Source organism: Scomber japonicus, chromosome 2 (genome assembly GCF_027409825.1).
Source record: "Scomber japonicus isolate fScoJap1 chromosome 2, fScoJap1.pri, whole genome shotgun sequence".
NCBI classification, from domain to species: Eukaryota; Metazoa; Chordata; class Actinopteri; order Scombriformes; family Scombridae; genus Scomber; species Scomber japonicus.
The window spans coordinates 4,838,037-4,903,160 of NC_070579.1; the positions used below are offsets into that span (position 1 = coordinate 4,838,037).

Below are 65,124 nucleotides of genomic sequence, written 5' to 3' on the forward strand. Positions count from 1 at the left end.
ATAAATAGGACGAACGGAAGTCCTCTCTGACACATCGCGCTGTTGTTTTGCCTGTGAAATTGCTTCCAATAAAGAAAAAGAAAATATCTGCTCCCCATATTTCACACCTGACAACACTATGCTTTACTTTCTGGAAGTTTTTAAACCACACTGGACCTTTGTGTGACTTCGTCTGCATCATGTTCCCTCCAGTCAGCTAGCTAGCAGGCTAACTGACTAGCTAGCAGGCTAACCTACTACCGAGTCAAAGTAGCTGAGGACAGCAGTAAAAATGCACTCCGTGTCAGATTTACTTCAACACAAGGTGGAGGTGGTTTACACAAGCTTACAGCTCCTCCTAGTGGCTGAAAGTGAGAATTACACTCCAGCGGCTGTTAAAAACCCTTCATACTAAACTACACAGCTCGTAACTGTTGATTTAAGTTTTTCAGTGACAAAAGAACAAAAAAAGACCAAAGTACAAAGACCCTGTGATTGATTATTCAGTTATTCAGTTTTTAATCTTTAATCTTTACAGGACTGGGCGATATGGACAAAATCAATTATCACGTTATTTTAGAGAAAATACAATGATATTGATATTACAACAACTGTCGATGCTTTCACAAAATATTTACACTATGAAACCTTTGATAAATAATCATCAGTAATGTGGATATAATGACAAAGTGCTAACCCTAACTGCAGGAACTAAGTGAAAAAATATGTTTGTTGTTTGTTGTTATTCAGGTGAACTGAGACTTTACAGCAGACAGTGGAGGGAGACCTCAGGAATCTGTAACACTGAAGCTTCACCACTAGATGGCAGTGAAACATCAGATATACTGAATCACAATCCTGAGACAACATTTGTGACAAGTTTCCTCCTAAAATAAAAGGGAAAGTGAGAAATAAATCAGCACAAAAGAACACATTTAAAGAAAAGATTTAAATTTTATTTGTCTTCATATCTGGTAAATACATTCAGATCTTGAAAAATAAACATAAAAACTATTTAAAGCTGAAACTTTCTGCACACTGTCGCCCTTTGCAGCAGTGAGAGGGAATTGAAATCATGTTTCCAACTTCAGAGATGTTGTGGAAGCTGGCTGTTTATTGTATATCAGCCACTGCAATACCTGGATAATGTGACATTCAGCAAAGTGTGATAAAACTAAGATTATGTTTGATGTGTGAAAATATACAGTAAACTGCACAAGAACACAATCAGGATTCCTCAAAAGTGATTAATTACAGTATGTACACATTCAAAATAACAGTTTGCATTGCAGCTCTAATCCTAAATATCTGTAATATAAATTAATCTGATATCCTGTTTTTCTTTTCATGAGGCTCCAACCTGACTGGATTTTACTCCAGGTCTTCCTGCTCCTCTGTGTCTTCTGTCGCTGCAGCAGTGACGACCTGCAAGTCTGAGACGTTCTCATATTCAAGACGAGAGTCCAACTGATGGGGAGAGATGTCAGAATGAGGATTAATGGACCTCCTTCGTGAGATTGCATGTAATCAGATTTGATTAGAAATGTATTAAATCATGTTTGAAACAGAATTATTTGCTAAAATCTAATTCAGGTGAAATACATTACAGGATTTTACTCTACAAGTCATATTTTAAATATAAGTTAACTTTACAGCTTCATGTTAACAATATAAATGTGTTTGCTTGCATTCATGAGCCAAGTGATCATAACTGTATTTTAGGATAAGTTCTGTAAATGAAGTTTCTCTCTCTCACCTCTATAGTCTCTACAGGTTCGTTCAGGTCAGTGGTGGAGCTCAGAGTTTTCTTCTTCCTGGATTGAAACAATAAAAGAAAAATGATTAACTGATAGAAAATCATGATGTCAAAAACTTTCAAAATATTTGAAGAAAATAGATGGAGGGATGTTTTCTTAATTGTTTTACCTCGTCCACAGAATCAAGAGAAGCAGAGGAATCAGTATCAGGACCGCCAGAATAAACCTGATGATGTTCTCCATAAATACTGATTTCCCTAAAAATGAGACCAACAGAAAGCAGATAAACCTCTTGTGTTGTATACAGATGTGTGTGTGAGTGTGTGTGTGTGTGTGTGTGTGTGTGTGTGTGTGTGTGTGTGTGTGTGTGTGTGTGTGTGTGTGTGTGTGTGTTAGTGTAACTTACTTTTCACAACAATCAGATGTAAGGTGGAGTTATGACTTCCTATTTTGTTCTGGGCTTCACAGGAATAATTCCCACTGTGTTCAGGTCTGACATCAGTGATGGTGAAGATCTGTCCTGATGCTTTTGGTGAGTCTTCATTCTCCTTGTACCAGGTGTAATTAGCTGCTGGGTTAGCATCACTGCTACAGGTCAGATTCACTGAACTGCCCTCAATGATTTCACCAGAGGGACTCACTGACACAGAGGGAAGCTTTGGAGCATCTGGAGGAGAAAACATAGTTGGTCAACAGTGGAATAACTGACACAATGTAAGAAGCAAATGTTTGACACAAAGTGAGGAGTGAAAGTTGATTCTCTCGTTGCTGCTCATATTAAAATCAACTGTCTTTTACCTTGGCTACATTTTGACATTGTGTTAGTGACATAGTTAGGTAAACTCACACACTGAAGGAGAGCGGTAATCCTCATGTCCTTTCAAAGCACAGGAGATGTTGTCACCAGGATTAAACTGCCCTGAATAAAGAGAAGTTTCCTCCTCCATCATTTTCTGTCCGTTCTTGAACCAGACGTAAGAAATACGACCTGCTGGACTGCAGCTGCTGAGACATTTCAGCTCTGCCTCCATATGAGACTGATGGACTGTTATTGTGGTCACCTGCACCTGGAGAGCTGCATATGTGAGGAAGGACCCAAAATGTCATTTGTTACCAGTAAAATACACAAACATACAGTCAAAATAATCTTTGTAGTTCTGCTGGGTGAAATAATTTGTGATCATCAATCAAAAGTGTAAATGGAGGAAAGTACACAATATAATCAAATCAGTTTTATGTGAAAATCTTCAACAATAACTATTCACCACTTTCACTCATCATCAGTTTGTATTCATCAGTACCTGTGACAGTCAGAGTTGTTCCAGGTAAACTACTCCTCCATTCAAACCTTTGTGTTTTGAATGTGAAGTGATACTGGGCTGAATCGCTCTCTCTCAGGTCAGAGATTCTCAGAGTGGAGCGTCCTCTCTCTGTTTCAAGGAGCTGAACACGACCTGCATACTGGGAGTCTTTACTAAGGTCCTCAGGCTGTGAGTGATTCTGCCACTGATGACTACGATCAGGACTGAACCAGAATGATGATGTGATAGATCCATAACTGCTGTATGTGCAGGAAATGTCCACTGATGAGCCTCTGAAGGCACAGATGCTTCTGTCAGTGTAAATCACTCTGTTGCAGGATTGACCACGGACACCTGAAAGATTAATTGTTTTGATCATCTCTATGAAAACAATGGACTTTATTACATTTATTCAGTGTCAGTTATATGGTTGTGGATGGGGCTGGTCCCATTTAACATATATGACATAATTGTACAGTTCCTTAACTAAAACTCTCCACTGGATGGTGTAAAGTTAGTGGAAATGGAGAGTACTCACACACTGAAGGAGCAGGGTGAAGCTCATATCCTCTCACAGCACAGGAAAAGCTGTCTTTATCATAAAAGTAGTCCGAAAAAGAAGATGTATATTTCTGAATTGTCTGTCCATTCTTGTACCAGATGTAGGAGTGGGGATCAGGTAGATGACACATACTCTGACAGCTCAGCTTTGCCCTGACACAGGGATCTATTTTGCAGCGTGATGGCTTATTCACCTTCACCTGGAAATCTGGATTTGTGAAGAGAACAGAAATACAATTTTAGACTAAACTGTCAACATACACTCTATAACAGACACATATAGATTCACGGTGGTGTTTCCTAAATGTTAAACAGTAGTTATGCAAAACAACAGTCCTGTGGAACCATGTAGACAAACAGGTGCAAAGGAGATAAAATAGTGGTAAAAAAAAAAAAGAAGAATCCTGCACACTGTCAAGACTTATGGTTAGATTTATCAAATTTCACATAGCAAATGAAAACAAGCCTGCATGTATATATTTAACCAATATCATGACTGGCTGTGGAATAGTGTGATTATATAAATGTGGGAAACGTTTAAACAGTAGCTATGTGTGAGTGATGATTAAAAATTGAACTGTAAAAGGACATTAAACATCATAGCTGTAGTAAATGTTCCTTATACCACAACTGTCAACCAATGAGACTGAAATTTTCAACCCATTTTATAATGGAAGTGAGCTCCAAATGTTAAAAAAATCCTGCATATTATCTGCTCTTTGTCATATATTTCTGCTTCCAACAGAAATGTTACCTGTTACAGTCAAAGTTACTCCAGGTTCACCAGTATATTTCCATCCTTGGTTTGTTGTGAACCTGAACTTGTACTCAGTTGAGTCTCTCTCTCTCAGGTCTGTGATTCTCAGAGTGCAGCCGATCTTATCACAGTGATACTGCACACGACCTGCGTACTCTGAGTTTGTTCTCAGATCCACATGTTCATTATTACTCCGTTTACTCCAGAATGTTTCATCAACTGCAGTATCAACATCATTTATCCTGGATGGGTATCTGTAGGTACAGTGAATGTCCACTGTTGATCCTTTTAAGGCACAGATGTGAGTAGAAGTGTAAGTCACTCCCCAGTCATTCTGACCCTGTACCACTGTAACACAGAGCACATCAGAAACCACAATCAGATTTATAACAAGTTAAGAATCAGTGAATAAGACAAAGTGGATCATGGCACCAATATGATCTTCAGTCGTTGTCATTCTAAGCACTTCATCGTGCATCAATCTAACTAGAACTGAACTGGAATACAGTATTTTATCAGTTGATTATCATATTTTATTATTTGTTACTGCTGAGTGTTTCAGCTTTAGTCCATTTATTCTGAAAGTTTATACTTTACAAACATAAAATGAGTAAAAACTTCACTTTTGGGTGGTTAAAGCAGCAGATCAGTAATGCATCAGTGTTGTTTTCACCTTATTAACACTGAGACTTTTTCTGTGTCATTGTTTTTGCTCATGTTAATTTAATTTGTCTACACTTTATAACTGTTGTATGACTTTCATTATGTTATTTCTGTATTATGCCTCCATGCAAGGCATAGAAATGTCCAAAGATATTTTTAACATACAAACAAACTATTTTAGATGCTGTTCACAGTTAATCTCTCTGCACTGAGACAGAGCATGGTACAGTCTGAAGGTGCAGTGAAGGAACAAGAATATATTGAAACTGTAATCATTAATGTGGTTTTACTGAACCGGATGAGAAGAAGACAGTGAATCATCATGAGTCTGTACTTGTTGTGATGACGTTCTTCTCTATTAGTTCTTTGGTCAAGCTGCTGCTCAGTAAAGTGTAAAAACCACCAAGAAATGCAGGACATGACATCAGCGAAAGTTTTTAGTGGCTAACTTAAAATAACTTTTCAGAGTACAGAGTGCAAAAGCTATCAGATCTAAAACATCAAGATAAGATGAAATTCTGAGTGCATTGCTGTACCATCATAGAACTATGAATATATTCATATGCATGTATAAAAATATATGATTCTTACAATCTATGGAGGGAGGGAGGACAAACCATATCAGCCAGGCCCCACCCCCACCACTCATGACGCAGACACAGCTCAACATCTTATTACAGTGTTTTTACCATTTTGCCTTCATTGAAACCTAGAAAAGTGCTGATCTGGGATGTTTTTGGCTTTCTTAAAATGACTTCATGCTGCTCTGAATAAGTGTGTTAAATGTCCCACAATGTAAATGTAGATATACAGTACCTGACACAGAGAGAAGGAAGGCAACAAATCCACTCGCTGCTGCTGTTAAACTCATATCTGCTCCTCTCATCTCTCTGTGAGGCTTCAGAGACAATAAAATACATCAAATAATGTACACAACATGTAATAGTCATATCAGTAAACTGTTCTACTTACAGCAGAGAAGGACGTTGTCTGTTAAGATGCTCGTCGTCTGTGATCTGTGAGCAGAAGTCAGATATCAGGATGTTAAATTAAGTGATTTCCTTCCTCTTATCACGATGAATATGTGTTCCTTTTTTGTAGAGACTTAATGTGATCTTTGTTATAGAGAATAAGAGACCGGTGTTCTGGCCTTTCAGCAATGTAACGAAAGAAGAGAAATAATGGCACTTAAAAAATCATCTTTATGTGTGTGGACAGTTCAGTGTCTAAAGAAAACACGTTACATATGTGTGACAGTTGGTTTGATGCATCTCCTCACACTTCTAGTGCATGTTGAGACACTGAATACACCACCATGAGTTCAAAGAGATGTACTGCATCAGTATGAGAAGTAAGATGTCAAATGTGGGCACAGTGTTTATTGTATGTATAAAGAAACTTGTTGTTTGTTGTTATTCAGGTGAACTGAGACTTTACAGCAGACAGTGGAGGGAGACCTCAGTGATGAAGCTTGAATCTGCAACACTGAAGCTTCACCACTAGATGGCAGTGAAACATCAGAGATACTGAATCACAACCCTGAGACAACATTTTACCATCCATCACTGATTGTTCACACACATTTAAAGTTACTTTTAGTAATTTTCCCTTCTTATGATTGAGTTGCATCTTAATATGTTTACACTTGACATTAAATTCATTAATCATTACAGTTAGAGGTTCAGTTTCAGAAGCATTGATTGTTCACATTGGTGACCTTGTTGTACAGTAGTTGAACAAACTCTCATAGTCGAGGTGTCTAGGTATGAAAATGATTTACTAAGAGAAGTAATAATGAAGCTGTGGATCTGAGAACAGACTCAGAGTACGCAGGTCGTGTGCAGTATCACTGTGATAAGAACGACTCCACTCTGAGAATCTCTGACCTGAGAGAGAGCGATTCAGCCCAGTATCACTTCACATTCAAAACACAAAGCTTTGAATGGAGGAGTAGTTTACCTGGAACAACTCTGACTGTCACAGGTACTGATGAACACAGACACTGACACAGTACATTTAAACAAGCTGATTACAAATAAATGGGGCGACTGGCTGAACTAATGGAGATTAATTTTATTTGATATCAATTTCGATTAAATAAAAGGCAACGACTACTTAATTTATCTTACAGGCTTTAGAAGAAGAGGAGGATGGATTATTATCAGGTGTAGTACACAACCTCACCACTAGATGGCTTAAGACTAAACACAACACACTCCACCTTATGAAGCTTTCCTTTTAACGTATAGACACTAACATTACTTTTTAAAGCCGATATTGACCAATAATTAACACAATAGCACATCTCAGGTAGTAAAAAGCTGCACAATCGCCACCAACAAACGACAAACAAACTTCTCTGGATGTTTGGCCATAAGGGTGAATGAGCTAGATGGATGGTTGTGAGGTTTTGCCAATGAGCCAACACTTTTTGGGGATCCTGTTTGTAAAATTTTAAAAATTTGAATAAAAAAAAAAAAAAGAGCAGGAAAGTAGTGAAGGTGAGTCTGGGAGATGGAAGTCGGCAGCAGCACAAGAAAATCAACAACAATAAATGTAACTGCACTTCCTACCCTGGATGTTTGCTCACCTTGTTCACTCTCAGAGCAGAAACCCTGTGGTCATTTCATGTTAATCAACTATGTTTTTATCATCTGAAATAATTTTCAATAAATATGTTCCTGTTGGGGGGAAAAGGGTACCTGATGCACGGTCGCTTTGTCGTCTCTTCTTTCTGCTCTTTATTCTGTGTTTAAATGAGTACATAGGATACTTCACAAAAGCAAAAGTGGAAAAAGCAAAGTTTGAGTAAGAGACTTGTGTGTTAGTACTCTGAGTAATGATCACAAGTTTAAATATCAGCTAAACCTTGTACTTCTTAAGTTTGATATTGAAAGTTCACAAATGTTTAAATCTATGAACATTAAAACAGTTTTTCTTGCTGTAATCATTCCTCCTGTTCATACTGACCATTAGAAGATCCTTCATGTTTACAATGGAAGTGATGGAGGATAAAATCCACAGTCCTCCTTCTGTGTAAAAACAATGTAAAGTTGATCTGGAGCTAATATGAAGCTTCAGTCGTCTAAATGAGTGAAATCAAATAGATATCTTTCAACGTTGTAGTCTTTTTAGTGGCAAAGTCCCTCTTTTTGTTACTATACTTCCACCACAGCTCAACAGGAAACACCAAGAGGGAATTTGATGCTATAAAGACTGTAAATGTGTCAGATATCCACTAAGAGCTCGTTTTTTCAAGGTCGACTTACCGGTGGGTATAACCGACCAATAACCGAATATTTGCTGCATGCCGACATTCAGGTTAAATGTGTCGAAAAAAATTATATAAAATATTAACTACAAACAACAAGCTTTAACTTCAAAAACTTGTTTTTATTTAAATGATAATCAGCCTTCATTTCTTTACAGAAACACATTCATTAAAAGAGCAAATCTTACAGGTTTACAGCACTAAAAATATAACAGCATGGATTTTTTTTCTACCTGTCATAATCAACACTGAGCATATCCTTTATAACAATGTTAGCAATGAGAGATGTAACTTCAGTTTTCTCTCTGAGACTTTCGAGGAGCCGTTATAAACGTTGACGTACTAGTTTGGTGATTAGCGTCAGGCTTCGTCTGCATCATGTTCCCTCCAGTCAGCTAGCTAGCAGGCTAACTTATTAAAATATTCTTGCTGTAAAAAAACAACAACGCCGTATTACAGGAGTTGCTGCTATGCTGGATGTGTTAGCTAACCTAACAAACTCCACACACCTTCATTAAACTGATGCGACACAGCTGCAAGCTAGGGTGAGCTTAAAAACTTTTGGGTACACCAGAGTAGACCTCAGACTGGACGAGCAGCGCCGCAACATCAGAGTCAGGCAGGAGATACTGAAGCGGCTCATTATCACCAACATCAGTGGAGGTCTTTCTCGGTCCTGAAGCATCAGGACGAACAGCCAGGGACAACGGGACAGATCAGCTGGGAGCCTTGGCTCTGATGTCAATAGAGAAAGGACTTTTCTTTTCTTGGAGCTTAAATCTGAGGACAAACTTTATGACACTAAGATGACAGACAGATGGACTTTATTTTCTAGTAGTCTAACTGAGGTGAGCTCGGTGGCCAGTTTTCTATTTCCCAGGGAGTAATTTATTACAACAATTCAAATTATTGTAATTAAGTCGTTCTTGTGGACACTTGTACTTTAATTTTTATATTTTTATTTTTTTATATTTTAATCATATTTAAATATTCGTTGCACTGTAATCTACTTAGTTACTTTTAACATCAGCCTGTTGCGCATCCCTAGAAAAATCCTTTGCTCTGTGGCTTTTTTGGTGTGTCTGGTGTGTGACAATGAAATGACAGATATAAAAGCTATCATAATAAATGAAATTAAACTATATAAACATATTTAAAAAAGACAAAATACATCATAAGCAATAAAACAATAAAAATGTACAACATTATGAAATATATGGATTACGTAAAGATAGTTTATGTAAAGATATCAACAGCAGTAAACTTTTGCAGTGACATCTTTACATAATTATGTTGTCAATGTGAATGTTTACTACTTTCTTATGTTATGAAGCATCTTCAATAAAATGAAGAAAGAAAGGAGCTATTTTTGAATGGATATTTACATCAACAGTAAAATAACAAGCTAAACTGTCAATTTAAAATACTCAAAAATTGACAGTTGTCTCTATAATGCAGACTGCCATGAGATATATGTATATGTATTTTAAAATTACCTACAGTAAAAAAAAAGATGTAATATTGCTGATGTGTTCATGAGGTTTAGTTGACTGTGCTGTACAGTGCAGATGGATCTTCCCCAGTTTCCTGACCTCTGGTTCTGAGAGGGAAATAAAAAAGATGAATCTGATGATTTTGTATTAAATTATACAAACAGTTATAATAAAGATGTAACAGGCAAATCTAACAAATGAACAAACTGAAATAAGACCGTTGCTACTGTGTTCCTGTGTGAAGAGCTGCTCACCTCGGGGCATTACCAGCTCTGTTAAAGTTAACAGCAGCGTACTCGATAACCTCTTGTTCCTCCATGTGTCTGTGGAGCTGAGCTGATCTGATGTTGGAGTAGAGAGGATCTGCCTGATTGTTGGAGAACTGCACGCTGGCATACAGAAGGTTATCTTGCTCTGGCTGTGTCTGGAGGGTGATAGAAATGAGCAAAGTGTTTGTTTCTGTGAAGATGGATTGTTAAGAAACAACATGAAGAGCTTCACAGTCAGATGAGTTTTCTAGTGTCACTTTAAGATAGTGAGTGTGGAAGTGTGAAACCAGGATAGAATAGTATAACTCTCCCTCCTCACCCTCTCTCTGTCGTCTGGTCTTTCCTCAGCCTCAGATGATTGATTGGAGGCTCTCTTTTTCCTGGTGAGGAGAATTAATTAAAAACACAAATGACTGAATGTACAGCAATGATTCAGTGAAACAGAACTGCTTACCTCATCCAAAGGAAGACAGAGAGGATTATGATAGGCAGGAGAACAGCAGTTGTTACTCCAACAGTGATTGGTTTTCCTGTTCCTGGGTTATAGAGATCTATAAGAAAACACCAACAGTTAATCAGGGTGTTACATCATGTTTGGGTCCAATGTTTCAGTCAATATGTGTATATTAAGTTCTGTTCAAGCACATTAACTTCTACAATGAGTGTAAACATCTGGATTTTGAAAGCTGGATTGTAAATGGCTCTGGATGGTGTGTAATGAGTCCTGGTGCAGTGTGTGTGTGTAGATGAATGTAAAAACTTACCTTTCACAACAATCAGATGTAAGGTGGAGTTATGACGTCCTATGTTGTTCTGGGCTTCACAGGAATAATTCCCACTGTGTTCAGGTCTGACATCAGTGATGGTGAAGATCTGTCCTGATGCTTTTGGTGAGTCTTCATTCTCCTTGTACCAGGTGTAATTAGCTGCTGGGTTAGCATCACTGCTACAGGTCAGATTCACTGAACTGCCCTCAATGATTTCACCAGAGGGACTCACTGACACAGAGGGAAGCTTTGGACCATCTGAAGGAGAAAACATAGTTGGTCAACAGTGGAATAACTAACACAATGTAAGAAGCAAATGTTTGACACAAAGTGAGGAGTGAAAGTTGATTCCCTCGTTGCTGGTCATATTAAAATCAACTGTCTGTTACCTTGGATACGTTTTGACATTGTGTTAGTGACATAGTTAGGTAAACTCACACACTGAAGGAGAGCGGTAATCCTCATGTCCTTTCAAAGCACAGGATATGTTGTCACCAGGATTAAACTGCCCTGAATAAAGACAAGTTTCCTCCTTCATCATTTTCTGTCCGTTCTTGAACCAGACGTAAGAAATACGACCTGCTGGACTGCAGCTGCTGAGACATTTCAGCTCTGCCTCCATATGAGACTGATGGACTGTTATTGTGGTCACCTGCACCTGGAGAGCTGCATATGTGAGGAAGGACCCAAAATGTCATTTGTTACCAGTAAAATACACAAACATACAAAATAACCTTTGTAGTTCTGCTGGGTGAAATAATTTGTGATCATCAATCAAAAGTGTAAATGGAGGAAAGTACTCAATATAATCAAATCAGTTTTATGTGAAACTCTTCAACAATAACTATTCACCACTTTCACTCATCATCAGTTTGTGTTCATCAGTACCTGTGACAGTCAGAGTTGTTCCAGGTAAACTACTCCTCCATTCAAACCTTTGTGTTTTGAATGTGAAGTGATACTGGGCTGAATCGCTCTCTCTCAGGTCAGAGATTCTCAGAGTGGAGCGTCCTCTCTCTGTTTCAAGGACCTGAACACGACCTGCATACTGGGAGTCTTTACTAAGGTCCTCAGGCTGTGAGGGATTCTGCCACTGATGACTACGATCAGGACTGAACCAGAATGATGATGTGATAGATCCAGAACTGCTGTATGTGCAGGAAATGTCCACTGATGAGCCTCTGGAGGCACAGATGCTTCTGTTAGTGTAAATCACTCTGTTACAGGATTGACCACGGACACCTGAAAGATAAAATACATTTAAAACAACACTATTATTAAAGTACTATTGTAACTATTGTTATAATAATAATCCTACACAATGTTCAACAGGAATTCTTGTTTATCACATGCTCAATTCTGGTTCACATAAATCACAAAAACACATTTTCTCTCTTGTTTGTGGTGTCTATCTATGAAGATATCTGCGGTTTCATTTTTCAGGTTTTGAGACGCTGTCACCTCAACACAATAAAGTTAAACAGAGTTTAGTTTCTACATAAAAATCATGTTTGAAAAAAACAGAGAACAGTTTTGGTTACTCTGAATAATCCACAGACCTATCTGTCAACAGTTTCCATTGGAACTACTTTCTACTCAAGAAGTATTAAAAAATGTCCACAGCAAAGTCTGTAGATTATCCAAAGTAACAGAGACAATGTTTCTGGTTAGACACATACATCTATAGTTTAAATGTAAGCTTTCAAAGTTTTAAGCAGTATAAACAATATTCCATTCACTTGTGTTGGGATGGCAGCAGACTTTTCCAGGATTAACATCTCAAAATTTAGACATATGAAACTGAAACTATTTGCATGATTAAAAAAGGAGCTAATCAGAAAATATGTTTTTTTGTATTTTGAGTGAACTGACTCTTTAAATGTAAGCTCTTATTTTACATTTATTTATAATCAACACAGTAAATAAGATATAAAAGTGTAACATGTCTAAAATCTCATGGAGCTGTGGTTTGATGTTGATCCACTTCTATACAATGTTTTAATAACATGCTGCCCCAGAAACATGAACATACAATGTATAGTACAATAGTTTAAAGGCTCCACTAGATGTGGTTATGTTAGTGGGAGACTGTGTTGTAAACTCACACACTGAAGGAGCAGGATGATGCTCAAATCCTTTCAATGCACAGGAAGAGCTGTCTGCACGAGAAAACTTCCCTTCATAAGTAGAAGATGTTTGATCCTGAATTTTCTGTCCATTCTTGTACCAGATGAAGGAAGAACGATCAGGTAGACGACAGCTGCTGTGACACTTCAGCTCTGCTGAGGAAGGATTGATTGTTGATGGGATCACCTGGAGATCTGGATATGTGAAGAAAGAACAGAAATATAATTTATGTTAATACACACACACACATTTCATGATATTAATAATTTGAAATTCAAATATATCTTCCAATGAAAATGTTACCTGTGACAGTCAAAAAGACTCCAGGTGAACCCATATATTTCCCTCCTGGTTGGTTTGTTATGAACCTGAACTTGTACTCAGCTGAGTCTCTCTCTCTCAGGTCTGTGATTGTCAGAGTGCAGTCGTTCTTATCACAGTGATACTGCACACGACCTGCGTACTCTGAGTCTGTTCTCAGATCGAAAAATATAAAATCCCTGTCTTTAGTAAACCATAATGTTTCATCAACTGCAGTAGTAACATTATTTATCCTGGATGGGTATCTGTAGGTGCAGTTTATGTCCACTGTTGATCCTTTTAAGGCACAGATGTGAGTAGAAGTGTAAGTCACTCCCCAGTCATTCTGAGCCTGTACCACTGTAACACAGAGCACATCAGAAACCACAATCAGATTTATAACAAGTTAAGAATCAGTGAATAAGACAAAGTGGATCATGGCACCAGTATGATCTTCAGTCATTGTCATTCAAAGCTCCTCATCGTGCATCAATCTAACTAGAACTGAACTGGAATACAGTATTTTATCAGCTGATTATCATATTTTATCATTTATTACTGCTGAGTGTTTCAGCTTTAGTCCATTTATTCTGAAAGTTTATACTTTACAAACATAAAATGAGTAAAAACTTCACTTTTGGGTGGTTAAAGCAACAGATCAGTGATGCATCAGTGTTGTTTTCACCTTATTAACACTGAGACTTTTTCTGTGTCATTGTTTTTGCTCATGTTAATTTAATTTGTCTACACTTTATAACTGTTGTATGACTTTCATTATGTTATTTCTGTATCATGCCTCCATGCACAGGCATAGAAATGTCCAAAGATATTTTTAACATACAAACAAACTATTTTAGATGCTGTTCACAGTTAATCTCTCTGCACTGAGACAGAGCATGGTACAGTCTGAAGGTGCAGTGAAGGAACAAGAATATATTGAAGGTGTGAACATTAATGTGGTTTTACTTGTTGTGGTTAGTTTCCGCTCTTTTAGTTTTTTGGTCAAGTTGCTGCTCAGCTAAGTGTGAAAACCACAAAGACATGTAGAACGTGATGTCAGGGAACGTTTTGAAACCAGCGAAAGTAGAATACGTGACAACAGCTAAAACAGTTGTCCAGCTCTACTGTACAGAGTGCAGAGATAACTAAATAGATTTTAAACACCAGGACGAGATGAAATTCTCAGTGCATTGCTGTACCATCATAGAACTATGAATATATTCATATGCATGTATAAAAATATATGATTCTTACAATCTATGGAGGGAAGGGGGACAAACCATATCAGCCAGGCCCCACCCCCACCACTCATGACGCAGACACAACTAAACATCTTATTACAGTGTTTTTACCATTTTAACTTCATTCAAACCTAGAAAAGTGCTGATCTGGGATGTTTTTGACTTTCTTAAAATGACTTCATGCTGCTCTGAATAAGTGTGCTAAATGTCCTACAATGTAAATGTAGATATACAGTACCTGACACAGAGAGAAGGAAGACAACAAATCCACTCGCTGCTGCTGTTAAACTCATAGCTGCTCCTCTCATCTCTCTGTGAGGCTTCAGAGACAATAAAATACATCAAATAATGTAAACAACATGTAATAATCATATCAGTAAACTGTTCTACTTACAGCAGAGAAGGACGTTGTCTATTAAGATGTTCGTCGTCTGTGATCTGTGAGCAGAAGTCAGATCTCAGGGTATTAAATAAAGTCATTTCCTTCCTCTTATCACTATGAATATGTGTTCCTTTTTTGTAGAGACTTAATGTGATCTTTGTTATAGAGAATAAGAGACCGGTGTTCTGGCCTTTCAGCAATGTAACGAAAGAAGAGAAATAATGGCACTTAAAAAATCATCTTTATGTGTGTGGACAGTTCAGTGTCTAAAGAAAACACGTTACATATGTGTGACAGTTGGTTTGATGTATCTCCTCACACTTCTAGTGCATGTTGAGACAATGAATACACCACCATGAGTTCAAAGAGATGTAGTGCATCAGTATGAGAAGTAAGATGTCAAATGTGGGCACCGTGTTTATTGTATGTATAAAGAAACAAATAAAAATTTAAGAACATCAAAAATGATAGAGATCTGTGTTCAAATCAGATCATAACATGTTTTACATCAACAGGTGTAAACTCACTCTTTCACAATCACTCTGACTATAAACACAGAGCTCATCAGAAATCAGTTCTTCTGCTGTGTTACGATGCACCAATGCTCTCTACAAGGTTATTATAGTTTTGAAATGTTCTTTAGTTTTTATTAATATTAAGTTTTTCAGTTTGCTTTTTTATTTCAGTTTAGTTTTAGTTAGTTCAACAAGTGATTTAGTAGTTTTAGTTTGTTTTATTTTGAAGGAATTGACTCGTTTCAGTTGAGTTTTTATTTAGTTTTAGTCTTAGTTTTTCAGGTATTAAGAGAAAGTCTTGACTTGTAGAAGCTGAAAAGGATGAAAGAATGTGTGACACCAAATATGGTTTATCATCAAGTCCTTTTTAATTTCATTCTTTAACCACGAAGCATAGCGGCTGCTGCAGGACAGGAAGTAACGAGCTAGCTAGCTGACCCCTCCAGTCAGCTAGCTAGCAGGCTAACTTACTACCGAGTCAAAGTAGCTGAGGGCAGCAGGAAAAAATCACTCTGTGTCAGATTTATTCAACACAAGGTGGAGGTGGTTTAACACAAGCTTACAGCTCCTCCTAGTGGCTGAAAGTGAGAATTACTCTCCAGCGACTGTTAATAAACCCTTCATACTAAACCACACAGCTCATAACTATTGATTTAAGTTTTTCAGTGACAAAAGAACAAAAACGACCAAAGCACAAAGGTTAAACATTAGATCCTGTGATTGATTATTCAGTTATTCGGTTTTTAATGATACATATCTAATTTCCTAAAACCTTTAATCTTTACAGGACTGGGCGATATGGACAAAATCAATTATCACGTTATTTTAGACAAAATACAACAATATTGATATTACAACTGTCGATGCTTTCACAAAATATTTACACTATGAAACTTTTGATAAATAATCATCAGTAATGTGGATATAATGACAAAGTGCTAACCCTAACCCTAACTGCAGGAACTAAGTGAAAAAATATGTTTGTTGTTTGTTGTTATTTAGGTGAACTAAGACTTTAAAGCAGACAGTGGAGGGAGACCTCAGGAATCTGTAACACTGAAGCTTCACCACTAGATGGCAGTGAAACATCAGAGATACTGAATCACAACCCTGAGACAACATTTTACCATCCATCACTGATTGTTTACACACATTTAAATTTACTTTCAGTACTTTTCACTTTTTATGATTGAGTTGCATCTTAATATGTTTACACTTGACATTAAATTCATTAATCATTACAGTTAGAGGTTCAGTTTCAGAAGCATTGATTGTTCACATTGGTGACCTTGTTGTACAGTAGTTGAACAAACTCTCACAGTCGAGGTGTCTAAGTATGAAAATGATTCAGTCAGTGATCTACAGCTGTCAATAACAAATATGGACTGTTATACTGAAAAGGCTTCATACTCAGTAAACTGCCACATATTCTGCTTCACTGAGTGACCCCAAAGAGTTTAAATGCACTGAAAAGAAGATAAACAGCTAACATGACAATTAAGGTCTTCTTCAATACAAACTGTGTCTGTGCATCTTCATTTTAGCAACATCCCAAATCATAATAAACTATTAAACTGTGACAAGTTTCCTCCTAAAATAAACGGAAAGTGAGAAATAAATCAGCACAAAAGAACAGATTTAAAGAAAAGATTTAAATTTTATTTGTCTTCATATCTGGTAAATACATTCAGATCCTGAAAAATAAACATAAAAACTATTTAAAGCTGAAACTTTCTGCACACTGTCGCCCTCTGCAGCAGTGAGAGGGAACTGAAATCATGTTTCCAACTACAGAGATGTTGTGGAAGCTGGCTGTTTATTGTATATCAGCCACTGCAATACCTGGATAATGTGACATTCAGCAAAGTGTGTTAGAACTGAGATTATGTTTGATGTGTGAAAATATACAGTAGCTGCACAAGAAGCCAATCAGGATTCATCAAAAGTGATGAATTACAGTATGTACACATTTAAAATAACAGTTTGCATTGCAGCTCTAATCCTAAATATCTGTAATATAAATTCATCTGATATCCTGTTTTTCTTTTCATGAGGCTCCAACCTGACTGGATGTTACTCCAGGTCTTCCTGCTCCTCTGTGTCTTCTGTCTCTGCTGCAGTGACGACCTGCAAGTCTGAGACGTTCTCATATTCAAGACGAGAGTCCAACTGATGGGGAGAGATGTCAGAATGAGGATTAGTGGACATACTTCATGAGATTGCATGTAATCAGATTTGATTAGAAATGTATTAAATCATGTTTGAAACAGAATTATTTGCTACAATATAATTCAGGTGAAATACATTACAGGATTTTACTCTACAAGTCATATTTTAAATATAAATTAACTTTACAGCTTCATGTTGACAATATAAATGTGTTTGCTTGCATTCATGAGCCAAGTGATCATAACTGTATTTTAGGATAAGTTCTGTAAATGAGGTTTCTCTCTCTCACCTCTATAGTCTCTACAGGTTCGTGCAGGTCAGTGGTGGAGCTCAGAGTTTTCTTCTTCCTGGATTGAAACAATTAAAAAAAAGGATTAACTGATAGAAAATCATGATGTAAAAAACTTTCAAAATATTTGAAGAAAATAAATGGAGGGATGTTTTCTTAATTGTTTTACCTCGTCCACAGAATCAAGAGAAGCAGAGGAATCAGCATCAGGACCGCCAGAATAAACCTGATGATGTTTAATATAAATACTGATTTCCCTAAAAATGAGACCAACAGAAAGCAGATAAACCTCTTGTGTTGTATAAAGATGTGTGTGTGAGTGTGTGAGTGTGTGTGTGTGTGTGTGTGTGTGTGTGTGTGTGTGTAACTTACTTTTCACAACAGTCAGATGTAAGGTGGAGTTATGACGTCCTATTTTGTTCTGGGCTTCACAGGAATAATTCCCACTGTGTTCAGGTCTGACATCAGTGATGGTGAAGATCTGTCCTGATGCTTTTGGTGAGTCTTCATTCTCCTTGTACCAGGTGTAATTAGCTGCTGGGTTAGCATCACTGCTACAGGTCAGAGTCACTGAACTGCCCTCCACTATCTCAGCAGAGGGACTCACTGACACAGAGGGAAGCTTTGGAGCATCTGGAGGCGAAAACATAGTTGGTCAACAGTGGAATAACTGACACAATGTAAGAAGCAAATGTTTGACACAAAGTGAGGAGTGAAAGTTGATTCCCTCGTTGCTGCTCATATCAAAATCAATTGTCGGTTACCTTGGATACATTTTGACATTGTGTTAGTGACATAGTTAGGTAAACTCACACACTGAAGGAGAGCGGTAATCCTCATGTCCTTTCAAAGCACAGGAGATGTTGTCACCAGGATTAAACTGCCCTGAATAAAGAGAAGTTTCCTCCTTCATCATTTTCTGTCCGTTCTTGAACCAGATGTAAGAAATACGACCTGCTGGACCGCAGCTGCTGAGACATTTCAGCTCTGCCTCCACATGAGACTGATTGACTGTTATTGTGGTCACCTGCACCTGGAGAGCTGCATATGTGAGGAAGGACCCAAAATGTCATTTGTTACCAGTAAAATACACAAACATACAGTCATAATAACCTTTGTAGTTCTGCTGGGTGAAATAATTTGTGATCATCAATCAAAAGTGTAAATGGAGGAAAGCACTCAATATAATCAAATCAGTTTTATGTGAAAGTCTTCAACAATAAGTGTTCACCACTTTCACTCATCATCAGTTTGTGTTCATCAGTACCTGTGACAGTCAGAGTTGTTCCAGGTAAACTACTCCTCCATTCAAAGCTTTGTGTTTTGAATGTGAAGTGATACTGGGCTGAATCGCTCTCTCTCAGGTCAGAGATTCTCAGAGTGGAGCGTCCTCTCTCTGTTTTAAGGAGCTGAACACGACCTGCATACTGGGAGTCTTTACTAAGGTCCTCAGGCTGTGAGTGATTCTGCCACTGATGACTACGATCAGGACTGAACCAGAATGATGATGTGATAGATTCATAACTGCTGTATGTGCAGGAAATGTCCACTGATGAGCCTCTGGAGGCACAGATGCTTCTGTCAGTGTAAATCACTCTGTTGCAGGATTGACCAAGGACACCTGAAAGATTAATTGTTTTGATTATCTCTATGAAAACAATGGACTTTATTACATTTATTCAGTGTCAGTTGTATGGTTGTGGATGGGGCTGTCCCATTTAACATATATGACATAATTGTACAGTTCCTTAACTAAAACTCTCCACTAGATGGTGTAATGTTAGTGGAAATGGAGAGTACTCACACACTGAAGGAGCAGGGTGATGCTCATATCCTCTCACAGCACAGGAAACGCTGTCTTCATCATAAAAGAAGTCCGAAAAAGAAGATGTATATTTCTGAATTGTCTGTCCATTCTTGTACCAGATGTAGGAGTGGTGATCAGGTAGACGACACATACTGTGACAGCTCAGCTCTGCCCTGACACAGGGATGTATTCTGCAGGGTTTTTGCTTATTCGCCTTCACCTGTAAATCTGGATTTGTGAAGAGAACAGAAATACAATTTTAGACTAAACTGTCAACATACACTCTATAACAGACACATATAGATTCACGGTTGTGTTTCCTAAATGTTAACATATGTAGTTATGCAAAACAACAGTCTTGTAAACACATGTAGACAAACAGGTGCAAAGGAGATAAAATAGTGGTAAAAAAAAAGAATCCTGCACACTGTCAAGACTTATGGTTAGATTTATCAAATTTCACATAGCAAATGAAAACAGACCTGCATGAATATATTTAACCAATATCATGACTGGCTGTGGTATAGTATGATTATATAAATACGGGAAACGTTTAAACAGTAGCCATGTGAGAGTGATGATTAAAAATTTAACTGTTAAAGGACATTAAACATCATAGCTGTAGTAAATGTTCCTTATACCACAACTGTCAACCAATCAGACTGAAATTTTCAACCCATTTTTATAAAGGAAGTGAGCTCCAAATGTTTAAAAAATCCTGCATATTATCTGCTCTTTGTCATATATTTCTGCTTCCAACAGAAATGTTACCTGTTACAGTCAAAGTGACTCCAGGTGAACCCATATAATTCCTTCCTGGTTGGTTTGTTGTGAACCTGAACTTGTACTCAGCTGAGTCTCTCTCTCTCAGGTCTGTGATTGTCAGAGTGCAGTCGTTCTTATCACAGTGATACTGCACACGACCTGCGTACTCTGAGTCTGTTCTCAGATCCACAGGTTCATAATTACTCCTCTTAGTAAACCAGAATGTTTCATCAACTGCAGTATCAACATTATTTATCCTGGATGGGTATCTGTAGGTGCAGTGTATGTCCACTGTTGATCCTTTTAAGGCACAGATGTGAGTAGAAGTGTAAGTCACTCCCCAGTCATTCTGACCCTGTACCACTGTAACACAGAGCACATCAGAAACCACAATCAGATTTATAACAAGTTAAGAATCAGTGAATAAGACAAAGTGGATCATGGCACCAATATGACCTTCAGTCATTGTCATTCAAAGCTCCTCATTGTGCATCAATCTAACGAGAACTGAACTGGAATACAGTATTTTATCAGTTGATTATCATATTTTATCATTTGTTACTGCTGAGTGTTTCAGCTTTAGTCCATTTATTCTGAAAGTTTATACTTTACAAACATAAAATGAGTAAAAACTTCACTTTTGGGCGGTTAAAGCAGCAGATCAGTAATGCATCAGTGTTGTTTTCACCTTATTAACACTGAGACTTTTTCTGTGTCATTGTTTTTGCTCATGTTAATTTAATTTGTCTACACTTTATAACTGTTGTATGACTTTCATTAAGTTATTTCTGTATTATGCCTCCATGCACAGGCATAGAAATGTCCAAAGATATCTTTAACATACAAACAAACTATTTTAGACGCTGTTCACAGTTAATCTCTCTGCACTGAGACAGAGCATGGTACAGTCTGAAGGTGCAGTGAAGAAACAAGAATATATTGAAGCTGTGAACATTAATGTTGTTTTACTGAACCGGATGAGAAGAAGACACTGAATCATTAGAGAGTCTGCACTTGTTGCGATGACGTTCTTCTATATAAGTTCTTTGGTCAAGCTGCTTCTCAGTAAAGTGTGAAAACCACCAAGAAATGCAGGATATGACATCAGGGAAAGTTTTTAGTGGCTAACTTAAAATAACTTTTCAGAGTACAGAGTGCAAAAGCTATCAGATCTAAAACATCAAGATAAGATGAAATTCTGAGTGCATTGCTGTACCATCATAGAACTATGAATATATTCATATACATGTATAAAAATATATGATTCTTACAATCTATGGAGGGAGGGAGAACAAACCATATCAGCCAGGCCCCACCCCCACCACTCATGACGCAGACACAGCTCAACATCTTATTAGTGTTTTTACCATTTTGACTTCATTCAAACCTAGAAAAGTGCTGATCTGGGATGTTTTTGACTTTATTAAAATGACTTCATGCTGCTCTGATTAAGTGTGTTAAATGTCCTACAATGTAAATGTAGATATACAGTACCTGACACAGAGAGAAGGAAGACAACAAATCCACTTGCTGCTGCTGTTAAACTCATAGCTGCTCCTCTCATCTCTCTGTGAAGCTTCAGAGACAATAAAATACATCAAATAATGTAAATAACATGTAATAAACATATCAGTAAACTGTTCTACTTACAGCAGAGAAGGGCGTTGTCTGTTAAGATGCTCGTCGTCTGTGGTCTGTGAGCAGAAATCAGAAATCAGGATGTTAAATGAAGTGATTTCCTTCCTCTTTCTTACTGTTATGAATATGTGTTCCTTTTTTGTAGAGACTTAATGTGATCTTTGTTATAGAGAATAAGAGACCGGTGTTCTGGCCTTTCAGCAATGTAACGAAAGAAGAAAAATAATGGCACAATCATCTTCATGTGTGTGCATAGTTCAGTGTCTAAAGAAAACACGTTACATATGTGTGACATTTGGTTTGATACATCTCCTCACACTTCTAGTGCATGTTGAGACACTGAATACACCACCATGAGTTCAAAGAGATGTAGTGCATCAGTATGAGAAGTAAGATGTCAAATGTGGGCACAGTGTTTATTGTATGTATAAAGAAACAAATAAAAATTAAAGAACATCAAAATTGATAGAGATCTGTGTTCAAATCAGATCATAACATGTTTTACATCAACAGGTGTAAACTCACTCTTTCACAATCACTCTGACTGTAACACAGAGCTCATCAGAAATCAGTTCTTCTGCTGTTACGATGCACCGATGCTCTCTACAAGGTTATTATAGTTTTGAAATTTTCTTTAGTTTTTATTTCTATTTAGTTTTCGTTTTTTTTTTAAATTGTAGTTTTTATTTTAATTTAAGTTAAACTAAATTATTTTTTCATTGCTAGTTTTAGTTTTAGTTAACTATAATAACCCTGGTTCCCTCCAGTCAGCTAGCTAGCAGGCTAACTAACTAGCTAGCAGGCTAACTAACTAGCTAGCAGGCTAACTTACTACCGAGTCAAAGTAGCTGAGGGCAGCAGTAAAAAGTCACTCCGTGTCAGATTTACTTCAACACAAGGTGGAGGTGGTTTACACAAGCTTACAGCTCCTCCTAGTGGCTGAAAGTGAGAATTACACTCCAGCGACTGTTAATAAACCCTTCATACTAAACCACACAGCTCATAACTGTTGATTTAAGTTTTTCAGTGACAAACAAACAAAAAACGACCAAAGCAGGTTAAACTTAGACCCTGTGATTGATTATTCAGTTATTCAGTTTTTAATGATACATATCTAATTTCCTAAAACCTTTAATCTTTACAGGACTGGGCGATATGGACAAAATCAATTATCACGTTATTTTAGACAAAATACAACGATATTGATATTACAACTGCCGATGCTTTCACAAAATATTTACACTATGAAACTTTTGATATATAATCATCAGTAATGTGGATATAATGACAACGTGAGTAAAAAGTAAATAACAGAACAGAACAGTCTGGTAAGTTCAGAAACGTGTCAGTAAAGAACAAAAAATCGTCTGTTAAAACTTGTGAAAGAAGCCGGTAAAGTAATTGGCATGCAGCGGCTTTCTCTCAGAGATCTTTGACAGGCTTGTCTTTAAAAAAACACGATCAATTTTACCCAGCTCTGATCATCCACTTTTGGAGGAATTCATTTCCCTGCCATCTGGACGGAGATTTAAACCTCGAGCACGAACAAACAGGTTCAATTTGTCTTTTGTCCCACCTGCAATCAATACAGTTAACTACAAACCCTAACCAACATTTCTTATTTTTATTCGGATTGGGGTTGTTCTTATCAAGTTTGGTAAACATTTTGACACATTGGAGATGAAAAGTTATCAAAAGCTTCTTCCCCCTTCATCCCTGGTTGCCGTGGTGACGCGGCGAATTTCGATGTCTCGCCATGAAATTTTCAAACCCTCATAACTTGACTCCACATGGTCTGAGCTTTACCAAATTTCAGATGCTTGTTCAGCGTCCTGGTCTGAACACATGTACAGTCTCATATTTAGTGACAGCCATAGCGCCACCTACTGGCAACAGGAAGTCACTTGCTTAATTCTTTCAATAATTACTCCCGTCATTTTAAGTATTTCCACCTGAAATTAACTCAGCTGAGACATAAGACCTTGGTGATGCTACATTCTCCGACTGAGCCACAGCCCGACATGAGTGGGGGGATTGAGGGCCCGTTCATCACTGCTAGCAGCTTTAATTGTTTTTTGTTACTGCCACTGCACTATCACTAAAATGAGACTTAAATTGACTAAAGAAACCTAAAAACTACCAAAAAGAGACATAAAAATGACAGTTTGAGTAACAGCTGCCATCTAGTTACCATAGCAACTTAGAGACACCAAAAAGAGATGCAAACATGACTAAAAAGAGACTTAAATTGACTAAAGAAACCTAAAAACTACCAAAAAAAACAACGGAGTTAGTTTGAGTAACAGCTGCCATCTAGTTACCATAGCAACGTAGAGATGGAGAGACTAGAGACTCAAAACTACCAAAAAGAGACATTTCCATCATTATTACTATGTTATATTTTCATGTCTGAGGTAAAATAGGACATGATATTGTGTGATAGGAGCTGTTTAGTCTCTCTACTCTCTGAAACATGAATCAAGGTTTAATCACATTTATTGATCAGTCAGATTATTGACTATTGATAACAGATTCCAGTCCCGGACCTTCTAGCTTCTTTGTTGATTTTCATTGTGCTTCTCTCTCCTCTCTACTCCAACCAGTGGAGGCAGATGTTCTCCCACTCTGAGTCTGGTTCTGAGGTTCCTTCCTGTTAAAAAGGGAGTTTTTTCTTGCCACTGTTGCTCATGTGGGAATGTTGGGTCTCTTTAAAGTTAAAACCTGAAGAGTTCGGTTTAGAACCTGCTCTATGTGGAAAGAGCCTTGAGATAACTTTGTTGTGATTTGGCGCTATACAAATAAAGATTGATTGATTCTAAATTAGGGCTGTCAATCGATTAATTTTTTAATCAAGATTAATCAGTTTCCATAGTTAATCACGTTTTGTATTGCATGTTTAAAATCGTGTTATTTTCCATTTGAAGGCAGTTTTAAGCCCATAATGTAAAGCATTTCTTACCAGAGTGTCTTAACTGGGAATCAATCACGGCTCTGCTGCGACTCCCACACTCCAAAATGGTCCTTTGGTGGAGCTGAGGCTGGCTTGGCTGCACCTGGGTGTTTAGCGTGGAGGTGCTAACTCAAACTCCACGTACTCCGGTGGTAGTTAAACTCCGTTTGACACAGGTTGCATTTTACTTTTGACTTGTCAACTGAAGCGTCTGGAAGTGTTTTAAAGTTAAACAAGCCGTTCAAAAGTCCAGTAGCTCTCTTACTTTCCATCAGCGCGGTAGGTTTACTGCAGGAGGCCACTTCAAAGCATAGCGCTACAGCTAGAGGAGCCGTCTACGGGGGAGTAAAAGGGACAAAAAGGCTTGCAACATTAAAATGCGATTAAAAAAAATTAATGCGTTATGGATTGCATTAATCTAATCGCGATTAACGCGTTAACGCTGACAGAGACACTTTTTATGAGGATGTGTTAAAGTTAAAGAATGACGCGGTCACACAGGAAGCTTTTTGTAAAAATAGCGAACTTTATATTCTCAGAGTACTAAGACAGCTTTACAAACAGGATGATATGCACACAGCCTTCCTTCTTCATCCAAAAACACGCAGAAAAACGGTCCAAACTGAGGGGCTCCGACTCTTCGCTTAAGAGAGCCGGAGTGAGAAAGAAAGAAAAATAATTAAAAAAAAAAAAAACACACTGACAAACCCAAAAAAAAAGAAAAAAAAAAAAAAAAAAACAAGACAACAAAGGAAGCAAGGAAGTAAGTGTCTTCCTCCTTGAGCGTCACACATTCGTCCTGAAACCAGAGCAACCTGTCAACCAACCATTGCAACATTATATATATTTTACATATTAACAAATAGGAAGGTGGGAGGAGGAGGAAGAGGAGGAGGAGGAGGAAGAAGAGGAGGAAGAGGAGGAGAAATGGAGGGAAAAAAAGAAAGAAAGATGTATAAAATAAGTTTATAAGGAAGATGAGAGGGGGGGAAAAAAAAAAAAAGGATAATCCACGCTGGGGGAGGAAGAGGAGGAAGAGGAGGAGGAAAAAAAAGAAAAAGAAAGAAAGAGGGATTTAAAAAATAACCTTTAATTCTCTCAACGGCATGCAGGTGTAAAAAGAAGAAAAACCGTAATGATCCAAAATGATAAAGCTTTAAACTAGAACACAAACGATGGCAGATGTCATGTTACACGCACAAAAAAATGTATAAAATAAGTTTATAGGAAGATGAGAGAAGGAGGGGAGGGGAGGGGGGAGAAAAGATTGAAGGATAATCCACGCTGGGGGTGAAAGAGGAGGAGGAGGAAGAGGAGGAAGAGGAAGAGGGGAAGGAGGCGAATTTCATTTACATATTGACATTGATTTGGTCGACGTACAACCGAGTGCTGGGGTCTTCTTTTTTTTTTTTAATTCTCTGGCCCCTTATTCTCTGTTCTCACACACACACACACACACACACACACACACACACACGCACACACACACACGCACACACACGCACACACACACACACACACACACACACTCGAAAAGAAGAAAAATGTATCAACAGGAAGCGTCCTTAGCTCTCTCTCTCTCTCTGTCTCTTTCTCTCTATCTCTGTCTCTTGACCCATGACCTTTGACCCCCCCTGCCCCCCCTCCTCCCCCCCCGTCATGGCGGCCTCAGTCACACATCTCCTCCGGCAGCTCGTGAGGGTTCAGGATTCCAGGAACAGACATCTGCAGCTTGTGTTTCTCCTCCTGAGCCTGACGCAGAGCCGTCTCTCGCTCCTCCAGGAACAAGTCCGTCGTGTCTTCACCCGCAAACTCCTGCAGAGAGAGAGAGAGAGAGAGAGAGAGACGGAGAGAGAGAGAGACAGAGGGAGAGAGAGAGAGAGAGAGAGACGGAGAGAGAGAGAGACAGAGGGAGAGAGAGAGAGAGAGACGGAGAGAGAGAGAGAGAGAGACGGAGAGAGAGAGAGAGAGACGGAGAGAGAGAGAGAGAGAGAGAGAGAGAGAGAGAGAGAGAGAGAGAGAGAGAGAGAGAGAGAGAGAGAGAGACGCTCGTTAAGACACACATACACAGATGGTTTATAACTGCTATTTATGGGGGATCTTTTATTTTATTTCTGGATGTTCTTCGTCCGGTTCTCCTCCTCACTGACCTTGATCTGCACCAGGAAGTCCCTCAGATGTTCCTTAAAGGCGGGAATGTCCTGATTCAAGCTGAACAGACCCGTCACGAACACTTTCACCTGAGCGCTGCAGAGAGAGAACGTTCTATTAGTAACCCATCAGTAATAAAGAGAGAGAACGTTCTATTAGTAACCATCAATAATAAAGAGAGAACGTTCTATTAGTAACCATCAGTAATACAAAGAGAACGTTCTATTAGTAACCATCCATAATACAAAGAGAGAGAACGTTCTATTAGTAACCATCAATAATAACAAGAGAACGTTCTATTAGTAACCCATCAGTAATACAAAGAGAACGTTCTATTAGTAACCCATCCATAATACAAAGAGAACGTTCTATTAGTAACCATCAATAATACAAAGAGAACGTTCTATTAGTAACCCATCAATAATACAAAGAGAACGTTCTATTAGTAACCCATCAATAATACAAAGAGAACGTTCTATTAGTAACCCATCAATAATAACAAGAGGGAGAACGTTCTATTAGTAACCATCAGTAATAACAAGAGAACGGTATGAGTGATGTTCTACTCACTCCTGCAGGTGTTAGTTACATATGAGTGATGTTCTAGTGATGTTCTAGTGATGTTCTAGCGATGTTTTACTCACTCCTGCAGGTATTAGTTAGATAAGAGCCATGTTCTAGCAGTGTTCTAGTGATGTTCTAGCAGTGTTCTACTCACTCCTGCAGGTGTTAGATATGAGCGTTGTTCTATGAGTGATGTTCTAGTGATGTTTTAGCGGTTCTACTCACTCCTGCAGGTGTTAGTTAGATATGAGTGATGTTCTAGTGATGTTCTATAGCAGTGTTCTATGAGTGATGTTCTAGCGGTTCTACTCACTCCTGCAGGTGTTAGTTAGATATGAGTGATGTTCTAGTGATGTTCTATAGCAGTGTTCTATGAGTGATGTTCTAGCGGTTCTACTCACTCCTGCAGGTGTTAGATATGAGCAGTGTTCTATGAGTGATGTTCTAGTGATGTTCTAGCAGTGTTCTAGTGATGTTAGATATGAGCAGTGTTCTATGAGTGATGTTCTAGCAGTGTTCTAGTGATGTTAGATATGAGCAGTGTTCTATGAGTGATGTTCTAGTGATGTTCTACTCACTCCTGCAGGTGTTAGTTATATATGAGTGACGTTCTAGTGATGTTCTAGCATTGTTCTAGCGGTTCTACTCACTCCTGCAGGTGTTAGATATGAGCAGTGTTCTATGAGTGATGTTCTAGTGATGTTCTATAGCAGTGTTCTAGTGATGTTCTAGCAGTTCTACTCACTCCTGCAGGTGTTAGATATGAGCAGTGTTCTATGAGCGATGTTCTAGTGATGTTCTAGCGGTTCTACTCACTCCTGCAGGCGTTAGTTAGATATGACTGATGTTCTAGTGATGTTCTAGCGGTTCTACTCACTCCTGCAGGTGTGGGAAGGCGGTCTTCAGCAGGTTAGCGATGTACTCCTGGACGTGAGCCTGGTTGTTAGCGGGGCTAGCGGCGCTAAGCGCTACGCTAACCTTCCCTTCCTCCACCAGGTTGAACATGTACGCCAGGATGGTCGCGTGCATCGTCAGACCTGGAGAACCAATCACACGCCGTTAGAACCCCGCAGAGGCAAACATGAGGCACGCGGGCCAAAACCGGGCCGCCGGAAGGGTCCAGGACGGCCCACTTTCCTTTCTCTGTTCTTTTCCTTCCATCTGTCCTTCATTCATTCCTTCTATCCTTACATCCTTTCCCACTATCTTTCCTTCCTGTATTCTTTTCCTTCCCTCCCCCCATCTGTCCTTCTTCTCTTTCTTCCATCTGTCCTTCCTCCCTTCCTTGTGTCCTTCTTTCTTCCCTTCCTTCTATCCTTACGTTGTTCCCACTATCTTTCCTTCCTGTCTTCTTTTCCTTCCTTCCTTTTTCTATCCTTCTTTCCATCTGTCCTTCCTCCCTTCCTTCTTTCAGTCCTTTTTTCCTTCTTTCTATCCTTACATCCTTACTACCTTCTATCCTTCCCTTTCTTCCTTCCTTCCATCTCTCCTTCCCTTCTTTTCTTCCTTCCTACCTTCTATCCTTTCCCACTATCTTTCCTTCCTGTCTTTTCCTCATATCCTTACATCCTTCCCTCCCTCTGTCCATCCTTCCTTTCCTTTCCTCCTTCCATCAATCCTTCCTCGATTCCTTGTCAGTCCTTCCTTCCCTCCCCCTTCTGTCCTTCTTCCCTTTCTTCCTTCCTTCCATCTCTCATTCCCTTCTTTTCTTCCTTCTATCCTTACGTCCTTTCCCACCATCTTTCCTTCCTGTCTTCTTTTCCTCATATCCTTACATCCTTCCTTCCATCTGTCCATCCTTCCTTCCCTCCCTTCTGTCCTTCTTTCTTCCCTTTCTTCCTATTATCTCTCCTTCCCTTCTTTTCTTCCTTCCTACCTTCTATCCTTATGTCCTTTCCCACCATCTTTCCTTCCTGTCTTGTTTTCCTTCCTTCCCTCCATCTGTCCTTCTTCCCTTTCTTCCATCTGTTCATCCTTTCTTCCCTACTTCCTTCCTTGCCTCCTTCCTATCTATCCTTGTATCTTTCCTTCCTCCTGTCAGTCCTTCCTTTCTTCTCTCCTTCCATCTTTACGTCGTTCCCACTATCCTTCCCTCTGTCCTTTTTCCCTTTCTTACATCTGTCAATCCTTTCTTTCTTCCTTCCTTGCCTCCTTCCATCTGTCCTTTCTTTCTTTCCTTCCTTCCTACCTTCTATCCTTACATCCTTTCCCACCATCTTTCCTTTCGGTCATCTCTTCTACCCTTCTTTCCATCCTTCCCTCCTTTCTTCCCTCCTTCCTATCTATCCTTTCTTCCTTCCTTTCCTTCCATCTTTTTAACGATCCGTCTCTACAGAGTCAAATCTGAGCTTCAAACTTTACATCAGAATCAAACAGGAAGTAGTATATTTAGAGTTTCGTACCTGCGGTGTGAGAAGTGTCGGTGACGACCGAGAAGATGTGCTGCAGAACGTCACAGAAGTACGTCTGGTAGAAACTCTGCGCCGCCGCCTCCTCCCCCGAAACGTTCTGCAGGAGCGTGTAGAGGATCTGAAGACCTACAGGAGACACGAAGAACGGATATTAGAGCTGAGCTGGTTACCATGACGACACTTCACACATCACTTCCTGGTTTTTTAATAATTAGTCAGTAAACTCAGCATCGTCTGACGCAGGCTGGAAAGTCTGCAAGGAAGTAAGGAAGAGAGGAAGAAGAAAGGAAAGGAGGGAGGGAGGAAGGAGAGAAGGAAGAAAGGAAGAAAAGGAGGGAGGAAGGAAGGAAGGAAAGAAAGGAAAGGAGGAAGGATAGGAAGGAAGGACAGAGGAGAGAACCAAGGAAGGGAGGACGGAATGAAGGAAGGACAAAGGAAAGAAGGAAGGAAGGAAGGTAGGAGGGAGGGAAGAAGGAAGGAGGGAGGGAGGGAGGGAGGGAAGAAGGAAGGAAAGGAGGGAGGGAGGAAGGAGAGAAGGAAGAAAGGAAGAAAAGGAGGGAGGAAGGAAGGGAGGAAAGGAAAGGAGGAAGGATAGGAAGGAAGGACAGAGGAGAGAAGGAAGGAAGGGAGGATGGAATGAAGGAAGGACAAAGGAAAGAAGGAAGGAAGGTAGGAGGGAGGGAAGAAGGAAGGAGGGAGGGAGGGAGGGAAGAAGGAAGGAAAGGAGGGAGGAAGGAAGGAGAGAAGGAAGAACGGAAGAAAAGGAGGGAGGAAGGAAGGGAGGAAAGGAAGGAAGGTAGGAGGGAGGGAAGAAGGAAGGAGGGAGGGAGGGAGGGAGGGAGAAAGGAAAAGAGGACAGGAGGGAGGAAGAAAGGAAGGAAGAAGGAAGGGAGGAAGGAAAAGAGGACGGGAGGAAGGAAGGAAGGAAGGAAGAAAGGAAGGAAGGAAGAAAGGAAGGAAAGGAGGGAGGAAGGAAGGAAGGACAGAGGAAAGAAGGAAGGAAGGAAGGAAGGAAGGAAGGAAGGAAGGAAGAAAGGAAAAAGGGAACAGGGAACACTCAAAACAGGTTTATACAGTCTGTGGGTGCTGGTCTGTGGGTGCTGATCTGTGGGTGCTGGTCTGAGGGTGCTGGTCTGAGGGTGCTGGTCTATGGGTGCTGGTCTATGGGTGCTGGTCTATGGGTGCTGGTCTGTGGGTGCTGACCTGTGTCGGCGACGTTCCTCATGGTGTGCTTGAAGGCCCAGATGATGGAGTCCAGGATGAGCTTGAACTGAGCGGGAGCGATGGACAGGAAGGCCGGGAAGCACTGAGACGTGGCGGCTTGGAGGAGGTAGAAGAAATGAGTCCTGTGTTCGGGGAACTCCTCGAAGTCCTGAAGACACAACGAGAGGAGACGATAGAAAAAACGGTCAAATATTAACGGTTAATCTGGGTAACCATGGAGACCAGGAAACATTTACATTTATTTAACCCTCCTGTTGTCCTCGAGTCAAGGAAGGAAGTTAGGAAGGGAGGAAGAAGGAAGAAGGAAGGAGAATATATTAGAGGATTATGGCAAAAATGTCTAAGTGGTGTAACCATAAAAACTTTGGAAGGGAGGAAGGAAGGAATGAAGGGAGGAAAAGGAAGGAAGGAAAAGGAGGGAAGGGAGGGAGAGAGGGAGGAAGGAAGGAAGGAGGGAGGGAAGGGAGGGAGGAAGGAGGGAAGGGAATTGAGGAAGGGAGGGAGGAAGGAAGGAGGGAATGACAGAAGGAATGAAGGAAGGAAAAAGAAGGAAGGAAGGAAGGGAGGAAGGAAGGAAGGAAGGGAGGAAGGGAGGATGGAAGGTAGGAAGGAGAGAAAGAAGGAAGGAAGGAAAGAAGGGAGTCCTGAAGACACAACGAGAGGAGACGATAGAAAAAACGGTCAAATATATTACATTTAATCTGGGTAACCATGGAGACCAGGAAACATTTACATTTATTTAACCCTCCTGTTGTCCTCGAGTCAAGGAAGGAAGTTAGGAAGGGAGGAAGAAGGAAGGAGGGAGGGAAGGAAGGAAAGAAGGAAGGAAAGAAAGAAGGGAGGAAGGAAGGAAAGAAAGAAGGGAGGGAGGAAAGGAAGGAAGGAAGAAGAATATATTAGAGGATTATGGCAAAAATGTCTAAGTGGTGTAACCATAAAAACTTCGGAAGGAAGGAAGGGAGGAAAAGGAAGGAGGGAATGACAGAAGGAATGAAGGAAGGAAAAGGAAGGAAGAAAGGAAGGAAGGAGGGGAGGAAGGAGGGAACGGAGGGAGGAAGGAAGGAGGGAAGGAAGGAAGGAGAATATATTAGAGGATTATGGCAAAAATGTCTAAGTGGTGTAACCATAAAAACTTAGGAAGGGAGGAAGGAAGGAAGGAAGGAAGGAAGGAATGAAGGGAGGAAGGAAGGAAGGAATGAAGGGAGGAAGGAAGGAGGGAAGGGAGGAAGGAAGGAAGGAGGGAAGGAAGGAAGAAAGGAAGGAAAGAAGGAAGGAAGGAAGGGAGGAAGGAAAGAAAGAAGGAAGGGAGGGACGAAGGAGGGACGGGAGGGAGGAAGGAAGGAAGGGAGGAAAGAAGGCAGGAAGGAAAGAAGGAAGAAAGGAAGGAAAGAAGGAAGGGAGGGAAGAAAGAAGGAAGGAAGGAAATTATCAAATTTGCACCATTTTTTTTAACCAAAAGTAAGACTGAATGTTCCTGAAAATGTCAAATGGTGTAACCACAAAAGAATGATATTAAATACTTTATCACCTTTTGTGGTTACACCATTTGACATTTTCAGGAGCATTTAAACAGCTGAAACATTAAAATGAGTCGAACCTTGTTGATCATGTTCAGAGTGCACTCGAACACGGCGTCGAAGATCTTGGGGATCTCCCCGGTGATGTGGACGCCCAGCTTGTTGACGATGGTTGCCATGGTGCTGAGGACTTCGGGCTCCCTGGCGGCCGGGACGTTCCTCTGGTAGTCGATGAGCACGGCCTCCAGCAGGGGGGGCACGAAGTTCTCCCCGACCTGGAAGATGAAGGTTTGACTCATTTACTCTCCTTTTTCTTTCTTTTTTTATCTTCTTCCTCCCTTTTCTTTCTTTTTCTCTCCTCCTTTTTATTTATTTATTGCTTTTTCCTTTCATTTTTTTCTTTCTTTCTTTCTTTCCTTCCTCATCTTTCTCCTCCTTTTTTCTTTCTTCCTCTTCTTCCTTTTGTTTTTCATCTTTCTTTCTTTTTTCTTTGACTCATTTACTCTTTTTGTTCTTTTTTTATCTTCTTCCTCCCTTTTCTTTCTTTCTTTCTCCTCCTTTTTCTTATTTTCTCCTTGCTCTTTCTTTCTTTCTCCTCCCATTTATTTATTTATTGCTTTTTCCTTTTCATTTTTTTCCTTTCTTTCCATCTTTCTCCTCCTTTTTTCTTTCTTCCTCTTCTTCCTTTCTTTTCTTTTTCATCTTTCTCTCTTTTCTTCTTTCTTTTCTCATCTTTCCTTCTTTTTCTTTCTCCCTTCCTTCATCTTTGTTTCTCCCCTTTCTTGTTCTTTTTTTGAACTAATTTACTCTCCTTTTTTTCTCTTCTTCCTCCCTTTTCTTTCTTCCTTTCTTTCTACTCCTTTTTCTTATTTTCTCTTTCCTCATCTTTCTCCTCCTTTTTTTATTTCTTCCTGTTCTTCCTTTCTTTTCTTCCTTTTGTTTTTCATCTTTTTCTTTTTTCTTTTCCTCCTTTTTCTTTTCCCCTTCCTTCATCTTTCCATTTCCCCCCTTCTTGTTCTTTTTTCCTCCTTCTCCTTCTTTCTTTCTGTCTTTTTTCTTTCTTTCTTCCTCTTTGTCTCTTTCTTTGCTTCCTCATCTATCTCCTCCTTTTTCTTTTCTGTGGTCTAATGTTGAAACATAGATGAAGATTTGACTAATTTACTCTCATTTTTGTTCTTTTCCCCCCTCTTCTTCCTCCCTTTTCTTTCTTTCTTCTCCTCCTTTTTGCTGAACTATATCTACTTGATTTGACTCTCCTCCTTTCCTTTCTTTTCTCCTTGCTCTTTCTTTCTCCTCCGATTTATCATTTTTTTGCCTTTTCTTTCTTCCTCATCTTTCTCCTCCTTTATATTTTGTCCTCTTCTTACTTTCTTTTTTCCTCTTCTTTCTTCCTTTCGTTTTTCATCTTTGTCTTTTTTTCTTTCTTTCCTTCCTCATCTTTCTCCTCCTTTTTTTACCTTTCCTCCTCGTTCGTTCTTCCTTTTCTTCCTAGTTTTATTTTGTTCTTTCTTTCTTTCTCCCTTCCTTCATATTTCTTTGTTTCCCCCTTCTTGCTCCTTTTTCCTCCTCCTTCTGTCTTTAATTTTTTCTTTCTTTCCTCCTTCTTCCTTCCCTTTCTTTCTATTTTTCTTGTTTCTTTCCACTTCTTCCTCCTTTTCCTTTCTCCTTCTATTTGTCTTTTTTTGCTTCTTTCGTTTTTCCTTTCTCCCTTTCTTTTTCTTTCTTTCCTTATCTTCCTCCTTTTTGTCACTCATTGTCATTCTTTCAGTTTTCTCTCTTTCATTCAGACGGCTGAAGCTTCAGCTTAACGGACTAAACTCTAAACTCACCATCTGAGGATCGTTGGAGCGACTGACCCAACCTGAGATCAGCTTCAGCGTTTCTCTCTTCACCGTCCTCATACTCCTGATCAGCGGCTGCTTCGTCACCATTTCTCCTGTTTCACACATTAAAGGAAAAAAACTTTCATAAAAACAGAAACAGGAAAATAAAGACGATTCATTTAAGACTCGCTGACTCCCAGACTGAACGTATGAGGCTGTTCTAGAGGAGAACGTATGAGGCTGTTCTAGAGGAGAACGTATGAGGCTGTTCTAGAGGAGAACGTATGAGGCTGTTCTAGAGGAGAACGTATGAGGCTGTTCTAGAGGAGAACGTATGAGGCTGTTCTAGAGGAGAACGTATGAGGCTGTTCTAGAGGAGAACGTATGAGGCTGTTCTAGAGGAGAACGTATGAGGCTGTCCTACTGGAGAACGTATGAGCCTGTCCTACTGGAGAACGTATGAGGCTGTCCTACTGGAGAACATATGAGGCTGTCCTACTGGAGAACATATGAGGCTGTCCTACTGGAGAACGTGTGAGGCTGTCCTACTGGAGAACGTGTGAGGCTGTCCTACTGGAGAACGTATGAGCCTGTCCTACTGGAGAACGTATGAGCCTGTCCTACTGGAGAACGTATGAACCTGTCCTACTGGAGAACGTATGAACCTGTCCTACTGGAGAACGTATGAGCCTGTCCTACTGGAGAACGTATGAGCCTGTCCTACTGGAGAACGTATGAACCTGTCCTACTGGAGAACGTATGAGCCTGTCCTACTGGAGAACGTATGAGCCTGTCCTACTGGAGAACGTATGAGGCTGTCCTACTGGAGAACATACGAGGCCATTATAGAGGAGAACATATGAGGCTGTCCTACTGGAGAACGTATGAACCTGTCCTACTGGAGAACGTATGAGCCTGTCCTACTGGAGAACATACGAGGCCATTATAGAGGAGAACATATGAGGCTGTCCTACTGGAGAACGTATGAACCTGTCCTACTGGAGAACATATGAGCCTGTCCTACTGGAGAACGTATGAACCTGTCCTACTGGAGAACATATGAGCCTGTCCTACTGGAGAACATGTGAACCTGTCCTACTGGAGAACATGTGAACCTGTCCTACTGGAGAACATGTGAGGCTGTCCTACTGGAGAACATATGAGGCTGTCCTACTGGAGAACGTATGAGCCTGTCCTACTGGAGAACGTATGAACCTGTCCTACTGGAGAACGTATGAGCCTGTCCTACTGGAGAACGTATGAACCTGTCCTACTGGAGAACGTATGAACCTGTCCTACTGGAGAACGTATGAGGCTGTCCTACTGGAGAACGTATGAGGCTGTCCTACTGGAGAACGTATGAGGCTGTCCTACTGGAGAACGTATGAAGTTGTTCTAGAGGAGAACGTATGAAGTTGTTCTAGAGGAGAACGTATGAAGTTGTTCTAGAGGAGAACGTATGAAGTTGTTCTAGAGGAGAACGTATGAGGCTGTCCTACTGGAGAACATATGAGGCTGTCCTACTGGAGAACGTATGAGGCTGTCCTACTGGAGAACGTATGAAGTTGTTCTAGAGGAGAAAGTATGAAAAGGAGCCTCTCAGTCAGGTTCTGTATGTTCTTAAAAGATGATTCCTTTAAGACTCGGAGCCTCTCTGACTCTCAGACTGAATGTATGAGGCTGTCCTACTGGAGAACATATGAGGCTGTTCTAGAGGAGAACGTATGAGCCTGTCCTACTGGAGAACGTATGAGGCTGTCCTACTGGAGAACGTATGAGCCTGTCCTACTGGAGAACGTATGAGGCTGTCCTACTGGAGAACGTATGAGGCTGTCCTACTGGAGAACGTATGAGGCTGTCCTACTGGAGAACGTATGAGGCTGTCCTACTGGAGAACGTATGAGCCTGTCCTACTGGAGAACGTATGAGGCTGTCCTACTGGAGAACGTATGAGCCTGTCCTACTGGAGAACGTATGAGCCTGTCTTACTGGAGAACGTATGAGGCTGTCCTACTGGAGAACGTATGAGGCTGTCCTACTGGAGAACGTATGAGGCTGTCCTACTGGAGAACGTATGAGCCTGTCCTACTAGAGAACACAAGAGCCTGTCCTACTGGAGAACGTATGAGGCTGTCCTACTGGAGAACGTATGAGGCTGTCCTACTGGAGAACGTATGAGGCTGTCCTACTGGAGAACGTATGAGGCTGTCCTACTGGAGAACGTATGAGGCTGTCCTACTGGAGAACGTATGAAGTTGTTCTAGAGGAGAACGTATGAAGTTGTTCTAGAGGAGAACGTATGAAGTTGTTCTAGAGGAGAACGTATGAAGTTGTTCTAGAGGAGAACGTATGAGGCTGTCCTACTGGAGAACATATGAGGCTGTCCTACTGGAGAACGTATGAGGCTGTCCTACTGGAGAACGTATGAAGTTGTTCTAGAGGAGAACGTATGAAAAGGAGCCTCTCAGTCAGGTTCTGTATGTTCTTAAAAGATGATTCCTTTAAGACTCGGAGCCTCTCTGACTCTCAGACTGAATGTATGAGGCTGTCCTACTGGAGAACATATGAGGCTGTTCTAGAGGAGAACGTATGAGCCTGTCCTACTGGAGAACGTATGAGGCTGTCCTACTGGAGAACGTATGAGCCTGTCCTACTGGAGAACGTATGAGGCTGTCCTACTGGAGAACGTATGAGCCTGTCCTACTGGAGAACGTATGAGGCTGTCCTACTGGAGAACGTATGAGGCTGTCCTACTGGAGAACGTATGAGGCTGTCCTACTGGAGAACGTATGAGGCTGTCCTACTGGAGAACGTATGAGGCTGTCCTACTAGAGAACACATGAGGCTGTCCTACTGGAGAACGTATGAGGCTGTCCTACTGGAGAACGTATGAGGCTGTCCTACTGGAGAACGTATGAGGCTGTCCTACTGGAGAACGTATGAAGTTGTTCTAGAGGAGAACGTATGAAGTTGTTCTAGAGGAGAACGTATGAAGTTGTTCTAGAGGAGAACGTATGAGGCTGTCCTACTGGAGAACGTATGAGGCTGTCCTACTGGAGAACGTATGAACCTGTCCTACTGGAGAACATACGAGGCCTTTCTAGAGGAGAACATATGAACCTGTCCTACTGGAGAACATATATGCCTGTCCTACTGGAGAACATATATGCCTGTCCTACTGGAGAACGTATGAACCTGTCCTACTGGAGAACATACGAGGCCTTTCTAGAGGAGAACATATGAACCTGTCCTACTGGAGAACATATATGCCTGTCCTACTGGAGAACATATATGCCTGTCCTACTGGAGAACGTATGAGCATGTCCTACTGGAGAACATATGAGGCTGTCCTACTGGAGAACGTATGAACCTGTCCTACTGGAGAACGTATGAGCCTGTCCTACTGGAGAACATATGAGGCTGTCCTACTGGAGAACATATGAGCCTGTCCTACTGGAGAACGTATGAAGTTGTTCTAGAGGAGAACGTATGAAAAGGAGCCTCTCAGTCATGTTCTGTATGTTCTTAAAGAAGATTCCTTTAAGACTCGGAGCCTCGCTGATTCTCACACTGACCGTTTGTCTGAACGGCCGACGAGATGTTCTCACTCAGACACTTGTAGACGTTCAGCATGTCGAGGTAGATCCGACCCAGCTGGACGACGAAGGGATGACCCACGGCTTTACACGCTCGGACGTTGGTTTTCAGGATGCTGCCCAGCTGACGCACCGTCTCAGCGTCCTTCAGGATGTCCACGTTCTGCAGGAGGAAGTACACGCTTTAGCAAAGGCAGCAGACTAAAGGCACAGCAGCTTTATTTATATATAAAGACTCATTTCATACAGAGGAGCGACTCAATGGTTTACATACAACCTAAATATTAAAAAGTAAAGATCGGCCTCCTCAGTAGACTTCGAACTATTATTACTTTTATCACAGTGGATTAAAGATAAAAGCCTTACTGATGGTTCCTCTGGAATAACTCTCCAATATGAAACTCAACAAACTTAGACTAATTCTACAAAGTTTGGCGGCCCAATTTGGACTCGACTCGTCCTCCATAATTTGGCCTGAATCTAAACTCTGATGTGGAACGTTTCCTACGGACTCCGATATCAGGGTCAGTGATAAATAAGTTGGCAAGAAGATGCATGATGATTAATAAATAGTTTTAAAAGCAGCATCAGGTTTGTAAAAATGACATTTGCAGCATTTTTTTTTAACCAAAAGTAAGACTGAATGCTCCTGAAAATGTCAAATGGTGTAACCACAGGAGAATGATAAATATTATAAGTATTTTATCCACCTACAGTGTATTTAAGTGGACTTATTCTAATAATTACTTCATTCAAAAAAGATTAAATGAGAAGAAACATTGGAGTATTTCTATATTTACATTTGAAAGCATTTTGTCAATATTAAGTAGGATAGATCCCCATAAAACATTTTTCAAAAAAAAAAAGAAGAAAAGTGATAAATGATGCACAAATCTGTTATAAATCATAGTTTTGTTTTGCTAAAAGTGGATAATATTTATTCCACATTTATTTTCCTGTATATAAGTCAGATCTGAATGAAAAAACACTGGTTACACCAACTGACACGGGATTACATCACATCATTGACCCTAGCTGTGTTTTTCCCTTTTTAGAGGAGAACGTACGAGGTTGTCCCTACTGGAGAACGTTCTAGTGCGTTCTCCAGACGTTCTCACCTTGGTGGCCTGCTGGATGATGCTGTCCCAGACCTGGTTTGGCAGCAGCATGTATTTCTCGATCAGAAGTTCTTGAACCGCCTGATCGGTCTGAGCTCCGATCATGTAGCCGACGGCCTCGTAGAACGTGTGAACCTGCAGACGGAGAACAAAGGAACCGAGGATCAGAAGAACGTTCTCCTCTTTATTTATTTAAGTTAACCCTTTATTGGGCAAATAGTTATATTTGGTAACTTCTGTAAATATCCTTCCTTCCTTTCCTTTCTCCCTGCCTTCTTTCTTCCCTTCCTCTTTTCTTTTCTCCCTCCCTCGTTCCTTATTTCCTCCGTCCTTCCTCCTTCCCTTCCTTCCTTTCCTTACTTCCATCTGTTCTTCCTCCCTCCCTCCTTTCCTTCCTCATCCCCCTTTCTTCCTTCTTTCTTCCCTTCTTTCCTCATCCCCCTTTCTTCTTCCTTCTTTCTTCCCTTCCTTCCTCCCTCTCTTTCTTTCCTCCCCCCTACCTTCCTTCCTTCCTCCCTCCTTCCTTCCCCCCTCCCTCCCTTCTTTCCTCCATCCATCCTTCCTTCCATCCTTCTTTCCTTCCCTTCCTTCCCTTCCTTCCATCGTTCTTCCTTCCTTCCCCCTTTCCTTCCCTTCCTTCCATCCTTCTTTCCTTCCTCCCTCCTTCCTTCCCTTCATCCTTCTTTCCTTCTTCCCTCCTTTCAATGAGTGTCCTATAAAGGGTTAACCAGCGTAGCGAGGAGGAGGAGGAGAGGAGGAGAGGAGAGGAGGAGGAGAGGAGAGGAGAGAAGAGGAGAGGAGGAGAGAAGAGGAGAGGAGAGGAGAGGAGAGGAGAGGAGAAGGGAGGAGAGGAGAGGAGAGGAGAGGAGAGGAGAGGAGAGGAGAGGAGGAGGAGGAGGAGGAGGAGGAGGAGGAGGAGGCGGACCTGCTGCGGCTGCAGGTCACAGATGATGGTGTTGATGTTGTTGAGGATCTCGTCGATGAACGGCATCACCTCGCCGACCTGAACCTGGACGAAGTGACGACGACACTTCTGAGCGATCTTGATGAATGTGTCGCAGGCCATGTCCTGAACGCCGTCGTGAGTCTCTGCAACCAGAGATTCAATCAAACTTTATTTATACAGCAGCTTTTAGAACAGGACAGAGCAGAGCGACGTCATAATGGAATAAAAAACTAAAAAAAGGTAAAAAAATAAATAAATAATAATAATAATAATAATAAAAGGAGATAAGAGAATAATAGATAATAGATAAGAAAAGGAATAGAGAAAAGGTTTATTAAAAGTTGGTGTAAAAAAAAATAGATTAAAAGTTTAAAAAGTTTAAGTGTCGTTTTTACTCTGTAGCACTTTGAGATTGTAATGAACTTTTCATAAAAACAAATAAAATGTATTATTATTATTATTATAAAAGCTGGATTAAAACTAGGTTAAAAAAAAGACAAAATGACAAACTGGACTTTTGACTACTTCTGACTACTTAAATCGGCAGAGCAGAGTGAAATCATAATGGAAAAAAACCCTAAAAAGGTAAAAGTTAAAAATTGAGGCTAATGTACGCAAGAGAATAAAATAAGCAATAAATAAATAGATGAAATAATTAAATAAATAATAATAATAAAGGAGATAAAAGAATAATAAAGATAAAGATTAAAAGTTTAATAAATTTAATAAAAACTGGATTAAAACTAGGTTAAAAAAAGATTAAACAACAAAAAAAGAAAAAGAAAAATCGATAAGAAGATAAAACTTTGGACTTTTTGGGAGTAAATATGTAGATGTTTAGTTTTCAGTTCAGAGATTGTGGTGCACTTTTTTTTCTTTTTTCTTCTTTTTTTAAAATCGGCTTACATCACCATGGTAACTGATGCAGAACAGCTAACTTCAGACGATCCGTCTAACTGAATCTGGATCTTTGGGGCCGATGCTGATATTGACATAAGGGAGTAAAAACATTACGATATTGATATATTGGAAAATAATATTGTATATATACAGAATATTTAAATAAAAACACTTTTTTTTGGAGGAGGGAAGGAAGGAGGGAAGGAAAGAAGGAAGAAAGGAAAGAAGGAAGGAAGGAAAGATTGAAGGAAGGAAAGATTGAAGGAAGGAAGGGTGGAAGGAAGGAAAGATTGAAGGAAAGATTGAAGGAAGGAAGGGAGGAAGGACAGATGGAAGTAACAAAGGAGTGAAAGACAGATGGAAGGAAGAGAAGACAGGACAGAAAGAAAGAAAGGAAAGATGGAAGGAAGGAAAAAACAACAGGAAGGAAAGTGGGTCGGATTGGACTCCTCGGCGGGCCGGTTCTGGCCCATGGGCCGCATGTTTGACCCCCCTGCTCTAAACAGATCAGATCTTTCATATATTTCAGAGTAAATTGTGTCTGAAGTGATATTTATTTATATATATATTTTTTATTTTCTCACCGTGCATGAACTCAAAGAGCTTGTTGACGACGGTCTTCAGGAACTTCCAGTGAGCTCTGAGGAAGCGAGGATACTGACCCACGATGTACATGATGTTAGAGGCGATGATGGCCTTGTTGTCTTTCCCTCGTTTCTGCTCACACAGACCCAGAAGATCCTAAAACAGCAAAACACCAGTTAGTATAATAAACCAGCAGCAACCAACCTCAGTCTGATAATATGAAGCTTCATACGGGTCACTAAAGGAGGCGAGGAATATAAAATGAATCCATATTTGTTTATTTGGGTGTTTCCTGTTTCTTAAATGTGAATATTTTCTGTATTTCTCTCTCTCTCTCTCTCTATGTCTGTCTTTCTCTCTCTGATTCTCTCTCCCCCTCTCTCTCTCTCTGATTCTCTCTCTCTCTCTCTCCCTCTATGTCTGTCTCTCTCTCCCTCCCTCCCTCTCTCTCTCTCTCTCCCCCTCCCTTTCTCTCTCTCTCCCACTATGTCTGTCTCTCTCTCTCTCTATGTCTGTCTCTCTCTCTCTCTATGTCTGTCTCTCTCTCTCTCTCCCTCTATGTCTGTCTCTCTCTCTCTATGTCTGTCTCTCTCTCTCTCTCTCCCTCTATGTCTGTCTCTCCCTCCCTCCCTCCCTCTCTGTCTCTCTCTCCCCCTTTATGTCTGTCTCTCTCTCTCTCCCTCTCTGTCTGTCTGTCTCTCTCTCCATGTCTGTCTCTCTCTCTCCCTCTGTCTGTCTCTCCCCCTCTATGTCCGTCTCTCTCTCTCCCCCTCTGTCTCTCTCTCTCCCTCTATGTCTCTCTCTCCCTCTATGTCTGTCTCTCTCTGTCTGTCTCTCCCTCTATGTCTGTCTCTCTCTCCCCCTCTCTCTCTGTCTGTCTCTCCCTCTCTGTCTCTCCCTCTATGTCTGTCTCTCTCTCTCTCTCTCTCATATTTCCATTATCTTCCCTCTCTGTCATTGTCACAGTCTTTAGTATAAATAAAGTTTTAACTATGACGTCGTTCACCTTGATGACGGTGACCAGGAAGCGTTTCTCGTCCTCCTCGTGCATCGCTCCGCTGATGGAGCCGATGGCCCAGCAGAGCATGTTCAGGTTCCTCCACGACCACTCGGTGCCGTTCACCTGGTTGTGAAGCTTCTCCGTCATGATGCGTTCAGTGTCCGCGTAATCCAGATGTGTCAGATAGACTGTGGAGGGGGCGGGGGGGGGGGATAGAGAGAGAGAGGGAGAGGGAGAGAGAGATTTAACTTACTTGTTTGTCATCATCTCAGACGGAGGAAAAGAGTCTCATTCCTCTCGTTTTTTACCTTCTTCTTCTCTCCCTTCCTTCCTCCTTCCTTTCCTTTTTCCCTTATTTCCTTCCTTATTTCCTCCCTCTCTCCTTCTTTCCCCCGTCCTTTCCTTCCTTCCTTATTTCCCCCGTCCTTTCCTTCCTCCCTTTGTCCTTCTTTCCTTCCTTATTTCCTCTGTCCTTTCCTTCCTCCCTCTGTCCTTCTTTATTCCCCCGTCCTTTCCTTCCTTCCTTATTTCCTCCCTCCATCTTCCTCCCTCCCTCATTTCCTTCCTTCATTACTTATTTCCTCCCCCCTTTCCTACCTTCATTCCTTCCTTCCTCATTTCCTCCGTTCCTTCATATTCCTTCTTTCCTCCCCCTACCTTCCTTATTTCCTCCATCCTTTCCTGCCTCCCTCCTTTCCTTCCTTCCTTGACTCGAGAACAGGAGGGTTAAAGTAACTAATCATCCTCTTATATGTTGCTAGTCTGATCGATCTGAACTAGTTTTAACTCTGAGACATTAACAGTGTTTCTTTCTCTCATCAGTCCTGACAAGGTTGATCTACTTAGACTCGTGTGTGTTACGTTGTGTGTGTGTGTGTGTGTGTGTTACGTTGTGTGTGTGTGTGTGTGTGTGTCCTCGTCAGTCTCACCCAGAGTCTCTCTCATGTTCTTGTAAAGGTTGATGGCGTCCGTGTCTTTCATGAACTCTCTGACGACTTCGCCCTGATCGTTCTCCACCACTAGAACCTCCTCCGGTTTGGCCATGCGGCTCACCATCAGCAGACGCACCTGAGGAGCGGACAGACGGAGACGGACAGAGACGGACGGAGACAGACGGAGACAGACGGGTTTCACATTAACATAAAATCTGATGGTTAACCCTTAAACAGGCCTTACTAGTTGTGTCATTTGCACCTAAAGTAAGGAAGGGAAGAAGGAAGGAAAGGAGGAAGGAAGGGAAGCAAGGGAGGAAGAAGGAGGGAGGAAGGAAGGAAGGTAGGAAGGAAGGAAAGAAAGGAAGAAGGAAGGAAGGGAAGCAAGGAAGGAAGAAGGAGGGAGGAAGGAAGGGAGGAGAGAGGAAAGGGAGGGAGGAAGAAGGAAGAAGGAAGGAAGGACAGATGAAGGAAGGAAGAAAGGAAGGAAGGACAGATGAAGGAAGGAAGAAAGGAAGGAAGGACAGATGAAGGAAGGAAGAAAGGAAGGACAGATGAAGGAAGAAAGAAAGGACAGAAGGAGGGAACATTTACCCTAACAGCTGAACTTAGATCTGAGGAAGGAAGGAAGGAAGGAGGGAGGAAGGACGGAAGGACAGAGGACGGAAGGACAGATGAAGGAAGGAAGGAAGGACCCGGGAGGACAACAGGAAGGTTAAAGAGTCTGTATCTCCTGGTGCACGTCGTCTGTTTAAGGGTTAATAAAATATAGTTCCCCAATTTTCCTTATTTAACATTTTGATTTTATATTGTCTGCTGATAAAGTGACTTCAGTGGGTCAGGGGTCAGAGGTCAGGGGTCAGAGGGTCAGGGGTCAGCGTTACCTGCGACAGGACGGGCAGGTAGAGGTGTCTGCGTGGCGGTACGTCAGACAGCAGCGGCGTGCTGGAGGTGGAGAACGGACTCTCTCTGTAGAGCTCTGCTGCCAGATGGTTCCAGTACTCCAGACAGATCTTAAAGATCTCTGTCTCCTCGACCTCCGACACCAGCAGCATGTAGTGGAGCGCCTGGGGGGGGGTAAAAGAGAGGAGGGGAGGGGCGTTAACAACAGTACATACAGCGAGGACTCTGAAAAATATATTCCTTCCTTCTTTCCTTCTGTCTGTCCTTCCTACCTTTCTTCCTTCCTTCCTTCCTTCTTTCTGTCTGTCTGTCCTTCCTACCTTTCTTCCCTCTTTCCTTCCTTCCTTCCCTTCTTTTTTCCTTCCTTCCTTCCTTCCATCTTTTTCAGGGTATATGAGGAATCTTCTAGTTAATTTTAATACCTTTCTAAGACTTTTCAAGACCTTCAATATTTTTTAATACCTCACCGCGACTTGGTTATATTATATATAAATGGTGATATTAATGTCGCACTGTGTAACTTGAACAATCCAATGTTAATTCAATTCAATACAACAGCTCTGCTGTAAATTCATTTATTATTTTTTTTAACCTTGAACTACATTAACATACATGAGAACAGAAAAACTATTAGGAACCATTCAATAAAATACAAAAGAGAGCCACAAATAAAAAATTTTGATCACAAAAAAACAAAAACATTGCTCCACTGGATCACAATGACGACACCACAACACCTCCGCACGTTTTCCCAAAATTGATTTATCAACTTTTAATACTTTTTAAGACCCCGCGGATACCCTGTTTTTAATGATCCGGCCCACATGAGATCAAATTGGTCTGTATGTGGCCCTTCTACTAATCAAGGCTTTCCTCCTAATACCTGAAACACTAAACCTACTTCATCGCTTGTTAAACTCACTAAAACTAAACTGAAATAAAAAAAGCAAACTAAAAAAAAATTAAATAAAAATAAAAACTATTGGAAATGTAAAAACTATAATATAACCACTGTCCTCTTTACCTCCATCAGAGTCTCCCTCAGGTTGGGTCTCTTCTCGATCAGCTGTCCGTGTTCTTTGAGGAACGTGCAGAGGAACAAGCTGAGGTTCTGGATGAAGTTCTGCTCGTCGTCCTTCCCGTTGGCGTACGCTACTCTGATGTTGGTGTTCAAAGGAAGCATCTGAACCAGAGAATAATCAGTTAGTTAGTTATTCAGTTAGTCTGGGTTCATTCATTTAGACCAGGGGTGTCAAACATGCGGCCCGTGGGCCAGAAGCGGCCCGCCGAGGGGTCCAATTCGGCCCACTTTCCTTCCTTCCTTCCATCCATCTGTCCTTCCTCCCTTCCTTCCATCTTCCCTTCCTTCATTCCTTCCTCCCTTTCATCTTTTCTTCCTGTCTTTTTTTCCTTCCTTCCTTCCTTCCTTCCATCTGTCCTTCTTCCCTTCCTTCCTTCCATCTGTCCTTCTTCCCTTCCTTCCTTCTTTCCTTCATTCCTTCCTTCCTTCCATCTGTCCTTCCTCCCTTCCTTACATCTTCCCTTCCTTCATTCCTTCCTCCCTTTCATCTTTTCTTCCTGTCTTTTTTTTCCTTCCTTCTTTCCTTCATTCCTTCCATCTGTCCTTCCTCTCTTCCTAACATCTTCCCTTCCTTCATTCCTTCCTCCCTTTCATCTTTTCTTCCTGTCTTTTTTTCCTTCCTTCCTTCCTTCTTTCCTTCATTCCTTCTTTCCTTCCTTCTTTCCATCTGTCCTTCCTTCCTTCTTTCCTTCATTCCTTCCTTCCATCTGTCCTTCCTCCCTTCCTTACATCTTCCCTTCCTTCATTCCTTCCTCCCTTTCATCTTTTCTTCCTGTCTTTTTTTCCCTTCCTTCTTTCCTTCATTCCTTCCTTCCTTCCATCTGTCCTTCTTCCCTTCCTTCCTTCCTTCCATCTGTCCTTCCTCCCTTCCTTCATTCATTCCTTCCTCCCTTTCATCTTTTCTTCCTGTCTTTTTTTCCCTTCCTTCATTCCTTCCTGTCTTCTTTTCTTTTGTCCCTCCTCACTTTTATTCTTTCCTTCCTTACACCTGTCTTTCTTTTCTTCTCCTTCTCTTTCCTTCCCACCTCCTTCCATTTGTCCTTCCTCCCTTTCTGCCTTCCTTCCTTTCTGCCTTCCTTCCTTCCTTCCATCTGTCCTTCTTCCCTTCCTTCCTTCCATCTGTCCTTCCTCCCTTCCTTCCATCTTCCCTTCCTTCATCCCTTTCATCTTTTCTTCCTGTCTTTTTTTTCCTTCCTTCCTTCCTTCCTTCCTTCCATCTGTCCTTCTTCCCTTCCTTCCTTCCTTCCATCTGTCCTTCCTCCCTTCCTTCATTCATTCCTTCCTCCCTTTCATCTTTTCTTCCTGTCTTTTTTTCCCTTCCTTCATTCCTTCCTGTCTTCTTTTCTTTTGTCCCTCCTCACTTTTATTCTTTCCTTCCTTACACCTGTCTTTCTTTTCTTCTCCTTCTCTTTCCTTCCCACCTCCTTCCATTTGTCCTTCCTCCCTTTCTGCCTTCCTTCCTTCCGGTCCGGCCCACATGAGATCAAATTGGTCTGTATGTGGCCCTTGAATGAAGATGAGTTTGACACCTCTGGTTTAGACTGTAATTAAATACAGTTAGTTTCATTTACTGTAAAACTCAGAGAGAAGAAACCGTTTCATTCTCAAACTCAGAGCTGAAACATTTCCTCTACAAAATAAAATACCCTTTCAAAATAAAATAAAAAAAAAATAGACAGGTTGAGTCTGTTCATACTTTTATTTTCTGACTTTTAACTGATTTCTTTGTTCTGTGTTAAATTTGCTGTGTGTGTGTGTATGTGTGTGTGTGTATATATGTGTGTGTGTGTGTGTGTGTATATATGTGTGTATATGTGTGTGTGTGTATATGTGTGTGTGTGTATATATATATGTGTATATGTGTGTGTGTGTGTGTGTGTGTGTGTGTGTATATATGTGTGTGTGTGTGTGTGTGTGTGTGTGTGTACCTGTTTGAGCTGGCACATGTTAGTGTGTGTGTGTGTGTGTGTGTATATATGTGTGTGTGTGTGTGCATGTGTGTGTGTGTACCTGTTTGAGCTGGCACATGGTGAGAGTAAACAGGTTGACGAACTGCTCCTCGTACTGATTGACGCTGACGCCGGCGATCTCCGTCAAACATTTCAGAGTCACGTTACGAAACATCGGCACGTTCAAGAACTGAAAACACACAAAGAGAGAAAGACACACACTCAGGTCAGTGAGGAACCAACAGTTTAACATCTTGATCGTATTTAAAGACGCTGATTCTGAGGTAGGAAGAAGAAGAAAAGGAGGAGAAGAGGAGAAGAAGGGAAGAAGAGAAGGGAGGAGGAGAAGAAGAAGGGAGGAGGAGAAGAAGAAGGGAGGAGGAGAAGAAGGAGGGAGGAGGAGAAGAAGAAGGGAGGAGGAGAAGAAGGAGGGAGGAGGAGAAGAAGAAGGGAGGAGGAGAAGAAGGAGGAGATTTTTTTTTTTTTTGATTTTAACACAAAAGAGGAGAAGAAGGGAGACGGAAAAGAAGGGAGGAGGAGAAGATGAAGGGAGGGAGGAGAAGGAGGAGAAGAAGGGAGGAGGAGGAGGAAGGAGAGAGGAGGAGGAGGAGGAAGGAGGAGGAGGAGAAGAAGCAGAAGCGGAGGAGGAGGAGGAGGAGCAGAACAGGAGGAGGAGGAGGAGCAGAACAGGAGGAGGAGGAGGAGGAGCAGAACAGGAGGAGGAGGAGGAGGAGGAGGAGCAGAAGCAGAACAGGAGGAGGAGGAGGAGGAGCAGAACAGGAGGAGGAGGAGGAGCAGAACAGGAGGAGGAGGAGGAGGAGAACAGGAGGAGGAGGAGGAGGAGGAGGAGGAGGAGGAGGAGGAGGAGGAGGAGGAAGGAAGGAGGAGAGCGTAGGAGGAGAAGAAGGAGAAATGTTTTGCTCACCTTGTAGACGAGCGTGCTGATGAGTTTGGTCTCGAAGATGTAACCGAGAGGAATCCAGTTCAGGAAGCGCAGCAGAGTCTCCAGAGTGGCGTGAACCAGAGGTGCATTCTGGGAGTTTTCCTACAGACGCAGACGGAGAGGGTTTTATTAATTAATCATTTATTTAATTATTAATTAATTAATTAAAAGATAAAAAGATAAAAGACGCTGAGGACAGTTTGATGTTTGAACTTCTTACCATGACGAACTGGCACAGCTGGAATATTTGGGAGAACTCGTTACACATGCTGGAAGAGAAAAGAGCAAAAGGGTTAGGAAGGAGGTAGGGGGGTATATAGGGGGGTATAAGGGGTATATAGGTATATAGAGGGGTATATAGGGGGGTATATAGGGGGGTATATAAGGGGGATATATAGGGGGTATAGAGGTGGGTATATAGAGGGTATATAGGCGAGTATATAGAGGGGTGTATAGGGGGGTATATAGAGGGTATATGGGGGTGTATAAGGAGGTGTATAGGCGGGTATATAGGTATTTAGAGGGGTATATAGGGGGGTATATAGAGGGTATATGGGGGGTGTATAAGGAGGTATATAGGGGGGTGTATAGAGAGTATATGGGGGGTGTATAAGGAGGTATATAGGGGGGTGTATAGAGGGTATATGGGGGGTGTATAAGGAGGTATATAGGGAGGTATATAGAGGGGTATATAAGGGGGTATATAGGGAGGTATATAGAGGGTATATAAGGGGGTATATAGGGGGGTATATATAGGGAGGTATATAGAGGGGTATATAAGGGGGTATATAGGGGGGTATATATAGGGAGGTATATAGGGGGGTATTTAGGGGGTATATAGGTCCCGCCTCGTCCCTTTCCATCCATCCTTCCTTCCTCCCTCCCTCCCTCCTCCCTCTCTCGTCCCTTCCATCCTTCCTTCCTCCCTTTTCCATCCCTTCTTTCCTTCCATCTGTCCTTCCTTCTTTCCTCCCGTCTGTCCTTCCTTCTTTCCTCCCTCCCTCCTTCCTTCTTTCTTTCCTTCCTCCATCCACCTTCCTCCCTCCTTCTCTTTCTTTCCTCCCCCTACCTTCCTTCCTCCCTCCCTGGTCCCTTCTATCCTTCCTTCCTCCCTCCCTGGTCCCTTCTATCCTTCCTTCCTCCCTGGTCCCTTCTATCCTTCCTTCCTCCCTTTTCCCTCCCTTCTTTCCTTGACTAGAGGACAACAGGAGGGTTAAAACTGATTTTTTTGCCCACACGCTTCACACCATCCTTAAAATAACACCCTAAATGTCTGGGGGGGGGGGGGGGTCTTTTCCCCCTCGTACCTGTCTTTGAGGTGTTTGGCCTTCACTTGCGTCATCTGTCCGCTGGAGAAGTCGAACACTTCCTCGCTGAGCAGCTTGAGGATGATCATGTTGTTCTGACAGAGAGACTCGCTGGTCCGACTCGCTCCCACGATGTCGCTGATGAAGGTGGGCCAGTGTTTGGGCCACTCCTGCTTCAAGATCTGCACACCATCACACACAAGGAGGAGGTTTTAAAATGTGGAATATTATCTTTTTTAATTATTCTCAGCTAGGTTTAGTTATTTATTTTAAGTTTCTTTAGTTTCTTACTCACCTGAACGAGGATCATGTTGAGTTTGGAAATGTAGACGCCTTCCTTCTGCAAAGAAATGAGCCTCCAGTTTATTCACGTTATCAGTAATTAACCCTTTATAGGACACTCATTGAAAGGAAGGGAGGAAGGGAAGGAAGGGAGGGAAGGAGGAAGGAAGGAGGGAGGAAGGAAGGATGAAAAGAAGGAAGGAAGGAAAGAAGGGAAGGAAGGAAGGACGGAGGAAAGAAGGAAGGAAGGAAGGTTGGGGGGAGGAAAGAAAGAGAGAAGGAGGGAGGGAGGGAGGGAGGAAGGGAAGGGAAGAAAGAAGGAAGGAAGGAAGGAAGAAGAAAAGGGGATGGAGGGAGGAAGGAAGGGACGAAGAAGGGAGGGAGGAAGGAAGGAAGGGACGAAGAAGGGAGGGAGGAAGGAAGGAAGGGCCGAAGAAGGGAGGGAGGGAGGAAGGGAGGGAGGAAGGATTGAAGGGACGAAGAAGGAAGGGAGGGAGGAAGAAAGGACAGACTGAAAGAAGAGAGGAAGGAAGGAGGGAGAGAAGGAAGGAGGGAGGGGAGAAGGAATATAAATATAAACTCACCTCCATGTTGGCAGGATCAGAAGACGTCTTAATAATCAACCCGACAACATACTTTTTGATTCCTGTAAATACATAAAAGGTGTTTATTAAATATTATTACATTGAATAAAGCAAATAAGCGTATTTCCTTTAATGAAAACTAATAATGTTCCTTCTTTCCTCCCTCCCTCCTTCCTTCCTTCCTTCAGTCTTCCCTCCCTCATTCTCTCTTTCTTTCTTCCCTCCTTCCTGCCTCCTTCTCTTTCCTCCCTTCCGTCTGTGCTTCCTTCTTCCTTCCTTCTTTTTTTCTGTCCTTCCTTCCTTCTTTCCGTCTGTCCTTCCTTCTTCCCTCCCTCCTTCCTTCCTTCCTTCTTACCTCCCTGCCTCCTTCTCTTTCCTCCCTCCCTCCTTCGGTCTGTCCTTCCTTCTTCCCTCCCTCACTCTCTCCTTTCTTCCTTCTCTCTTCCCTCCTTCCTTCCTCCTTCGGTCTGTCCTTCCTTCTTCCCTCCTTCCTTCTCTCTTTCTTTCCTTCCTCCATCCACCTTCCTTCCTCCTTCTCTTTCTTTCCTCCCTCACTCCCTCCTTCCTACCTCCCTCCTTCTCTTTCTTTCCTCCCCCTACCTTCCTTCCTTCCTCCCTTTTCCATCCCTCCCTTCCTTCCTTCTCCCTCCCTTCCTTCCTTGACTGGAGGACAACAGTAGATTTTTTTTTACCTTCACACTGATTTCTGGGGAGAATCTTCCAGCGAGTTTTGATGACTGTCTCCAGAATCTGCAGAGCGTAATACTGAGAGGAGACAAAGAGAGAGAGAACGTTAGAATAAGCAGAAGAAATAAATTAATATCCCTCCTTTCCTTCCTTTATTTATGAGCTAATATACAAACACACAATAAACTATCTGCACTGTGATGTTACATCGACTATTAACCCTTTATAGGACACTCATTGAAAGGAAGGAAGGAAGGAAGGAAAGAAGGAAGGGAGGAGAGAAGGAAGGAAGGAAGGAAGGTAGGGGTGAGGAAAGAAAGAAGGAGGGAGAGAGGAAGGTAAGAAAGAAGGAAGGAAGAAGAAAGGGGGATGGAGGAAGGAAAGGAAGGAAGGACAGAGGAAAGAAGGAAGGAAGGAAGGAGGAAAGAAAGAGAGAAGGAGGGAGGGAGGAAGGGAAGAAAGAAGGAAGGAAAGAAGGAAGGGAGGAGAGAAGGAGGGAGGGAGAAAGAACAGAGGGAAGGAAGGAAGGAAGGGAGGAGAGAAGGAGGGAGGGAGGGAGGAAGGACAGATGGAAGGAATGAAAGGAAGGAAGGATGGAGGAAATAAGGAACGAGGGAGGGAGAAAGGAAAGAAGGCAGGGAGGAAGGAAAGGAAGGAAGGAAGGTAGGGGGGAGGAAAGAAAGAGAGAAGGAGGGAGGGAGGAAGAACAGAGGGAAGGAAGGAAGGAAAGACGGAGAAAGGAAAGAAGGAAGGGAGGAGAGAAGGAGGGAGGGAGGAAGGACAGATGGAAGGAATGAAAGGAAGTAAGGACGGAGGAAGGAAAGAAGGAAGGAAGGAAGGAAGGTAGGGGGAGGAAAGAAAGAGAGAAGGAGGGAGGGAGGAAGAACAGAGGGAAGGAAGGAAGGAAGGAAGGACTGAGGAAGGAAAGAAGGAAGGGAGGAGAGAAGGAGGGAGGGAGGAAGAACAGATGGAAGGAAGGAAAGAGGGAGGGAGAAAGGAAAGAAGGCAGGGAGGAAGGAAAGAAAGGAAGGAAACAAGGAAGGATATTTTGGGATATTTACAGAAGTTACCAAATATAATTATTTGCCCAATAAAGGGTTAAACCTTTATAGGACACTCATTGAAAGGAAGGATGGAAGGATGGAAGGATGGAAGGACGGGAAGGAAGGAGGGAGGAAGGACGGAGGAAAGATGGGAGGAAGGAAGGTAGGGGGGAGGGAACAAAGAAGGAAGGAAGGAAGAAGAAAGGGGGATGGAGGAAAGAAGGAAGGGAGGAAGGACAGATGGAAGGAAGGAAAGGAAGGAAGGAAGGACAGAGGAAGGAATGGAGGAGAGAAGGAGGGAGGGAGGAAGAACAGATGGAAGTAAGGAAGGAAAGGAAGGAAGGAAGGAAGGATGGAGGAAGGAATGGAGGAGAGAAGGAGGGAGGGAGGAAGAACAGATTGGAAGTAAGGAAAGTAAGGAAAGGAAGGACGGAGGAAGGAATGGAGGAAGAACAGAGGGAAGGAAAGGAAGGAAGGAAGGACGGACGGAGGAAGGAAAGAAGGAAGGGAGGAGAGAAGGAGGGAGGGGAAGTATGACATCACTACTGATTGAGGCAGCAGGTTATTAATATGTTTAGAGGTCAGAGGTCAAGATGAGAAATTAAAAAAGAAACAGGTTAGAACTAGTTTTAAGAGCAGTGGCAGTTCGTACTTTAGTTTTCATGTTCTGGGAGAACTCCAGGATGGTGTCGACCCTCGTCCAGGCGTCCGGATGGTCCTTCAGGTTGGTCAGCACTTCCTGGGCCACTCGTTGCTGCAAGCATCATAAACATCATTATTATCATCATCATTATTATCATCATCATCATCATCACCATCATCATCACCATCATCACCATCATCATGACCACTATCATCATCATTACAATCACCATCATCACAATCATGACCATCATCGTCATCTTCATCATCATCACCACCATCTTCATCATTACAATCATCATCATCACAATCATGACCATCATCATCTTCATCATCATCACCACCATCATCATCATCACCACAATCATCTTCATCATCACCAACATCATCATCATCACATCACAACCATCATCATCTTCACCACCACCACAATCATCATCATCACCATTATCACCACAATCATCTTCATCATCACCACCACAACCACCATCATCACCACCACCACCACCACATCATCATCATCATCACCACCACCGCCATCATCATGACCACTATCATCATCATCATCATCACCACAATGACCACCATCATCACCATCACATCACAACCACCACCACCATCATCATCTTCATCATCCACACCACAACCACCATCATCACCACCATCATCACCATCACCACCACTATCACAATCATCATCATCATCTTCATCACCACCACCACCACAACCATCATCATCACAATCATCATCATCATCACCACCACCACCATCACCACCATCATTATCATCTTCATCATCCACACCACAACCACCATCATCACCACCATCATCACCACCCTCATCATCATCACCACCACCACCACCATCTTCATCATCCACACCACAACCACCATCATCATCATCACATCATCACCACCATCACAACCACCACCACCATCATCATCTTCATCATCCACACCACAACCACCATCATCACCACCACCATTATCACAATCATCATCATCATCTTCATCACCACCATCACAACCATCATCATCATCACAACCATCACCATCATCATCATCTTCATCATCCACACCACAACCATCTTCATCACCACCCTCATCATCATCACCACCACCACCACCACCACCACCTTCATCATCTACACCACAACCACCATAACCACCACTATCACAATCATCATCATCATCACCACCACCACCACCATCTTCATCATCCACACCACAACCACCATCATCACCACCATCACCACAATGACCACCATCATCACATCACCACCTTCATCATCTTCATCATCCACACCACAACCACCATCATCACCATCACTATCACAATCATCTTCACCATCATCATCATCATCATCATCACCACCACCACCACCACCACCACCATCTTCACCACCACCATCATCATCACATCACCACCACAACCACCATCATCATAACAACCATCTTCATCACCACCATCACATCATCACCACCACCACCACCACCATCATCATCCTCACCACCATCACCACCACCATCACCACAATCACCACCTCCACCATCATCACTATTACCACCATCTTCAAAATCAACATCATCATCATCATAACAATCATCTTCATCATCACAATCACCACCATCACCACCCTCATCACCACCACCACCACCATCATCATCATCATCACCACCACCATCCTCATCACCACCACCACCCTCATCATCAACATCATCCTCATCACCACCACCACCATCCTCATCATCATCATCACCACCATCTTCATCATCACATCACCACCACCACAATCACCACCACCATCATCATCACCACAATGACCACCATCATCATCATCTTCATCATCATCATCACCATCACCACAATGACCACCATCATCACAGTCACCACCACCATCATCATCACCACCACCATCATCATTATCATCTTCATCATCCACACCACAACCACCTTCACCACCATCTTCATCACCACCCTCATCATCATCATCACAGGGAACCAGAGTGTATTTGTGGTTTGAGTCTCACCTGGGAGCCGATGTCGTGGTACATGGAGTTCACCACATTGTCCAAAAGGTTGATGTCAAGTTTCTGACTGAAGTCCAGCAGTTGTCGAGCTGGGTGATCGGCCAACATCGTCATTTCTGCTGGCATAGAGATTCTGAGGAAAAGGAGGAAGAAGAGGAAGAGGAAGAAGAGGAGGAAGAAAATTCAACTACAGCAGAATCTGGTAATAAATGATTGAAACATACAAAAATACATCTACAGGAAGTTAAGTGAGTTTTTCCTCCTTCTGTGGAAACATGGATTTAAAAGTTTAATCTGAAGCTAATATGAAGCTTCAGCGTCCAAATGAAAGGAGGAAAGAAAGAAAGAAAGGACGATAGATAAGGGAGATGGAATAAGAGGGAGAAAAAACAATGTGGAGGATGAGGAAAGAAAGAAAGAAAAATTCAAGCATGAAAGAAAGATGGAAAAAAAGTGGAGGATGACGAAAGAAAAGGAAAGAAAAAGGAGGAGAGACAAAGGAAGAAAAAAGAAAAGAAAGAACAAGGGGAAAGATTAGGAAAGAAAGAAAGAAAGAAAGAAAGGAAAGAAAAGAAAAAGGATGACAAGGAAAGAAAAAAGAAACAAAAAAATGAGAAAGATGAGGAAAGAAAGAAAAATGAGAAAGATGAGGAAAGAAAGAAAAAGGGGGAAGATTAGGAAAGAAAGAAACAAAAAAGAAAGAAAGAAAAGAAGGAGAAAGGAGAAAGATGAGTGGGGAAAAAAAGAAAGACGAGGAAAGAGAAAGAAAAAGTAAAGTAAATTTCCCCATTGTTGGACTAATAAAGGAATATTATATTTGATCTTTCCAGAAATATTCTTCAGCATGATGTTTTTCATGAGTGTAACTTCCTGCAGAATAAATAGTTCCTGTTAAATCTGCTCCAGAAAGATCTCTAAATAAACCCGACTGATACCAACAACTGGTTCTATCATTGTTGAATGTTTCTCAAATGTCCTTAAAAAAGTTGTAAATTCATCCTTTAATATTTTAAAGACTGGGCCAGACAGCATATTTTTTTGATTCCTGAATATATACATCAGAGTGTTTTGTGTATCTCTTAATAAAACCATCTTTATAACAATAATATATAAAACTTTATTTATATAAGCTAAATATAAGGTTATATAAAAGAGTTTTATATCAGAAGCAATGAAACAAGAACAAATAAATACAGCGAGAGAAGAAGAAGAGATAAAAGTTAAATAGATTTTTGTAAAGATGAAACTAAATAAATAAAAATCTAAAAACACAGATTAACTAAAAGCTTAGTAGTAAAGGTTTTAAATATATTTATACACATTATAATCTCTTTAATCTTCTGAGATGACCACATGCTTCTTGGCTTGTGAGCTACTTTCAATTTTATATATTATAGTTATAAATGATCAACCAACCCCCAAAATAAATTAAATTAATGACTTTATGCTGTTATTTATTAATCTATATATTTATTTATTATATACTGTCAGTACTTTTCTGTTAGTTGTGTTAATGACTGAATGAACACTACTACTAAAACCTGAGCAATATTAATACCTTTGTTTCTAAAATGAAACATTACTGTTGAATGTTTTCTGACTTTCCCCAAAAAATTATCTTTAAATATTTTAAATAATGAACCAAAACAGAAAGTATGAGTTGTAGGATGGGATCAGAAATAGAAACAGATTGTTCTTCTTGTTTTTTTTTAATCCTTGGATCTTCACTCATTCATTTACACCTCGATTTTAACCCTTTATTGGGCAAATAATTATATTTGGTAACTTCTGTAAATATCCTTCCTTCTTTCTTCCCTTCCTCTTGTCCTTTCTCCCTCCTTCGTTCCTTCTTTCCTTGCTTCCTTCTTTCCTTGCTTCCTTCCTGCCTTCTTTCTTCCCTTCCTCTTGTCCTTTCTCCCTCCCTCCTTCTCTCCTCCCTTCCTTCTTTGCTTCCTTCCATCTGTTCTTCCTCCCCTTCCTCCTTCTCTCCTCCCTTCCTTCTTTCCTTCCTTCCTTCCATCTGTTCTTCCTCCCCTTCCTCCTTCTCTCCTCCCTTCCTTCATCCCCCTTTCTTCTTCCTTCCCTCCTTCTCTTTCTTTCCTCCCCCCTACCTTCCTTTCTTTCGTTCCTCCATCCTTCCTTCCTCCATCCCCCTTTCTTCTTCCTTCCCTCCTTCTCTTTCTTTCCTCCCCCCTACCTTCCTTTCTTTCGTTCCTCCATCCTTCCTTCCTTTCCTTCCTCCCTCCCTCCCTCCTTCCTTCCTTCCTTTCAATGAGTGTCCTATAAAGGGTTAACTTGCACCACGTTTTATTATTATTATAGTTTTATTTAATAAAACACAACACCCTCTTACACACACACACACACATATACACACACACACCTACACACATTTATATATTTAGAAATCAAAACATATCTTGTCTGGACATCTCATTCACTCATTAATTCATTGACACTTCAATATAATCCTGTACACATGGAATAATAAATAATAATAAATAGTAAGAACTCAATTTAAAACAAAAGCAAAGTTACAATAGAAGAGAAAGTAAAAAAGTAAAAAGGCTGTTCTTGTTTTTTGTTTTTTTTTAAGCCTTGGATCTTCACTCACTCACTCACTCATTCATTCATTGACACCACTGTTTCTGACATGACACATTATTCATTTTTCCTTCCTCTGTTAAAAATGTTTAACCCTTAAACAGGCAACGTGCACCAGGAAATACAAACTCTAAGGTGCATGATTGGTTAAGGTGGTTGTTTAATTGTATATGTGCCTTTAATTGGTAGAATTAAAGCTTGTGGTAGGTTTATACTTTGATAGAAATGATAAAAACATCAGTTTAGAAACTAGTATGTGTGATATTAATGACCAGAATATATCACTTTAACTTTTCTATGTTAAATAACACATTTAAGTGTTTTTACCATTATCACCATTTTATACCTTTAATAAGGGCAACACATCCTGGTGGAGATACAACTCATAACATCCAAAATATATTAAAAATATGAGTGGAAATGTTTTACTTCAGGTGTAAATGACATAACTAATAACATCAAATAAGGATTTTTTTACATCTAATTTTCCACTCCTGCTTGTTTAAGGGTTAAATAATGAACTAAAATGTGGATCAGAAACAGAAAAAAGGTTATTCTTGTTGTTTTTTTTGTTTTCTGTCTCTTCACTCCTTCACTCACTCATTCATTCATTCATTCACTGACACCACGTGGTCCAGCTCTGACACCCATTGATAGAAATGATATAAAGCTGCTGCAGCATGAACCAGCACAGCGCCCCCTATCGACCACGTTTACCACCAACATCCACACTGACACACACCACCACAGTCCACCAACAATTACAAAAAACAACACCACCACCACCAACACCAACCTCACACACATTTATCTATAATCTATAATAATTTAACCCATTTTAAATCAAATGTAAAACACTTAATTTTAAACACTAATCTGACAGCAAACAGGCTGCTAAGTTAGCTCCACGCTGGATGATCACTTACCTAGTGTGTTCCGTCTCCTCTCGTCGAAAACAAGATGTTAAATGATGAGACTGTGAAGGTAGAAGCTGATATATATATATATGAATGAATCCTGAGCAGCGTTATCTCATTGCGCACACACACACGTTTCCACCGCTAACCTAGCAGCTAACACTAGCCTAGCCGACAGTTAGCCGCTAACTTAAACACAAAAAAACAATTAAATAAAGTATCGATCGCTCTAATAAAAAAACCCCAACTTATTATAATCCTCAGCCGATCTGAAACATGTCTCTCTTTTTGTTTTTTTAAAGGCTGATCACACGCCGACTCCCACCATGCTAACACAGCTACTAGCTTAGCCTAGCGTGCTAATGGAAAACTCAATGATAAGTCGGCTAATGAGAGGCTAAGCTAACAGCAGCGGAGTCTCACTCGGAGCGGAATTCAGCAGCTTAAAAATAAAGAGAGTTTGTTTTATTTCTTGCTTTCTATTTCGCACCACACACACACACAGTTGGGAGAGAGCAGAGGGTTGTTTTAAAGCTCTTCCTCTGAGCTCATGCTGCCAGACACCGACCGGTTCTAACCGGTTCAGACCGGGATTTTCATTCTCGGTGTTTCGGCCCCGCCGCGCGCCGCGTAAAATTTGGACTATGTACCCGCCCACCGAGGCAGCTGATTGGTTAGGTGTTGGAAGAGGCGCTGACGTCACTGCTCCTGTCATTGGTCCGCGGGAGCTGTCGATCAGCTGTAGTGCGACTCCCGCCCCCCTCGCTCTGTTTGACCTCTGAGGAAAAAAGTGATAAATGACACTTAAATAAGTATTTAGATCGTTTAGGGTTAAGGGTTAGCATGGATATTAAAGTGAAAAAAACTATTATATTGCACAGCTGTACTGAAGTAGTAGTAGATTCAAATATTTAAAAAAACAAACTTAAATCCAGTGATGGAAGAAGTATTCAGACTGTTTACTTAAATAAAAGTACCATTATGGTGCTTCTTATAATCCTTGTCAAACCTTACATGAATATTATTCTAGTGGAGAGAAAGTCAATCCAGTAGTAATATTGGTGAATTATAATATATCAGAGTTTGATAGTGTTATTGCATGGATTTTAAAATGAAAAATAATAATAATATTGCACAGCTGTTCTGAAGACTTAAATCCAGAAATGGAAGAAGTATTCAGATTATTTAGTTAACTAAAGGTATATACAACAATGTGCAGATACTCATTAGACTTCATTTAAAGTGGTTGTAGTTAAAAGTTGTGCCATAAACTACTGTATTAAAGTTAAAACTTCATATACAGTTTTTGGAGATCAGATGTGCCAACCAACCACTGATAGTAAAATACTTAAAGTCCAAAAATGTTTAAAAGTGGCAGAGTTTTCAGTCTGGTGAAGGAAAGACACTCGTTGTCTTTGTGAACTCTTCTCAGTTCAGTGTTTGTCTTCTAGTCGCTGATAAAGTTTCGGGGGTGGAGTAGATCATATTCAGATTTCCTCAGTCCTGGTATTCCTTGTGAGAGTCGCGCTGCTGACTGCTGCTTCAGACTGCGTTTCTATTCACTATCTGAACCAAAAAAAAAAGTGGAAGTGAGGAAAACTTAAGTGTTCCTTGTGTCTGATGTGCTGCTGCGGTTTGTTATCCAGTTTATATGCTGCAGCCTTTAGGGTTAGGGTCAGGTGGTCTGATCGGATCATAAACTTGATGCCAGATTAATGCGCAGCACCGAGTAGGAGCGCAGCGGGCCTTCATGCGCACTGCAGCCAAAATGCGCAGTTAGTTTGCAGGCTAATGTTAATAATAATCATCATAACCGTGTTCATATCTGGTCGAGTGTCTCTATTCATCCAACAAACAACAGTAGTGTGATCGAGCTGGAAAGATAATTAAAAAGAAGAAGAGCAAACGAAATGGAAACTTAACTTTTTTCGGTACTTTTTTCATTTTCGTTACTTAGACACACACACGCACACACACACACACACACACACACACACACACACACACACATAGGGCGTGTTCATGCTGTACATGGAGTTCTACAGTATTTTGCAGGATTGATAGCTACGTTACGCTGATGATACCTTCAACAATAGATTCAACAAAAAGACCCAAACAAATGACTCGTTCTTTACTCGGCTCAATAATACAAATAATACTAGAAGACAAATATTTCTGGATTTACATTACGGGACTAAATTGAATCTTATGTGTCAGTCTCCATCACCACAAAGCAAACATTAGAACAAAGAGCAACAATCAAAGCATCATAGTGACAATGAGCCATCTGAGAGACAGATACTGATCAACAGCGACGCATCTGGATATCAATGCAGACTCAAATCATGCAGTTCACCTTTTCACCAGCAGATGGAGACAAAACACTCTTAATAACCACATAGATTTCATTCACCTCCACCCACCAAACCATCACTTTACTGTAATACTTCAGCAGGTGATACATTAGCATATGAGATAACAAAATAATTATGGGTTAGGGTTAGGGTTAGGGTTTTTTATTTTTTTAAATCACGGCTGAAGACCTTTCTGTTTGCAGCTTCTTTTATTAAACTAACCCTAACCCATCGCAACGTACATTTTATCCTCTTATTCTATGTAAGCTTAATTTTATATCCAATTTAAACACTGTATGTGTTGCTTTTATATCCTGTATAAATGCATTTTATCTTTTATGTTAAGCACTTTGAATTGCCTTGTTGTTGAAATGTGCGACACAGATAGGCACTTCCCTTGCCTTCTGTTCTTTTATTTGTCCTGAAATGCTGCTGCTTTATATGAAGTTGTCACCATAGACTGTATAAAAGAAATGGACGTAACATCCGTGACGTCACCCATTGGTTTGTGGACTGCTGCTCGGAAGCCAATAGTATCGAATCTAGGCAGCGCCATCTTGAAAATTTCAGGTGCATTCTGGGAAAAAATGAACACGGATTTTACTTATATGGGCATGAGGCGGAGTCATGAACCCGCCTCATGGCGGGACCAACGGCGGAGCGGGGAGGCTGCGATTGGTTGCGAGGGCTGGATCTCGGGGACATTGGTCAATCAACCTGTCAATCAGGACGTAGCCACGCCCTAATGCATACCCTGCTTTATCGTCACATATAAAATCAGGGAGGCCAAAATGTCCCAAATGAACATCATACTGCATTGAAGAAGGCTTTAAACTAGCGATTGAGACCATAAACACATTTTGAAAACGTTTACTGAGGTTAGAAATCAAGTGAGAAGTTGGTGAATTCTCCATTGACTTGTACAGAGACGGTCGCCCCCTGGTGACATTTTGATAGAATGCAGCTCTAAGTTACTTCCGCATTGGCTTCTTTTCAGAGGGCCTGGTTGTCACACGAATTCAATAAAACTATAACTGTAACAAATCTTAAGTGTTAATGAAACTCAGTGTGAATTAAACAAAGCCTTTACCTGCAGTAGACATGTACTGTCCACATAATTTCCCTGTTTTGAATCCTCTGTATGATGATGCTGTTTGTGTAAAAGGCTCAGTCAGTGAACTTGATCTGTGTGCAGATGGCTGGTCTCTACTGGTTCGCGTTGGCCTTCTTCCTGGTTGCTGGAAACACTGCAGTTCCTGTGGACCAGAACAGGCTCGCAGATATTGTAAACGGCATCGTAGGACGGTGAGTTAACTCATGCTCTATTCACTGAAAGAATATTGGCTCGTGAGAGAAACATCCTTCATTTCTCTGGGGCTTAATGCTGCCTTCCCTTTGGACTTCGGATATATACAGTACTGTGCAAAAGTCTTAGGCCACCACCATCATACAAACAGAAAATACAGGAAATATGTACACAAAATTTAACCTTAATTATTAATTATCATTATTAATTAAGGTTCCATTCCATTTAGGTTTAAGAGAGCAAGGCTCCTGCTGTTGCTCAAGTAAGGGGAGGTCTGAATACTTACACACTTTAGCCTATAGAAGCTGTTTTCTTTTCTGTTTTTAATACTGCAGAAACATTTCCTTTATTTTCTGGTTGTATTCTAATAAAGAGACACTTATATTATTATACATGGTCATTATAGCATTACTAAAACAACTAATCTAATGGTGGCCTAAGACTATTGCACAGTACTGTATATCTGTGGACTATAAGCAACGTGATGAGGGACTTTGGGGTGTGTCAGCTGAAAAAGATGATGTGGAAATGTCAGATTTTAACAGAATTAGACAGATTTTCCTGATATTTACAGATAATGGGAGCCAAAGTTGTATTTTATACAATCAAAAATACAGGAAATGTTTCTGCATCAGGTCAAGTTGACCTGCCATGTTCAGGCTAATATTCAGTTCCTGGAATTCTATTCTTAAGTGTTGGTGGCCAAGATCTCCCTGGGAATATTAGATATGGTGAAAAACAACTCCTTATAAGGAGTTGGTGAAATAAACATGGTAAGGCCTGTTGAGCAATGTTGAGCAATCTACTAACCTTTCGCCTCTATCTGGTGTTTTCCTCGTTCTCCTTTCTGATACACACAAATGTAGGATTTGCTCCTACACAGCCTAAACTACCTATAGGTGCAGATAGTTTCGTGATGTCGTCTCTAGTCCCGACCACTGGCTCCTGGCCCAGGAAGCAACTACTCCAGCAACATGGAGAGAGGGACATCACAATATTTATTTACAGTTGTGATTTATATGCATTTATTTCATTTCAGCTCAGTGCAGAGAAATGCAGTGAGCTGTAACATATTACTAGATTTTTAATCAAAACATCTAAGATACATGGAGGCATGTTTTTTCTTTTGACAGGTATGGGACACAAGGCATGTTCAGTCTGGCTGTTAGGATCCCAAACAACCCGAACCTGAACCTGAACCAAGCCCTTCAAGCCGTCTACACAAGTGACCCTGGTCAAGGTGTGAAAAATAGGATTAACAATGGTGAGGTGTACATCGGCACCAGGGTGGTTGCAGCCAAACCTCTGAGTGGGGATAGATATACTGATCATGCAGAGTCACGTGTTGTGGACCAATTGAACAACTTATACAACAAGGCTAATGCTAATGATAACGATATGTTGCTTTTCTATGTTTATGCCTCCCCATGTGTCAACAAATGTTCAAGCAGCACACATCGCCAAAGCATCCTTGAAAGAATAAAACGCGTTCAGCTATGGGGTAGTTACGCTGTTGTATTTTCTAAAATATTCAGACCCAACACTGGTCCATCCAGTACTGAGCAGGCAAGGAGTAATGCCCTTCAACTGCTTGGGACATCAGTAGGTTTAAACAACATATTCCGTTGTCAAAAAGTTAATCGTGGGACATCATGCAACAGCTGCTCCAATGGTAATCAAGTTGCAAACATTTGTGTTTCAGGTTGAGGGTTGCAGACTCAGTGATGGTAGCAGAGAGAAGATAAGTTCTTAGGACTGCTGTGATTCAGGTCATACTGATTTGCAGGGACATGAAGAGTGTACAGACCGCAGTAGCTAAGGCCACTGCAACATTGCCCTCAAACATTATTTTAATTATTACTGCTGCCACTACTGTCATAATTACAGCCAAACTATAACAGTGATGTTATAGAACAAAAACACCAGGTGATTGTTCAACATCAAATCTCAATATCATGGACGATGCAGTTAAGTTTAAACGTGAAGTTTCTTTTTAGCCATGTTAGCAGCAATACATCAGGATTGGCAATGTTGGCTGCATTGCTATGACACCTCCTACAAACATTCATGATTCCAGAAGATAACTAGTAAAAAACAAACAAACATTAAAATCCTTTGTTTGGTTTAAGACCAAATCAATGTAAAACTAACTCATGACACTCCCATCAGTCTCTTCTGTACTCACGCTAAGACTCTGAGCTAAGATTGTGAACATTACATTTGCTTAATATCAACATGTTACGATTATCATTTGAGAGCATGATGTGAGCATTGCTGTGTTTCAGGACAGCCTCACAGAGCTGTAGACTCTAAATCTAAACATACATCTTTAAAATACATAACTACAATGACATGTGAAAACTTGAATGAGTAGAGGGGACAGTAAAGTGAGGAGAAGAAGGGGGGCCACATGTTTGAACTATTTTTCTTATTCAATCATCCTGTAATATCAGTGCACGTTCCTGTAGATTTGTAAACCTGAACTCAACAGCAGTTCAACAAACTGAAATCTGTAATACTTAAAATGCACTTGTTTCTTTTTCATCCTACAAGATTTAATAACTATCACCTCAGTGATGGGTCACACCAGATCTATAATCTATTTGCATGTGCTTGTGAAACAGGTGGTGGTGGAAGCTTGATGATGACTTACTGCTTTCAGTAGCAAACTAGAGGATAAATCGACCCAGGTAATTCAATCAAACATATAAGTACTTCCCATTC

The 65,124-nt window shown here is 41.0% G+C and overlaps 1 protein-coding gene across 1 annotated transcript; it reads right to left on the minus strand.

Annotated features, from left to right (window-relative positions):
* Positions 1 to 26,663: 26,663 nt before the first annotated feature.
* On the minus strand, positions 26,664 to 59,340 carry xpo1a (exportin 1 (CRM1 homolog, yeast) a). The gene is made up of 25 exons (XM_053335107.1): positions 58,750 to 59,340; positions 55,220 to 55,352; positions 53,200 to 53,301; positions 51,510 to 51,582; positions 50,818 to 50,879; positions 50,247 to 50,291; positions 49,952 to 50,133; positions 48,865 to 48,913; positions 48,627 to 48,746; positions 47,763 to 47,891; positions 45,696 to 45,854; positions 44,653 to 44,835; positions 43,766 to 43,904; positions 42,843 to 43,024; positions 41,836 to 41,992; positions 40,331 to 40,494; positions 39,406 to 39,540; positions 38,267 to 38,450; positions 34,698 to 34,804; positions 32,949 to 33,143; positions 31,331 to 31,499; positions 30,119 to 30,253; positions 28,594 to 28,753; positions 27,152 to 27,248; positions 26,664 to 26,816 (listed from the first exon to the last, which is right to left on the minus strand). Exons 2-25 carry the CDS (start codon positions 55,343 to 55,345, stop codon positions 26,670 to 26,672), a joined length of 3,201 nt encoding a protein of 1,066 aa, XP_053191082.1. The 5' UTR covers positions 55,346 to 55,352; positions 58,750 to 59,340; the 3' UTR covers positions 26,664 to 26,669.
* Positions 59,341 to 65,124: the final 5,784 nt, after the last annotated feature.

Bases quoted from the DNA above. Each gene is read 5' to 3' on its own strand.
- xpo1a (XM_053335107.1), bottom strand. From the start codon at position 55,345: ATGCCAGCAGAAATGACGATGTTGGCCGATCACCCAGCTCGACAACTG. The intron at 48,914-49,951 runs GTACGAGGGGGA...TTTCTCTTCCAG, and splicing joins GCCAAACACCTCAAAGACAG to CATGTGTAACGAGTTCTCCC. The intron at 43,905-44,652 runs GTAACGCTGACC...TCCGCTCCTCAG, and splicing joins ACCTGCCCGTCCTGTCGCAG to GTGCGTCTGCTGATGGTGAG.